Raw genomic sequence first — 72,089 nt, forward strand, 5'->3', positions numbered from 1 at the left:
CCTTTCACCTCCAGCCATGTCTTCACCCTTGTACAGGGCCATTTCTAGGTGTTTTGCCGCCCTAGGCTAGAAGGGAAAAATGCCGCCCCCTCCATTTTACTACCATCACTCTCTCCCCCTGTCATCCAGGCTAGAGAGGCACATCCTCTACTGCCGAACCCTTCTATGTTACTCTCATTTACTGTCAGGAAACACGATCACAACAGTCAATCCTGCAAATGACCTCAACGAAAGGCACAGGCCAGACCTCTATGGTAGCCATACACTCACAGAACTATGTACACGGATGCCCAATAGAGCTTTGTGTTTAAATACCACTGAGGCGTCAAGTGCAACTCGTTTCAAAACCAGAAACAACTTAACCTTCCGTCAAGCACGCATGTAGACATGCAATGCCCACATACGAAACGCAATATTATTTTTGCCTACTGCCAGCAATCCCCCCAATCAAAAGCAAAAAACATTTATTGCCCTATTAAAGTGCCTACCAATTGACACTTCTAGGAGGAGACGCATTGGGGGTCTCTAACCAAAGAAAAAATAAACATTCGGTGATGTAGAGCGACATTATAAAGAAAACCCCTCTTCTTTCAACAGTTTTTTTTCTGTGCAGCGCTTTTTGCAACAGCCCCTCGCTGCAGATAATTTAGATTTTTCACAGCCTGCTGGGCAGAAAATCTGGATTTTATTAAGGACACGGAGGCTAAGTTTATGCAAATCTCCTTTATTGCGCAGCTCACAGCAGCAACAATGAAGAGATCTAGAACTTCAAAACATAACAACAGGATATATAGTCCATGACAACGTAGGCATCTCCCTTCTTGGTGCAGCGAACAAGATAGCTTCGAACAATCAAACTTTATAATCTCCTTGAAGTAACTTAATGAAGACAACCGGAAATTCTCTTGAACATTCTAATCTGAAAAGACAGAAGAACAAATAAATTATATTCCCAGAGAGGGAACAGTAGAGGAGGGATAATCTTAGCCTCCGTGTCCTTAATAAAATCCAGATTTTCTGCCCAGCAGGCTGTGAAAAATCTAAATTTTATGGCATGACACGGAGGGCAATATTATGCAAGTTTAAAGTGTGTTCAATACATTATCAATAACATTTGAAACAGGTTTAAAGTAACATTTTTTGAAAATGGACTCATTTGACCAATCCGCTGCTTTAAGGATATCTTGAAGGCTACCACCCAGCATAAAGGCTTTTGAAGCTGAAGCTCCTCTAAGAGAGTGGGCCCCAAAAAAAGAGATGTCAATCCCTGCTTCTTTCATAACATCCTTAACCCATCTAGCTAAAGTGGGGGAGGAGACTGCTTTATGAGGAAACCTGTGGGATACTAATAATTGATCGAGAATGCCTCTTAAGCTTGATGTTCTTTTTTCATATTCTAACAAACACTTAACCACACACAAAGTTTCATTCTCAGGAAAAAAGGGATAGAATACAGAAGATGACATAGTCTTAGTTCGTCTTTTAAGGAAAAAACAAACTCCCTCAGGTTGGAAAGCCCTGGAAGAGATATCTAATGCTTTAACATCAGACGTACGCCTGAATGAAACAAGGCACAGTAAGACGGTTAGTTTATAGGATAGTTTTTTAAGTGAGAGAGTTGAGTTTTCACCCCAATCAATGATTAATCTAAGGACAACCCTTACGTCCCATAAACTAGAATATTTGGGCAAAGGTGGGTTTAAAACCCGCATACTTGTCATACGTTTTTTAGTTAATAAATTTTGACCTACTGAGATACCATCTATTAAGCAGTGCCCAGCTGCGATGGCCGATCTATAGACGTTAACGGTTCGATAGGCCAGACCTGACGCGAAGATTTCAGCCAAGAAGTTGAGAACTTGGACTACATCACTTGAAACGGGATCGTAATTCCGTCGAAGGCACCAACAAACCCATTTACGCCAAGCCAATCTATAAGCCTTCCTTGTTCCAGGTGCCCAGGATTCAGACATGAGTCTGAAAGCGCTCTCCGAAAGTCCCGGGAGCTGCCATTGTCTCCTGAAATCCTCCATGCCATCAGTGACATGAGTCCTTGAAGTACAAGGGGGTGACATTCTCCCTGAGGGTCTGTGATTATTTCTTCGAAGGAAGGAATGAGAATTGGAAAATCCACACTCATTTCCAACATGATGGGGAACCAGGCCTGGGATCTCCATAGGGGGGTTATAACTACTACTATTTCCTTGTTTCTCTGAATTTGAAGGAGAAGACGTGGGAGCATAGTAATATAACCCAACTCAGTAGTGTTAATTTTGTCGGCTGAGGAAAGACTGGGTTAACTTTATGAAAAATTGCAGAATCTGAATCTGCATATTATCGGGAACTTTTGGGGAAACTGCAAAATTAGGAGGAATTCTGCAAACCCGGCACTTAGTGCTATATTGTGTGCTAAAAATCAGTGCAAAAAACAAATGCCGCAAACAACAGCTTCTCGCATTCTGGCCATTCGCGTTGTTCCCATGCATGCACTCGTGCAAAATAAATGTTTGCGAATTTGGTAGAAGGAAGAACAGTATTAGTGCGGTAATTTAATTACTATCGTAACATGGTCTTATGCGATCCCTCGTAAAGGCACTCTAGCTTACTTTCATTCTTCCAACTTTATTCGTTCCCACAGACACATTGCACTCATTCAACTCATTTATCCATTAATTCATTCACACATAAAAAATGCTCGGGTGCTCAATTCTACCCGAGCCTCATCCCTTAGGGGTCCATTAGCCTTCCTTGCAGGGGGTGCTCCTGAACTATTGCATGTGCAGCTGACCTTTGACCCTTGGTAGGTGACCTTGAACAGATTGTCGAAGTGCTTCTTTTTATGTCTTCTAGACCTCGGCCCAGGGCGAGGCCTCTGACTTGATGCAGCCACACTCTGCCAGCCTCTGTCTTTGCCTCACTCCTCTCTCCTCGTTGAGGGGTCGTCACTCGTGACTGCTGCATGTTGAAGAGTGTGGTGTGTTGTCTTTCAGTTTCGTGTTCCTGCTCTGCTCCCTCGAGGACGTTCTCCTGTGACATCCTTGTGCGGCCTCGTTTTCCACATATATGGTCCTGGGCGAGGGTCTCAATCCTGCCCTCATAAGTCCCTCCCACAGGTCTCCACTATCTCATGTAGGCACAATGCGCACCGCGGAACACACACAGCTTCATATATAGCGCTGTATAAAGCGCCTACTGGTTATACGTCTTCAGAGGCTGTTTATGAATTTATGGTGATGAGAAAAGCCTCTTGCGCCGTGCTCTTTGTTATTATACTACGTCATCTGATTCAATGCTCCCCAAAAGCAGCACGAGGCCCCCTACCAAGTATTTTTTTGCAGTTTTATATAGCGTAAACTCCACCCGAAGGCATCAGAGCGCTTTACCACATCCTCTCCAGGTAACCTGTGAAATGAATGTCTGATGGTGAAATGTGGGTCCCTCACCACTGTTCGGGGCCCTCAATGTTACGTCATGCCACCTTGAGCCTATGACTGGATGTTTAGACTCCGGTGGGAGAAAGCACCCACAGAGGCAGTGTAAAGTATTAGGATGGGAGGTGAGCAGGGCAGGGTCCTGCGGGCCTCTGGTGTGTTAGTTTATTTTATTGTAGCCCTTCCTTGGGAGAGCTCATCCCCCCGCTCGCAAGTGGAGGATTGTTTTTTGAGTGCCATGAGACCCCTGCAGATCAGTGTGGTGCACATGTGACCTTCTGGACAGCTCTTAGGTCAGGCGCGCAACGCCCATAGCTCTCAAAGGGCTTTCAGCATCCCCCCCCCGCAGCATAGGTAACAGGACACATAAACAAATCAACACCTAGCTCTATGTGGGCACTCGGTTTGATGCAGAATCGTGTGTTTAGAAACGTTAAAAATGCGTCTTGTGTTTCCTTGCAAGAGGCAGCGGCCGATGTCCAGAGACAATAGATTCATTATAACTCTTTTCGAGATTAGACATCAGTACCTCTTGTTGCTGCAGCTGTTATCGCCTCCTTTTTCCATCTTCACACACAAGGCACAAAGAGGGCCTTACCCACACACACACACGTCCCTAAACATGTGCACACGCCATTCCATCTTTCTCCCTGTGCAGTCCATTTCTGAAATCCTAAAGCAAAATGATCAGGGGTCTGCATCACGCGTCATTCCATTCATTCCAAACAAGAGCGCATTCTCGCATCGAGCCACAAAGCCTTCATTTCAGCAGCCACCTACAGTCTGGCAGATAAGTCCAGGCCATATTAAACTAGATGAGTGCCAGTCAGAGCGTGCGGGGAACACTGCTCGATCTCCGACACCTCTGTACTCCCAGAAGACAGGAAAGGGACGGCAGGCACGAGGCACCCGAACTGGCTCCAACTCTTAAAACTGTCACTGACCTTTACAATGAACTTTCATGTGCGAACGAATCCGCAGCATGCTTTTGCAATCGCTCACTTCGGCGTTGAGCATGACGACGAATAGTTCAAGCAGAACATCGCGGCTCGGATGGCTGTCACTTGCCCTGAAGAATCCTAGAGGCTCTTCCCGTGTGATGATCTGGTGGAAGGTGGGCGGCGTGAACATGATTTTTGTACGTGTAACGTCAGTAGCGCGCTTTACTTTCGTAGGTTCAAATCTTAAAAAATCCCCCTTTTGCCGCCCTAGCCATTTTGCCACCCTAGGCAGACGCCTAGTCTTGCCTAATGGTAGAAACGGCCCTGCCCTTGTAGTGGGTTCTGGTCTCCTTGGCTACAGAAAATACAAAGCCTAGATCATTGGTACTTGTGTTCCTGAGTGATGCCTTCGGGAGCAATGCAATGGTGGCTATCAGTGTAGCAGCAGGGCTTGGGATATTGCTCTGTGTTTCTTTTTTCTTCACAATTGCAGGATTTAATAGCTATTAAAACAACACACCGTTCCTTTGCAGCCTCTTAGCTTATCAATTTGTTGAAAACTAGCAAAGGAAACCAGACTTTCAAGACTGTCGGTCAATGGCGACTCATATGCCTGCTCCATTGAAATGGTACTGCTATGTTGGTAAAAAGGAAATATTCCATATGACATGACTGACAGATAAAACACCGAATTGATGTACTGTGAGCTGATCTTAAAATTTGAAAGAGACATGCAACAAGCAACGGCTAAGGAATGTTGATCCATTATCCATCTCTCTGTATTTTAACTTGTATTGATTTTATCAGATTGGACAGCAAAAGCTGTCTCTGAAGACATATAAATGAGAATGTAAAATGGTGAAATAGTGTATTGGTGGTACAACACTGATTTTAGGAATCTGGGTCAATTTTAAGGTGCTATTGCCATGTCAAACGTATTGATATCTTCTTGTAATTTGTCACAGGCTCTTAGATGAACCCCCCATCTGACAATTGTGACTGTAAGAGTATTGTAATGTATATATAATGGGGCAGATTTACAAGGACTGGCGCATCCCTGCATATTAGCAGGGCTGCGCCAGTAAAGATGCGACATGCAGGAATACCCTTGCGCCACCACGTGATGCACCGTGGCGCAAGGATAACCGGATGCATGTCGCATCTTCTGGCGTAAGGGCAGCGCATTGCAGGAGTCGCGTCGCAAGTGTGACCCAACTCCAGGTGCCCTATACCTAACATGCTGCGTCACTCCAAGGTTTTACGCAGTATGGACGTAAAAGTGACTCAGTGAAATCTTGTAGATTTCACTGCATCACTTTTACGGGGCTTCCTTGCGACGGAACGCCCACCCTGCATACTTTATACCTGACGCAGGTATAATGTAGTGCAGGGCTTTACAACGTGATGCATCTCACTAGATGCGTATCATTGTAAATTGGTCGCATGGTGGCGCATGGTTTACGATGCCGCTACATCACAGAAGTGACGCAACGGTGTCATATACATGTTGCAAGGGGCTTGTAAATCTGCCCCAATGTATTTTCATATCCATTACAATTCATATATCTGACAAGTAGCCAAATCACATCGGCTGCATAACACAAAACTAGTTCCTCTAATAATTACCTTTATCTTAATTATCAACAATGGCCCACAAAAGTGAAACAAGAATGCAAAACCGATCTTGGGTGTTCCCGTTCAGGGACAACCCGGCCTGCCAGTTTGGGCTGCACTGTTTCCATTTGGAGCAGAGTGATGAAGCGAATTTCTTCATATTGCAAATAAAATATACTTTTAACTGAAAAGTGCAAAAGCCTATGCTAAATACTACACCTATTATGTATTAATCATTTTACAGTTAACAATCATACTCAGGCATTATGAGCAAGAAAAAAAATAATAATGTACTGACTTAAATTAGCTTTACCATTGATGCTATATTAACAGAGTTTTATATGCTAGCATTGAAAGGTCTGTTTTCATGCTGACTTGTTGTTTTGCACTTCATTTCACTGCATATGCTGTAACTTCCCAGAAGCCTTCTGTTGGTTAGTGAATAGGCATTTGTTTTGTATTGGACAACTGATATTGAGGAGACAGCAGGAAGGATGATTTATGGGAAGAACTGTCTGAACTGCAAAATGCGGACAAAATATCTTTTGAAGGACTTGTTTCAATTAATAATTTACTGTGTTTATATTAGTGTGTTCTCCTAGAGTAGGTCATCTCACTATGGAGATCCTTTCATTGGGTTTCTTGAGACCATATCTCTCTTCTTGAGAGATTACTTTTTGAGTCTATTCCCATTTACTAGATGTCTGCTGATTTATAGCTGAGAGTACTTTCCAGCGTAACCAGTCTCTTTTAATTGAAGTGCAAAGGCTTCATGCTTATGCATTTTATCCTCTCATCAGAACTCTTCACTGGGTTTCTGTTCCAGAAGAAAAAGGAGCCCAAGAATTGCTCATGTTCCTTAAGTCCAACACCTGAACTTGAAGACTGAACTTTAATTCTGAAGGAGTTTGCATTTCAAAAGTGGTTGCAGTAGTGGAGGTGTGAGTATCAATAGGGTTATGCGTCACAATGGTCTTTGCTGAGTTTCGTTATTGTGTTGAAGTATTTAATTTGTGTTTTAGAAAGTTGATGGTTTAATTGCATTTAGGAGTTGTCTAAGATCCTGTGATAGTTGAGAAATAAAACATTATGACATTACTTGTCTGCTAAGGTTTTGTGGTGTTGATTTGTGAGGGGCCATCGACTGTAACAATTAAGATAGGGAATATAACCAATTTTTGTGATTGTACTAATAGTGATTGGTGTTAGTGAAACCTATCGTTGAAAGGGGAAACTAAATCAGTTGGGGTGATTTCCCGGTGGTCAAAATTTTATATATGTGTGAGAGGAAGTCAGAAAAATGTTACCTTCTATTATTTCCTGTGTGAGTGAGCTACTTTGAATTCTTTAGTGAAGCTTACAAGAATTATTTATTTATTGTGCTTGTTTAAGGTACAGAATCTTTTCTTCGAGAAGATTGTAAAGGAGGGCCAACACAGAAAGGAGCGAGAATTACGTCAGAGTGCGCCACGCTGGGATAGGTCAGTTGGTGCAAAGTGATGTGGTGGGATTGGTTGGTGAATCATCAGGTGCTGTACTGTGATAAACTCACAGAGAAAGAGTGTACTGGAATTGGAGGAAGGATATTGATTTATATGGGACTGTGAATTAGCCAAAATAAAAGCATTGGATTTATTGAAACAATAATTGTTCATTTATTGTTGAATTTTTGCAGTCATGAAATGCTTTAAGGCTCTCAGGGATATAATAAGAGATTATGTGTAAGTCATTGTTCGTTAGAGGAAGCTCCACCAGAAAATACACCAAGTCACTATATAGCAACAAACGTAGGGCTTCATAGATGTTTGTGGCTACTTCAATGATACAAGATCACAGAAAAGTAAGGAGCATTTAGATTTCCGCAATATGGTACTTTTGATTTAAAAATTATTGAGCATTTGATGGAAAGGTATAAGAAATTAAACCATCTTGTAAACCTACACAGTATGAAGCATTAAAGGCTTGGGAGCGAGCAGCTCATGCCAAAGAAAAAGAATGGTATAAGAACAGAGGAAAGAGAGCAGCACAACATTATGCAGATGCTCTATGGCAGAGGTCTTCAAACTGTGGGGCGCGCCCCCCTGGGGGTCCGTGGATGGTTTCCAAGGAGGGCGTGATGCCTCTGCAATTACATGTAAATGAAGATGGCCTGGAACTGCGGCCTTATTTATCTGCTGCATTTCCTGGCTGTCTTCATTTACACACAACCCAGAGTGCTCTGAAGGGAGGTCACGGAGTGTCAATAAGCTGCCTAAAGGAAAAGAACTAACTAATCTGAGTATTTTGTTTTTTTTGCTGTCAGCTAACTGTATATGAAATAATGAGCAAACAGATTCACTGAAAAATAAAATCAAGTTGCATTACACACCGCCTAACATAGGCTGCTGCAAAATGATGCAGTGTTTGAAATAAAAAAACTTTCCTACAAAATATAGCCTTTAATAATAAGTGATCAGACTGTACCTAATGTAAGCATTTTCTGAAGTATAACACACTTACAATACCTCTAAAAAAAAATAGTTGTCACTTTGATGCATTAAGCAGGGCCATTGGAATTATGTGGTAAGAGAGGACCAAATTATGTAACACAGTTGATTAAATTATGCAGGAAGAAAAGGTAAATTAAGCAGCATAATCTGACTCATTTTGTGGTTAGCTTTATTTCATTTTTTTTCATATTTAGTTATGGTAACACTGAGGTGAAATATTATACCTCATTAGTACCAATTTAAGACCCAAATATATCAATAAGCAACTGCAAGATGACCAATCAAACTTTATGAAGGGCATTCTACTGCTCTGGAACACGTCACCAGCCACGTTTTACATAATGTTTGATCCCTTTGAACTAGAATCACATTTTTTTGTTAAAATCTGCAGATTATGCAACAGATGATGGGTTATGTAGCAAATGCGATAAATCCATAACAATGAATGAAAACGCTTCTGCCTCAGAAACGTACAATTCCAGTGGCCTTGGAATTAAGTGACTAATCAATTAACGGCTGGTAGGAGGATGTAGTGTAACAGGCATACTGGCCGACCTTAAAGTTGGGGAACAAGGTTTGAGTCTTGACGGGAGGCTCAAACATCCTGTGATTCTGTAATGCAACTGGTTCTCATGTAAAGTGCTCTTATACCTTCGGTTTGAGTACGCACTATATAAAATGCAAAAAAAAGCCTTTTTTCTTCTTTAACTGTTTGCACTACCACCCCACCCTTGCTTTCAAGCAGAGGTACCTCAAAGTCAGCACTAACCATTCAGTGGCAGTTGTTTTTGTAAAAGGTAAGTCCAGGGGTAGCAGGGAGGAAGTCAGCAGGGTCCCATTCAGATGCAGAGCTCTGGTCCTCTTGACCCCTAGGACCTCTGAGTAATGGTCCAGGAAAAGAGTGAGATTCATAAATATAGTCAACGAGATGGCCCAGAAGAGAAAGCACTGTGTGAGGACTTCATTTTTATGGTTACAAATGGCCAGAGACAGCTTCCTCAGAGAGATACCCCAAGGAAGAGGACGATCTAAGGGAGCCTTTTTTTATATATAAAAAAGGGCCATCCATTAGTGCAGCAGGTAATGCTGTTAGGTGTGTATGTGGCCTCTGCTGCTCATTTATGGGCGTCTTACCATGAAGTGGAGTGGGTGCCTATTTTCCTTGTTAGTATCAGAGCCCAGGTTACCCTTGCTGCTTTTTAACATAACGGTGCAGAAAGAATCACTGGTACTGCAGGTACAGTGGCACCAGGAGCCAGAGGTATGAGGAGCCAGCTGAACCTTAACCCCTTCGACGCTCATGACGGAACGGTTCCGTCATGAGCGTCGGTTGAGCTGTGCTCATGACGGAACCGTTCCGTCATGACCACGCCCGCGCAGGTAACGGTCAGCACAGCGGGGGAATCCGCCCCGCATGGAAGGGGTTAATTATGGCTGTTAACCATCCTTCCTTCTTAGCATTAGGGCCCACTGTGCACGTGTCAGTGTTGATTTGGGCCTCAGTGCAATAGCCCACAGGAGGGGAAACATTAATGCAGTGGATACTTCTTTGTCTGGCCTCAGAGAGATGGCAGTGAAGGGCGTGTGGCTAGATAGGAATCCATGTTTTTTAACTAACAGCAGACGAGACTGCCCTCTTTGCAAGGCAGTAACTAACATTAGTGAAGCAGGTTCAGCCACACTGGGGCCCAGGGGTCAGAGGGGCCCACTAAAACACAATTATGACTGTTTCACTTTAAAAATGGTGCATAGGAGCTTATTGTTTAACATTAGGACCGAGGGCACCATTGCAGATAAAGAAAGACCACATGTGGGAGCTCGTGTTTTCTGAAAGGGCCTGTTTTAAGATTAGAGTGATGGTCCGGCATAGTGGCGATGGGGTATAAGAGGCAGAGGAGGTAGCCTGCTACTCAGTACTGAAGTCATCATTTGTGCTGCAAGTGTAGTTGCTTTGAGGTCCGGTAGTGTGAGGGGCTCACAACACCTCCATTATAGGGGGCAGTATTTTGGGGTCAATAACTTTTTTTGTTTGATTCATTTGCTGTTTTCGAAGTCTCATGTTTAGTGTGGTTCATGAGCTATCGAAAAAGTACTCCTGAAATGATTTCATAATCCATGCCCCCTACGCTCAGCCCTTTCCCTCCCACTCACCCATTCCTTGCCGTAAAGTTTTGGAGGGGGAGGGGGGGAGGGCTGGACATTAAAAATTTTACTTATAGGGGGCTCAGAGCAAAAACGTTTGAAGACCTCTGCTTTAGATAGAGGTCTCTGTAGCCCTGCATGGCCCTCTTTATAGAAGTGAAGTCCACCAAACACTGCCAGCCTGACACTGTTTATACACCCTCCAAGCGCGGGTAGGTGGAAGCGGAGCACCTTTGTTAAATACCCCGGTGATGTCCAGAAGCCTTTGCTGACTCGTATTGAAGCGCTGTGGTGTGGAACCACAGCTCAGGCATTTGCCCCATTGTTTTTGGCCTGTTCACTGCTTACAGGTGTATCAACAGTTTTCAGAAACACAAACAGAAACGAGAGCGGTGCTAGAACATAAGAGTAAGAAAAGCAGAGAATTTCACAGACAATACTGTGGGCTGAAATGGCAACAGTGACGTTGTCTTCTTTTCCTGACTTTGCAGGAAAAGCGAGAGTCGGGCTCCTACTCATCCAAGTGCGCCACAGGAGTCCGGCATGGCCCTTAGTGGCAGGGTTCCGAATATGGTAAGCACCCAGGGGTGCTCCTCAGTGGTCCCCTTCGCTGTGAATCCTAGTCCTTGTAATACTAGACTTTTATGATGGCGGTGGCTATTGCAATGCAGTCTCCTTTATTACTTGTAGTATTCTAGACTGCTGTTTTTTCAGAATTCATTATGAAAGGGATTTATCTAATTTGGTTTATTGCAGTCTTCTGTTAGATTTAATTGACAATCTTCATTGTTTTAGGTCATGTTCTAGAAAGTTGGATTGTGGAATCTCCATTGATGAATAAAGCGCGCTGTCAGATTATTCATTTGGAGTCTCAATTGTTGCATAGTGTGTTCTAGGATGTGGGATCGTAGGGTCTCCTATGCTGAGTAGCATGCACTATCAGATAATTAAACTGTAGTCTCAATCTTTGCATATTATGTAATAGGATGTGGGATTGTAGAGTCTTCATTGATGAATAAAGTCTGCTGTCAGATTAGTCACTTGCAGTCTCAGTCGTTGCATGCTATCATGTACAATGTTGAATTGTAGTGTCTCTATTGTTGAAAAGATTGCACCGGTGCACTGTTTTACAGAGCCTTCTTTCTGTCTCTTCCAGGTTATACCAAGGTGCTGCCCACGGGATCCATTCAGCCGACCGCCACGATGCCCTCTCCAGTAGTCCTTCTGCCCGTGAGCTACCGTCTGTCCAACACCCGCCTGGCCTTCTTCCTGAAGGAGCCCCAACCGACTCTGCCATGGAACAGCAGCAGCGGGACTATGCAGCGTTCCGAGCCCTTCGTGGTCTTCCAGACGAAGGAGCTGCCGGTCCTCAATGTGTCATTAGGGCCCTTCAGCACGGGCCAGGTGCTGCCCCGGGAGCTGCTGCAGCCCTCCAGCACCTTGGAGATCCCTGACCGCCTGACCGTGAACTGGAAGGTGCGGGCCTTCATCATTCAGCAGCGCGTGCCCTCCACGCAGCCGGTGGCGCAGGTCCTCTTCTATGTCGCTGTCCGGGACTGGGATGACTTCGGAGTGGTGGACCGCTTGCCCTGCGTGCAGCTCCACGCCTTCCGCGACGTCCGCGAGATCAAGAGCTCGTGCCGGCTGCGCGGGAGCCTGGCCACCTGCCTGGTGCAGATGGAGCTGCCGCACACCTGGTTCGGACCCGGCGCCATCCCCATGGGCCGGAGGAAGTCTCCAGAGAGCCTCGACGGCAGCGCCGAGAACCAGCAGGCCGAGCTCTTCTACACGCTGCACACCCCGGATTCAGCAGGAGAGTGCGGGAGCAAGCCAGCCACGCGCAGGGGCTCGGCGGCCCGACCTGAGGGCCCCACGCAGCACCCATTGCTGCGGATCGGCAGCATCAGCCTCTACCAGCCGCCCCCGATGCAGGCCATGCAGGAGCAGCGGCTGGACAGCAACGTCTACATCCGCCTGCCCGACCGGCCGCTGAAGCCCGGCGAGGTCTTGAGCGTCATCCTGTTCCTGGCCTCCAACTCCAGTGTCGAGCATTTCACTCTCAGGTAGGCCACGCCCTCCTCAGTCTGCATGTTTGGGGAGTAGTGCCATAGACCAGTGTTTCCCAAACTGTGGACCGCGGACCCCCAGGGGTCCCTGACACATTCCTAGGGGGTCCGCGGGCAGCAGTTTTGAAAGCACTGCAAAGTATCTTGTTTAGTTAGCAGTTTTCAAAGAACAATATAAGTGTCACGATAACACCAGTGATTAATGTCCCTGCTGGAGAGAGATGAGAGTTTTGTCCAGTGGCAGCTTTGACTTATCTAATGTAGCACAGAGGGTTAATATGCCTACTGCAAAGAATGTGTACCATGCATTTTAAAAAAACAGTATTTTATATGCATAGGTCAATGGGTAACTGTTTTTGTCAGAGATTATTTTGTTACTGTGAAGTTCATAAGTGACAATCGTAATCTAGCACAGTGACCTATAAACTGTCATCAAACAGCTGCTTGCAAACTGCAAGGTACAAGTTAGTGACTTATGTTTTTCCCAGTCTTTCCTTATCCTGATGCTGCTAAAAAGGTTTATTTGGGTGGAAATACATTTTTATTGTTAAAGTCAATGCTAACCACTGTGTTATATTCTGAATCCGGAGTTTGTGCTTCGCCAGATCAAGCACTCTTTAAAAATGCCTACCAGTATGAATGACATGTGAATTCTACACCTTGTAGTCCCCTTTGCCTTATGTAACATTTTCTATACACTGATTTACACGTATGATTCACTGTCTCTATATGTGTGTGATGTAAAGTGCTCGGATATCCTACAATGGTATGAGAGATGCTATAAAAAATGAAATACAGGTGACAGAGGGGCTATGGGAAGATGAGAAGCACTGTTGGAGGGTGATAGTGGGGGAATCATTGAAGACCGCCCAGAAAGATTGTCATATTCTGGTGCATAGTCAGGTCTACATTTACTATTCTTTAAAAGCTAATACAATTCAATATATAATGATAAATGTGTTGTAGACTGCACCATTGTTTCCTAAATGTTTTGGGGGATAGAGCCACCCATAGCCCCCTTGGTAGTGGTCAGGCTCACTCACTGCACTTGGTGTGCACTTTATGGGGAATGGTCTGAAATCATTTGCCAGGGCTGCTTTGGATTTCCAGTCAGGCCCTGGCAGGAGCCTCGTACTGCAAAATAAAACCAACCATTGAAAAGTTAGTCACGGAGATGCAGCACCAACCTTCCCATTAACTTTTTTCGTTTTCTTGCAAATTCTTTCAATATAAAATACAACAGAAGTGGCAGAGAGTGTCGTTCGCCTCCTTGGTTTAACAACACACTCCGCCACTTCAGAAACGCAGGGCTGCACCATATTTACAAGAATATGGTGCAGCCCTGCGTTTCCCCTGCGCTGGCGCTACACTTAACAGGGGAAGATTATTTATGTACAGGAAGGTCCCCCTTCCTGCACATAAAAAAATCTTGAAACGTCGTTTTGTCACTTCTATGTGTGCTGCTTAATGCATCACATATGGAAGTTACAAAATGTCATTTTTATTTTTAAAGATTGTTTATGTGCAGGAAGGGTCACCATCCTGAACATAAACAATCCAAGGCGTTTTGCAAAAACGAGGAGAAATGAAGCATTTCTCCTTGTTTCGCCAAGTTAAGACCAGGTTTTCCCTGGTCTTAATTTTGGTGCTGCCTCCCATTTACGCTGCCCTTGTAAATAGGGGGCCGTGTCAAAATCAATGGGTGTTGCAGGGAAAACACCCACCGCAACACCCACTGCCCACCCCTTTCACGCTAAGCATTGGGTGAAAGGGGGTCTTATTTACAAGGCAGCGTTAAGCCACTGCACTGCCTTGTAAATAAAGCGAAGCCCCTATCGCCACGGGGACGTCTCAAAAAGTGATGTTCCCATGGTGATAGGGACTTGTAAATATGCACATAAAATCATTAGTAATTGAGTATTTGTTTTGTGTGCACACGTGTGTTAATTTTTTTTGAATGACTGTTTTAATGTTTGAAATTTAAATCCTACAAATTGCTTGGGGGTCCCCGGCTTCCAGTAGTAACTCAATGGGGGTCCTCAGGAGTCAAAAGTTTGGGAACCACTGCTCTATGGGATGAAGGACAATAGGGGTGGAGGGAGTGTGTAGTAGAGGGAGCTAGAATGTATCCAGAAATAATGACAGAAAGGCCTAAAAAGAGAAAAAAAAAGAAAATAATGATGAGGAGTCCCCCAAAAAATTGATACTGATAGTGATTTGGAGGATGATAATTTAGATACTTTGTTGGCTCTCACATCAGGTTCAGAAAGTGTTAACAACCACTAGTGGTACAGTGGCTATGACCCCCGTTGACCCAAATGTGATTCAGATGGGGGCACCACCTCCAACACTTTCAATTGCAACTGCACCTGTCAAAACAGCAACTAAAGGAAATGCCCCAGGTGTTACAGCTTCTCTTATGACTGTTCCTGCACCAGTGCCACAGGTTGTATCAACTCAGTAATTCGCAATTCCTGTTACAACTGCACCAATCACAATTTTACTGAATCCTGTAGTTCCAGGTGCTGCGGGAGGGGTAGCCACAACAGGGTTTATCCCAACATCGCAAAACTCATAGATTTTTGCTAAGGCCCCACCCCAGAATGTTCAATCATTAAAAAAAGGTAGAAGTATTGTGTTTACAACACCAATTGGGAGATATGGGACCATTTGATAATGGAATTTCCCCCCCATGGTTTGAGTAAACTCCTGAAAAAAAAGGAAGAAGAGCTACAGAAAAACCTCCTACTAGCCAGGAAAGGGTAAGACTCTTAGATGTACCAAACTTTAAGGTACAATTGGAAGATAATATTAGGGAATGTTTATATATTTCACAATTCAATCAACATCAGGAGAAGGAGCTCATTTATCTGAGCAAGGAGATCACATGACGAGCGGCTACCACACACAATGAATTTACAGAGCTGGCAGGTAAATACAAGGCAGATCTCACTAAAAGCATTCCTTTGCAGGAAAGCTTTAGGGCACAGTTAGATGGTAAAGCAATTGTAACCATGTTGTCCTCAGGAATACGATTGTACATTGCTGAATTGGTGAAGTGCATTCGGAAATGGAGTGATTTTGATAGGTTAGAGAGCAAGTGGGCAAAGAAATAAGGAAAGAAAAAGAAAGAGCCAGATATTATAGTATAGGAACTAATGGGAAACAGCCGCCATTACCCCCAAATGAAGGTATGAGGGAGATACCAGGTGGATGGTATGTACATGTTGCATGGAGTAGATGTGATCTTGTGACATTCACAAACCATTTTACAAAATTGAGAGAGAATCCTGCCCACTGGTATCTAAAAGTTGATAGGTTTGTAAAGATTTCAAATGTTCTGCGGACAGATTTGAATACTTTCTTTGATATTGTGGTACCGAGTAATCTATGGAACGAATGTAAGATAGCTGTACAATGGCCATGTACAGAACATCCAAGAGATGCACGTACTCATGCAGCTTCAACTACTATGATGTCAAAGTACGATGAGGTGATTACTATTTTTTGAAAGGGAAGTTCCAGCAAGGGACATTGATTGGTTAAAGATCAATAGAACTAAGCAAGAAACAAAAAAGTCAGTGCATGGTTATTATGAACGATTGTGGCAGGTGTTTAAACAGTACTGTGTACAAGAAATTTCCAAAAATGAAGATATAGGGAGTTTTGTGCCACACTTTGTTTTTGGGTTGTGACCAGATATTAGCATGCACATACAACAGAATGTTATGTTATGTTATGTTAAATATTTTTATAGCGCGCAATAGTTACTCCGAGGATTGTCCAAGCGCGAAGCCAAGGGAATGTGATTTTTGGGCAGTCAAAGCCCTCAGATAAGATCTTGAGATATGCAAAATACTGCAGTGATAAGCAGGAGATGAAGCAAAAAATGATTAAGGAAACATTTATTTTGTCTCAGACGAAACTGGCTCGGACAGGATATCATAATCAATCATATGTAGGGATGTTGGTGGAATGCAAAGTGTTAGTTTCCAGAATTAAGGTCAGATGACACAAGGTGAAGTTGGTATTTTATAAGTAAGATGCCAAGGTGATCCAAATTCAGGAGTAGGTATTGCAACCCTGAAGAAATCAACTCCTTGTCACTATTGCAACAGACTCGGGCAGTGGAAGAGGGAGTGTAGACAGAATCCTAAACAAGTAAGTGGTGATGGGCAAATGCAAGTGTAAATCGAACCCAAATGCAAAATGTCACAGTACAGTCCCAGTTCAGTGAATGCAAACACCAAATCAGTCACAAGTCCCTACGATGCTGGTGCCACAAGCTCCAATGGGCCCACAGAACATGGGGAATAACAGGTTCAATATGAATCAAGTACCAAGAGCGAATTCAAATCTGTTACAAAATCAGAACCCATTACAACAGTTTCCCATGTTTGAGGATGAGAGCTTTGAATCTGACAGTTCACAGTGATGGTGCCTGAGGGGGGAGGAAGATTGCGTACTTAATGCAGTCTTGGATCTCGGAGATAGACCAGAGTGCACCATTTGTAGAAGGAGAGGTAAATGGCCACCATGTGTTGTTTCTCATTGACACAGGTGCTAAACGTTCCATTGTTAGAACAGTGAAAGTCTAAGACCTACCCCTCTCTGGAAAAAAGATCCAAGTTGTAGGTGTTACAAATAAGCATATAACTAACCCTGTTTCAAAGAAAGTCCCTGCAAACATAGGATCATTTGAGGAAGATCACCAATTTGTTTGTGATTCGACTCCTGTGAATCTGTAAGCAAGGGTTTTGTGTGAAAGTTAAATTGCACAAATTGCTGTACACCGGATGGTGTTGAGTTTCAAACACATGATGTAAATGTCAAATTGAAAATGCCAGGCAGGAACAGCTGTAGGATTGTATCCTATAAGAACTGTAGAGGATTTACCTCCCAATTTACAAGATACTGTAAGATTAGAAGTATTTGAAGAAAAGACCTCGAACTAATAGAACCGGTCCAAATCATGATAAAGCAAAATGTTGTATTTTCAAGAAAGCCACCATATAATCTCACACCTGAAACAGTGGCTGGAGTGACTCCAGTGACTGAATTAATGCTAAGATAAGGGATTTTGGGAGAACCTGTTGGAAGTCCTTGTAATTCACCGATTATGGGTTTGCAGAAGCCCGACGGCAAATTTAAAATTGTACAGAATCTTTAAAAAATCAACAATATCATAGTTACATGTTGTCCCATAGCACCAAATTCAGCTACCATACTATTTCAGATTCCCTGTGACTCAGAGTGGTTTATCCCTGTGGATCTGTGCCACGCCTTTATCTCTGCCCTCCTGCTCGATGACAGTCAATTCTTGTTCTCATTTATATTCAGAGATAGAGTTTTGGCATGGTCCCGAGTTTCACCAGGGTATACCGAGATCCATTAAATCTTTAATCAGATCTTGAAAAAGAATCTTGAGATTGTGTAGTTGACAAATGCATTGCAACTCAGTTCTTGTCAGTACATGGATGACCTACTTATTGCCTTAACTACACAAGAAGCTTGTAAACAGGATTACATCTCTCTTTTAAATCAGTTGGCTGAGATTTGACACAAAGTGTCCCCAAGCAAGTTGCAATATTGCCAGAAAGAATTCCAAAATTTCAGACATCTCATATAGGAATGAGAAAGTTATCTCACGAGAGAATGACAATGATTTTAAAAAGAAACCACCCAGAACACAGACAGAAGTCAGAATGTTCCAGGGAATGGTGGGCTACTGTAGCGAGTGGATCCCTTCCTGTTTGCTAGTGACCAAGCCTTTACTGAGGCTGACAAACAAGGATGTTGCCGATCCACTTCCATGGTACAACGGCTGCGTAAAAGCATTCCTAGAGTTGACAGAAAGTCTCTGTTGTGCCCTGGCACTAGGAATGCCTGATTCCAGCAAAATGTTCACCTTGTTTTGTAGTCAGAGAGAGGGCTGCGCATTCTCGGTGCTTACTCAGTTACAGGGAGACTCTCGAAGACCTGTGGCATATTTTTTGACCACTCTTGACCCTGTTGCCATAGGACTACCTGACTGCCTTTAAAGCGGTTGCAAGGATGTTGTCAAAACTGAGAAACGTGAGAGCATAGTGATGGGACACCCTCTTACAGTGATGGTCCCTCACTCAATAGAGGTTTTGTTCATTCATACTAAAACCCAGTATTTGATGGACAACAGACTTAAGAAATATGTGCAATTGATTTTTGCAGCTGTAAACGTGGTCTAGAGACGATGTCAAACTCTCAATCCAGCTACAATGTTGCCATTGCCTCAAAATGAAATTGATGGGGAAGAGGTTGAGGGAGACTGTCTTGTTGTTACGGACCTATGTACCTAGCCAAGACCTGACATTAAGGATGAATCCATTGATGAGCACCACTATGTAGTTTTTATGGATGCCTCATATCTGAGACCCAATGAGGGGAACCTGAGAGCAGCTTATGCTGTTTGTACTATTCAAGAAGTGGTGGAAGCCTCTTGTCTTCAAAGTGTTACCCTGCAGAAGTGCCAGAATAGATTGCCTTTACAAAAACCTGCAATCTTTCAGCTCAATTGCGAGTGACTATATTCCCAGATCGTCAGTATGGCTTTGGTGTGGTTCATGATTTTGGACAGTTGTGGTCACAAAGGGGATTCATGACTTCATCTGGATCACCGGTCCGGAATGGGGAATATATGATGAGATGATTGTTGGAAGCATTACAATTACCACAAGAAATTGCTGTATTTAAATGTGCAGCCCACAGAAGTGGCAATGTCTATGTCACTGTTGGAAACAGATATGCAGATCAAGTCATGTTGTATTGTGCATGTGTGGCATACATATTTAACAAAGAATATACAAATAAATCTGATGACGACACCACCTTTTCAATGTGGTTGTCAATAGCTGATGAGTCCGAAGAAATGAAAAGGTTGCAGGAAGATATTTCAGAGGTCGAACAACATAAAATAGTTAGATCAGGTTGTGTTAAAAAGGCCAATGGCATTCGGGTTTCAGCTGATGGAAGACCAGTGTTGCCAATTAGCTAGCTATTTTCCTTTACGAGACAAGTTAATTGTCCTGCACACATTGGGAGAGATGCAATGGGGAGATTATTCAGGCAGAATTGGTGTAATCACAGATGACATGATCATCAATTATTGCAAAAGAATGGCTGATGTGATGCAAACTGTTTCTCACCAGGATGGAGCTGTCTCTGCTACTCCAAGCCAGGAACAGTTCCACAATATTAACCCTGGGGACTTGGGTTTGATCAAAAAGCATGTTTGGAAATTCTGCCTGAAGCCAAGGTGGAAGGGCCCCTACCAGAGGATTTTAATTTACCTACACTGTTGTGAAATGTGCTTTGATACCACATTGGGTGCATGCTTCACACACCCAAAGAGTTGGGTGTCTGCTTGATGAAGTGGTGACCTTTGGGCCAAACCCAATACCACCTGTGTCTTTTTGTCTTTAAGAACCAGAGGGGAGTCAAGTACAGCAGTATTCTTCACCTGTTCAAGCTCCTGAAATATCACAAATTGGTGTGGAAGTATCCCCTGAAAATGACGAACTGAGAACTGAAAATAGGGGAGCTGTTAAATTGCCACCAGATCAAACAAATGATCCTTGTGATGGAACAAGTGTGAGAAGAAGAAGACCCCTATAGAGATCGGAATGGGCAAGTACCAGGAGACAATTGAGATATTGTGTGTCAGGTGAACGTGTACCACAAACCATTGTTAAGATACTGACCACCCCTACCACCACCCTCCGAGGAACCCTCATCTACCGACCCCCTGGACCACGCGGACCGTTCACCAACTCCAACACAGACATAATCTCCCCGCATGCCATCGCATCCACCAACTACACTCTGCTGGGAGACCTCAACTTCCACCTCGACAACCAACTGAACCTCAACACCACATCCCGCCTGGACAAACTCCACAACATTGGACTCTGCCAAATCGTGACCAAACCAATGAACTCAGCAGGACACACCCTTGACCCCCTCTTCACAACAGGAAACTCCATCACCTTCAGCCACACCGACAAACTCCCGTGGACTGACCACCGATGCATCCACTTCACCGTCAGAACACCCACCATCCACAGACACCAGCACCTGCTCCCATGAAGAAACTGGACCAGAATCACCGCCGACCAGCTCACCTCCACACTCAGCAACTCCACCCCAACCATCGTGGGAAAGGACGACCCCAACACCGTAGCTCGAACCCTGCACAGATGGATCTCCGACAGCGCCAACACCAAAGCCCCCCTCAAGAAAAACAATAACACCCACGCCAAGAAAGCCAAATGGTTTACTACCAAACTTCGAGAGTCCAGGCGCACTTGCCGCCGCTTCGAAAAGGCCTGGAGGAACACCAAATCCACAGAAGCACACAACAACTTCAGAGCCGCTACCAACGCCCACCACCAACTCATCAGAAAAACAAGAAAAAAAGCGATTGAAGACAGAATCTCCACACACGCACACAACAGCAGAGAACTCTTCAACATCATCAAGGAGTTCGCCCAACCCACCAGCGAGTTGACGGACATCCCTCCCTCACAAGACCTCTGCGACAAACTCAGCACCTTCTTTCACCACAAATCAAAAGCGTCTACGACAACTTCGACAAAGACAACCAACACACTAAAGCCCCGTCAACCACCCCCGACACTCTGAAGCCAGCGATTGACAATTGGACAGCCCTCACCACCAAAGACACACTGAAGACAATGAAGTCAATTCACTCCGGGGCCCCCACGGACCCCTGCCCCCACCTCATCTTCAACAGAGCCGCCGGCACCATCGCACCCATACTCTGCCACACCATCAACTGCTCCCTGGTGACCGCCTCGTTCCCCGACAACTGGAAACACGCCAAGGTCAACTCCCTTCTGAAGAAACCCTCGGCGGGCCCCACTGACCTCAAGAACTCCAGACCCATCTCCCTGCTCCCGTTCCCAGCGAAAGTCATCGAGAAAGCCATCAACAGCCAACTCGCCACATTCATCAAAGAGCACAACATCCTTGACTCCTCCCAATCCAGCTTCAGAAAAAACCACAGTATGGAAACCTCTCTCCTCGCCCCAGACGACATCCGCACCCTACTGGACAAAGGAGAAACAGTAGCCCTCATCCTCCTCGACCTCTCATTAGTGTTCAACACAGTCTCTCACAGCACCCTAATACGCAGACTCCTCGACGAAGGGATCCAGGACAAGGCCCTCGAATGGATCCGCTCCTTCCTCTCCAGCAGAACGCAGTGGGTCAGACTCCCCCCTTTCCTCTCAGGCCCTACACCAACCACCTGCGGAGTCCCTCAGGGGTCCTCCCTCAGCCCTATGCTCTTCAATGTCTACATGGCTCCACTCGCCCCCATCGTCAGAAGCTACGGACTCAACATCGTGTCATACGCTGACGACACCCAACTCATCCTCTCCCCAACACCACCAGACACAACTTTCGAGAAGCCATGGAAGCCGTCGCCAAATGGATGAAAAACTGCTGCCTACAACTAAACACCAACAAGACAGAAGTACTCATCATGGGCCCAAACCCCGACGCCTGGAACGACACCTGGTGGCTCCCCACCCTCGGAAACCCGCCCACCCCCACGGATCACGCATGTAACCTGGGAATCATCCTGGACTCCAAGCTCAAAATGGACCGCCAGATCAACTCCGTCTTGTCCTCTTGCTTCCACACCTTCCGCCTCCTACGTAAGACCTTCAAATGGATCCCCCTCGAACACAGAAAGACCGTCACTCACGCCCTGGTCACCCGCAGACTTGACTACAGCAACTCACTCTATGCCGGAATAAACAAATAACTCACCCGCAAGCTACTGAACATCCAGAACGCCGCCGCAAGACTGGTCCTCAACCTGCCAAGACACTGTCACATCTCCCAGCACCTGCGCACACTCTAATGGCTCCCCATCGAGGCCAGAGTCACCTTCAAGATGCTTACCCACGCACACAAGGCCCTCCATGACACAGGACCAGCATACCTGAACAGCTGACTCAATTTCCACACACCCCAAAGGACTCTACGATCAGCCCAGCTCTCCTACGCCGTGGTTCCCCTCACTAGAAAGACCAGATCGGGCGGCTGCTCCTTCTCCTTCCTCGTGGCCAGAGCCTGGAACACCCTTCCGCTCCAACTCCGACAGACAACATCACTTACCATCTTAGCAAGAAACCTCAAAACCTGGCTCTTCGACAGTCCCCCTCCTTGATGGACTGGAATCTGTAACCCTCCTCCCCCTGTCCCCAGTGCCTTGAAAGCCTTATAGGTGAGTAGTCGCGCTTAACAAATGCCTGATTGATTTGATTGAAAGAATTTAGTGGTATAGTGAGTCAAAAGAAGATCAACAGACACCAAGGAGATCTAAGAGAGCAACAGTATCTTGTTGAATGGTGTTCGGTACCTGAGTGAACTTACTATACAGAGAACGTGTCAAATGCAACAGATCACTATTTCAATTAACTGAGATCAGAATTCTTTGAACCTCCGTGATGTGCCACACCAAAACAGCATTTTGATTTACATTCCTGAAACAATACTGCAAAATAAGACTTAACATCAATATTTAGATAATGCAAAGCAGAGAGAGCTAAATCTACAAACAATGAACTGTCTACAACTGAATTATAAGGACCGTGATAAAACCAACATGACAATTATTCATTAACAAAGACAACTAAAAATAATTAAGAAGAAGGAAGAAGAAGAAGATTACAGTAAGAAAATGGCATATCCTAATTTCAAATCAGATATCCAACAAAAAGGGAAAATGTGTGTTTACAAAAGGAGAAATCAGTTTAGAAAGACACATATTGGGATAATTAGCTGTGAACAAACATTTGAAGTTCCTGGAGGGGCTGATCAAATATTAACAGGAGAAGAGACAGCTATTCATGGAGTTCATTTTCTTTGTGGACAAGATGCATATTTCCAGTTGCTAGCTGGCTGGGAAATGGTGTGCTATGTAGCTTTATTATTTCCTAAGGTGTGTCTCGTAAATAGCACAGGTGCTTCAACAATGTCACCATCTCACAGACATACACGTAATACAATTGATGGGACACAATTAGTAGGAGACATTTTTCGGGCAATCATTCCAGTTATGTAATTTTGAACAATGAGAAAATCAGAAAACCTTCTACAGTAGTACACAAGCTGGCTGCTAGTACATGTGGTGCTTTTTTTAGCAGTTAACCCCTTCGCTGCAAGGCCTCCCCACCCCCCCCTCCCAAGCTAAGCCTTTTTTTGGCTATTTGGGGTAGTTTGCGCTTAGGCCCCTGTAACTTTTTGACCACATAAGGTATCCATGCCAAATTTGCGTCCTTTTTCTCCAACATCATGGGAATTCTAATGGTACTCAGGGTTTGTGGATTCCCTTAGGGGGGACCCAGAAATTAGCCAAAATATAGCAATATTTTGATGTTTGGGGGAAATATGGGAAAAAAGGGTTACAGAGGAAAGTGTCTGGTTTTTTCCCTGCAAATGGTATCAAAAAAGGGTTGTGGTGCTGAAATCACCATCTTCCCAGCTTTCAGGGACAAGCAGACTTTTGTCAGAAAACCAACACTTTTTACACAGTTTTGGCATTTTTCTGGGACATAGCCTATTTTTGCTATGTTTTGTGCTTTCATCCTCCTTCCAGTTAATGGTAGAAATGGGTATGAAAGCAATAATGGATCCTGGAAAGCTATACATTTTAGAAAAGTAGACAACATTGTGTAGATCCTTCAAGGTTTCAAGGTTCCTTTATAGAAACTAGAAATTTAGGAAAAATTGAAAATTAGTTGAAAAAAACAGCCATTTGTGCCAACGTTTTCACCTGTAACTTCTTCTAATTGTGACAGCTGTTCGAAAGCAATATACCGTTACATCCGCTAGACCTTTCTGGTTGTTGGTATATATAGGACTTGTAGGTTCACTCAGAATCCGACGAACCCAGAGCCAATAACTGAGCAGCGTCTTGCAATGTTTTTTCACTATGCTCCGGGTATAAAGCAATTAATTTGGGAAAATATATACATGGAAAAATCGATATGAAAGACACTTATGTATTTCTGAAATTGGAACAAAATATAGAGTTTAGAAACAGTAGATATTTGCACATTTCCGAAATTGTGAGTACCCATACTAGCAAGGAAATTATAGGTCATTTTTCAAAATGTCTTCTTTTTTACACATTGTCTTTCATTTGGAAGGCAGAAATGCATTGAAAGTCAATAGGTAATAACAGTTGCTTTACAATTCTATGTTACCCCAAGTCTCTCGATAAAATGGTACCTCACTTGTGTGGGTAGGCCTAGTGCCTGCAACAGGAAACGGTCCAAAACGCAACGTGGACACACTTTATTTTTACAGTGAAAACTGACCCTTTTTTTGCAAAGTGCCTAGCTGTAGATTATGATCCCTAGCTCTGCCGGCACCTAGGGAAACCTAGCAAACCTATACATTTTTTAAAACTAGACAACCAGGGGAATCCAGGATGAGGTGACTTGTGTGGCTCTCACTAGGTTCTGTTACCCAGAATCCCTTGCACACCTCAAAATTTGTCAAAAAACCCACATTTTCCTCACATTTCTGTGGTGGAAAGTTCTGGAATCTGTGTGGATCTACAATATTCCACCCACCCCACGTTCCCCAAAATCTCCCGATAAAAATGGTACCTCACTTGTGTGGGTAGGCCTAGTGCCTGCAACAGGAAACGGTCCAAAATGCAACGTGGACAAACCGCATTTTCACAGTGAAAAATTACTCTTTTTTTGCAAAGTGCCTTGCTGTAAATTTTTAACCCTAGCTCTGCCGGCACCAATGGAAACCTAGCAAACCTATACCTTTTTGAAAACTAGACACCCAGGGGAATCCAGGATGAGGTGACTTGACTGGCTTTCACCAGGTTCTGTTACCCAGAATCCCACAAAATTCCACCTACCCCGCGTTTCCGAAAGGCTTCTGAGAAAAATGGTACCTCACTTGTGTGGGTAGGCCTAGTACCCGTGACAGGAAACGGCCCAAAACGCAATGTGGACACACCACATTTTCACAGTGAAAACTGACCCTTTTTTTGCAAAGTGCCTAGCTCTAGATTTTGAACTATAGCTCTACCTGCACCTAGACAAACCTAGCAAACCTATACATTTTTGAAAACTACACACCGAGGGGAATCAAGGATGGGGTGACTTGACTGGCTCTCACCAAGTTCTGTTACCCAGATTCTCTTGCAAACCTCAAAATTTGTAAAAAAAAACACATTTTCCTCACATTTCTGTGGTGGAAAGTTCTGGAATCTGCGTGGATCCACAAACTTCCACCCACTCTGCATTCCCCAAAGTCTTCCGAGAAAAATAGTACCTTACTTGTGTGGGTAGACCAAGTTACCGCGAAAGGAAACGTCCCAAAACGCAACTTGGACACACCACATTTTCACAGTGAAGACCGACCCCTTTTTTTGCAAGGTGCCTAGCTGTAGATTTTGAACCCTAGCTCTGCCGGCACCTAGGGAAACCTAGCAAACCTATACATTTTTTTAAACTGGACACCCAGGGGATTCCAGGAAGGTATGGCTTACATGGATCCCGCAAAGTTTTCTTACCCAAAATCCCCTGCAAACTTTAGCTGAAAAAATAAAAATGATGCCTCACTCGTGTGGGAGGCCCAGGTACCCGCGACAGGCAAGGACCCAAAACGTAATGAGGCGACATTAAAATTGCCTATCACAAAATGTTTTGGCCCTTGCCTGTCGCGGGTACTTGGGTCTCCCACACAAGTGAGGCACCATTATTATCGGGAGACCTGGGGAAACGCTGGGTGGTAGGAAAATTCAGCCTGGTGATGCCACAACTTTCCTATACAAAAATGTGTGAGGTGTAAATTTTAGGTGTGCAGGGGATTCTGGGTAAGAAAAAGTTGGGGTATCCACGCAAGCCATACCTCCCTATAATGCCCCGGGTGTCTAGTTTTCAGAAATGTGTGGGTTTGGTAAGTTTCCCTAGCTGGCCGCCGAGCACGGGGCCAAAAACCCAGGTGACCCCCCTTTTGTGATAGGTAATTTTGATGTCACCTCAATACGTTTTGGGCCCTTGCCTGTCACGAGTACTTGGGCCTGCCACACGAGTGAGGTACCATTTTTATCGATAAACCTGGGGGAATGCTGTGTAGAAGGACATTTGTGGATCCACGCAGATTCCAGAACTTTCCCACAACAGAATTGTAGGGAAAATGTGTTTTCTTTTCACAAAGTTTGAGGTTTGCAGGGGATTCTGGGTACCAGAACCTGGTGAAAGCCAGACAAGTCACCCCATCCTGGGTTCCCCTTGGTGTCTAGTTTTAAAAAAATGTACAGGTTTGCTAGGTTTCCCTATGTGCCAGCTGCACTAGGGACCAAAATCCACAGGTAGGCACATTGCTAAAAAAAAGTCGGAGCCTAGTGGGCTCTCTGCCGCCCTGAGGGGGAATCAGGGGAGGGGGGTTCACCCCGATATGCCCCCAAGGGGGGCAGAAAGACTGTGGCTATTTTTTTGTGGGGTCGGGGGCATTGGTATGCCCATTTTGGGCAGCCCCCACACCCACGCATAGAAAAAGCCAGCGTAATCGCTGGTGCCTCGTGGGCTTTCTGCCCTGCCAGGGGGCAGATCAGGGACCACTGCCCCATCTGCCCTCCTGGAGGCAGAAAGACTGGAATTTCTCTGGGGGGTGGGGGTATTGTCATGCCCATTTTGGGCAGCCCCTACACGAATAAAAAAAATCCCTGGTTTCTAGTGGGCTATCTGTCCCTCGGGGGGCAGATTGGGGGCTACAGCTCCCATATGCCTCCCGTGGGGGCAGAAAGACTGTCATTTTTGTGGAGGGATGGGGGCATTGGCATGCCCATTTTGGGCAGCCCCCACCCTAATTCAAATTGCCCAAAGAAAAATCCCTGGCATCTAGTGGGCTTTTTGCCTCCCCCGTGGGGCATATTGGGGGCTACTGTCCCATCTGCCCCCCAAGGGGGGCAGAAAGGCTGTAATTTTGGCAGGGGGGGTGAGGGCATTGGCATGCCTGTTTTGGGCAGCTCCCACCCAAATTACAAATGACAATGAAAAATCCCTGGCGTCAAGTGGGCTTTCTGCAGCCCCGGGAGGGCATATTGGGGGCTACTGCCGCCATCTGCCCTCCAGGTGGGGGCAGAAAGGCTGTAATGGTGGCAGGGGGTGCCATTTCGGGCAGCCCCCACCATAAAAACAAATGCGCAAATAAAAATCCCTGGCGTTTAGTGTGCTTTCTGCCCCCTTCCCCCCAGGGGAGCCAGATTGGAGGCTACTGCCCCATCTACCCCCAAGGGGGGCAGAAAGGCTGTAATGGTGGCGGGGTGGGGGCATTGGCATGCCCATTTTGGGCAGGCCCCACCCTAATTACATATGGCAACAAAAAATCCCTGACGTCAAGTGGGCTTTCTGCCCCCCCCCCCCCGGGGGGCAGATTGGGGACTACTGCCTCCGTCTGCCCCCAGGGGGGAATAAAGGCGTTAATGGTGGCAGGGATGGGTGCATTGGCATGCCTGTTTTGGGCAGCCCCCACCCTAAAAACAAATGCGCAAAAACAAACCCTGGTGTTTAGTGGGCTTTCTGCCCCCCAGGGTGGCAGATTGGGGGCTACGGCCCCCATCTGCCCCCAGGGGGGGCAGAAAGACTGAATTATGCCAAATATTTATAGGGGGGAGCGAAGGCCCTTGCCCAAGGGGCCGCCCCCCTTGTGTCTAGTGGGTGGATCCCTACTTTGGGATCGCCCTCCTGGGACGGGTACCATTGGAAAGGGGAGATTCTCCCCTTTCCAATGATACCTCTCCCGTCTTTCTACGTGCTCAGGGGGCTGAGATAGCCCCCTGAGCACTTAGAAAGTGAAACTGAAATGAGCCTAAAGGCTCATTTCAGTTTCGGTTTCTGTGAAATGACGTCAGTACGACGTGCGCGCTGATCCTCATTTCACTGAAATGGGGGGGGGGCTCGGGAGCTGGGGAAGCTCCCAAGGCTACAGGGGAGACATAGAAACCCCATTGGTGCCTGCACCAGAGGGATTTCTGGGGCCATGTGTCATGACGGCCGGGAGCCGTCGTGCACACAGGAGCACTGTTGCGCACGATGGCTCCCGGCCGTCATGTGCATGGAAGGGGCTAATATAGAATTAGTGGCTATTAAATAAATGGTCTTACAAGATCGATTAGCATTCAACATATTGCTGGCATAAAAAAGCGGTCAGTATAATGTTGAAGGCTCAACATTGCTGTTCATACATACCTGAGGAGAGTAGAAAGATAGAAGAATTTGCAAATAACATTTCTAATTTAAAACCTAAATTAGAAACTTTAGAAAATACCAGTGTGTTAGGCACATTAGGCAAAGGTGCTTTTACTAGCGGTAATCAGCTTGTAATTATAGGAAGTGGATTTTTAAGAATCATGTTACAACCTGCATTAATCATTGACATTTGCTTAATATGTTTCTCTGCTTTATATAAGTGATTTAAATGTTTATTTAAAGAGACAGAAAAACAAAGAAAGAGAAAGGCAAAGGAAAAAAGAAATAGAAATGGAAGAAAGAAAACAGAAAAAAAAATATACAAAAAGCTGAAGGAAGTTGAAACCTCGAGAAACAAAATTGATTACATAGCAAGGGTGAGAAGGAAGGTGCATCTTAGAAATTCATTTGTGGGAAATTGTTAGGGTTAATTTAACCATTCGAGAGAAGAACTGATGAAGCAAATTTCTTCATATTGCAAATAAAAACACCTTTAGCTGAAAAGTGCAAAAGTCGATGCTATATAAACGTATTATGTTATAAACACATATTATGTATTAAACATTTTGCTGTAAGCAATCATACTTGGTCATTATAAGCATACAAAAGAAATGATAATGTACTGGCTTAAGTTAGCCTATCCATTGATGCCATATTAACAGGATTTATATGCTAACACTAAAATGCCTGTTTTGATGCTAAATTGTTGTTTTGCAGAAGATGTTTTCTCTTCAGTGCAGACGCTGTCTCTTTCCAGAAGTTTCCTGTTAGTTAGTGAACGGGCAATTGTTTTGTATTAGACAATTGATAGTGAGGTTCTCACAGAGAGGAGAGCAGTCAACAAGAAGGATAATTCATGTGAATAACTGTCTGCAAAATGTGGACGAAGTATATTTTCAAGGACTTGTATCTGTGGCCTATGGTGTAGCCGTGAGAAATGGGAGTGTACCTACTCCCAGGAGTTTACTGAAATCCTATTGGATGCTTTGAACGGAGAATGTGATACTTGTTTCAATTCATATTTACTGTGTTTATATTAGTGTGCATTACTAGAGTAGGTTGTCGCATTATGGCGATCCTTTCCCTGGGTTTCTTGAGACTATATCTCTCCTCATGAGAAATTACCTTTTGAGCCTATTCCTATTTACTACATGCTTGCTGATTTGTCTCTGAGAATACTTTCCAGCTTAACCATTATCTTTTACTTGAAGTGCAAAGGCTTCATGCTTATGCATTTTATTCTTTCATCAGAACTTTATATTGGTTTTCTGAACTGACACCTTATTTTCAATTTAATTTACATTTGTGAAATTCCATTATGGAACACGGTTGTTGCATTATAAGTATTTTGACAATAGTTTTTGCTAATATTGTATTTTATCTTATTTTTAATATCAAATAACGGATTATTTGAATTTGTACGAATAATGACTAAATAATAATTTCTAAATTAAATAAATTGAATGTACTAAATTGTTAATAAAAACCCTTTAACTCACACAAATTCTCTCTATTTTCACAAATGTAAATTGAATTACTGATACTGAAAGTTTGCTCCTTTTAAACTCTCTTTGTAGACAAGCAAAAGCCCATACGATCATTGGCGGCATTTGTTTAATGACTATACCCGAAGATTAAGATGTAAACATCGCCGCTCCATGAAGATTCGACTGATTTGCATATGGCTGGGTCCAAACTGGGGTGGCATGGTGTGCAAAATAATGATGGTGGCTGAGATTAATTAAAGCATTGTATGGATCAGCTTTTTGTGTGCCCCAGAAATAAGAAACAAGACAGAGAGGAAAATTCATTGCTATGTAGCAGCCAAAAAAATGTAATTCTCTTCCTCTTCTTTAAGCTTTTCTCAATCATCTCACTTTTTGCATGTTCTTTAAGACATGTCTTTTCTCTCAAGAGCTCATCTTAGTTTTAGGTATTAGTGATTTTTACTGGAGCAATCCTAACACCAGGATACCCACAAGGAAATGTGTTGCACTTAAGAAGTTGCCAAGATGAATTTTAAAAAAACAAATATTTGAGATCTACCTTTAGGTCAAATAGGTATAGTTACTTAATTGCTCATTTATCCTAAAATCCTTCATAGCAAAGTATTTGCTGGCATACCTTGTAACAGAAAGTGATTCACCCAGTAGACAACAATCTAAGCATAAAACTAATTATACATTGACTCCCAGAGGTGAAGTTATGTATTTTTATGTGAATTTGTATTGCACACATTTTCCCCAGGGTGGTATCCTGAGAGCTTAAGAAGTAGGAGGGCACACTGACTGGGAGCCATTTGAATAGCCAGGTGTTGGAAACAGCCCTTTCTGCAGAGTCGCCCCAAAAATGATTTGCCCTACATCTCTTCATTCCCGAATCAACGTATCTCCTAGGGCGTTTTAGCTTGCCTCCTGTTTCTGAAGTTTCAGGGATATAACTTACAACCAGCACCTGGACTCTGTCTGGAGAATCTGCTTTGCTAAGTGGTGCCAATCCAGTCGTGGGCCCTTGTAAGTGAGTTTTCAGTGCTGAACCCAGAAAATCTACGCATCGACAACATTGTGCCGATTGAAATCAGTGCATTTCCTTTAACACTGATGCATTGCTACTGCTGCATGAACTGCAGACACCGCATTCCACTGCTGCATGAACTGTGGATACCGCATTATCCCCTGTGTCTGACGTATCTCCGACTTTGCATGGCTTGATGCCAACACATCACTTTGTAAGGCACGCTTCGTCTATATCTCAGCGGTTCAATGATGATGCATCACCCTGATGTTTATTTCATCTTGACTCTCAATGCATCTTTGAGTTTGCGCAGCTCAGAACTGACACATCACCTACATCTGTGGGATTGACAGTGATGCATCACCTCCTTTGCCTCATGCACCACCCGCGACATCGACACAGGTAAGATAGTGTTCAGCGGGCCAAGGCTGGTCCCTGTATCTGATCCCTGCTCCATCGGGGTCAACATCAACTTTTGGACTTGCCCCGGTCAAGCATGACCAGATAGCCCCGGTTGGCACTAGTTGTCTCTAAGCATTACAAAGCAGTTTATTATTTAAAAATTCATATCTTGACTTCTACTTATTGGATTTTTGTCGTTTTGGTTTTGGTCTTGTTTTATTCATAAGAATATTGGTTATTTTTCTAAACATGTGTGGAGCCCTATGGTGCTGTTTTTACTGTGTTACTGTGTGTTGTCTGCACAAATATTTTACAAATTGCCTCTTAGTTAAACCTGACTGCTCTGTGCCAAGCTATCAAAGGGTGAGCACAGGTTAATTTAGAGTGTGTTACTGATTTATCCTGACTAAGATTGTGGTTCATGCTTGGACAGGGTGCATGCCTCTGCCAATTAGAAACCCAATTTCTGCCACCAGGTTTTGAATTTCTTGTGGAATTTTATGATAGAGTTATCGCCTATGACATGGAGGGGTAGGTTGTTACAGTGTATCTCCATAGTCATTCCGGTGAATTGCAGTTGTGTTTGCAGAGTCGTGGGTCATTCGTGTAGCAGTTTGTCTGAGGTCTGGTCCGTGATGTAGCAATGGTTTTGAGCGAGGCCAGATTGTCTGTGTAGGAGGTGATCCAAGTGTTGAAGTTATTGATGCAGCAGATGAGGTTGTCTAGGTGCGAAGTGCAGTGAGTTTGGAGTTTTGTGGTCAGTTTTCCTTGGTTGCCTTGCTCCAGTTGTGTCATGCAGTTTTGGTGGGGGTGACTCGGACGCAGGAGTGCTTGGTCCATGTGAGGGTGATGGGCTTGTCCACCATCATGTGAGCAAAGCTGGGTGGAGAAGGTGTCCAGCAGTGTGGTTAGGGTCATTGATCCATTGGGTGAGTTAGATCATGCTCAGATCTTCAAGGAGGTAGTTGGTGTTTGTGTCAGTGTCGTCCTCCAGGTGAAAGTTGAGATTCCCTAGAAGGATGAAGAAGCTCAACATGAGCACCAGTGGGGTGATGAAGTCGGCAATGGTGTTTCTTCAGTTGGATCTGGATAGTCTGCAGAGCAGGGTCACTCATAGGATGGCGTTGCTTGCGATGCTGAGCTTAAAATCCAGGTGTTCGAATGGTCGCTGGTGTGGATGTGATGGCAGCAAAAGTGACAGTGATAGAGCAAGAAAGGGCAAAAGCAAAAAAGCAAAGCAAAAGAGTAACAGCAAAAGAGCAGAAGGGAAAAAGCAAAAGCAAATGAGCAAAGGAGTTGGAGTGCAAAAGAGGCCAAGGTAGAGGAGAGAGGCGAGAGTGTGAGACGAGAGGCATCAGTTTTAAGCAGCGGCAGAGTTGGATCTGAAAAGGCCAGGCCTGGTCGGAGGACCAGGCCAGGTTAGGCAGGGAGGTTCAGGCAGCAGCTTCTCATGACAGCACCCATTGCATTCTAGTCATGGCCTCCTGCAATATGGAAATAGCTTGAATATTTTTGCCAGGACTCATTTTGATTTCCAGTCTGGCCATGCACATACACACAGACACAAGCACCCTTTTGCCAGTGTTGACTGGCTTTCTTACACTGCTTTCCACCAGGGCAATTTCTATGAATGCATTGATCACATCAATATGAAATTTGACTGCTTTGTTGCAAAGCAGAAGCAAAATAACGTTTAGTTTATCACACAATGAAGAGTGTTATATTCAAGTCAAGCACATTTGCCAACCTCTCCGACTGATCCCTGGTTTTGCACTTGTTCAAGTTGATGAAAGCCGTGAGTGAGTCAAATCTCTCTTGATGTCCCAGGGTGCTTTTCCCCATCGTGTTCAATTGGCCGCTAGGGGGTATTGGCTGAAACACTGTGTAGAGACCCAAAGATAGGCCAGAGAGGTGACCACATCGCAGAACCCAAATACTGAGCGAAATCCCACAGTGGCCCAATTTCTCTGCATATTGGCACCCTGAACCCTGTAGGTTGTCAAGCAGTTCCAGTCCCATGGCCTTCAGAGATATCAGGCAAAGGGAGGACTTTTTCTTCATCTCCAGCAGAAATCTACTATCCAAATTAGTAAACTGCAAGAAATTACCTTCACTTACAATCTAAACAATAACATTCCAGACTAACCATGGAACACTTGAGTTTGTGTCTGAAAAGAGGAAAAAATTATGCATATCGAGCAGAAATACATTTCATTAATATTTAGTCCTTTAAAATGTGGCCTACACTAAAGAATGCTAACTTTAACACGAACACAACCTAACTAGGGTTAGCTATATATGGAATAAAAATCACACATTATAATCAATCAAAATATGAGATTATACATGAACACATGTATTGAATGATTATACATGTTATACCTTAGCATGTCATTGAATTCAAACGAAAAATAGCGACACTGAGTCACAATGGGTAAATAATAGAGGTAACAATACAAAATTAGGAAGGGAGGGCCAAAGTGAGAGGTTTAAAGACCAGCTCAGACTAAATCCCCAATCTACATATACAAAACAAACAAGTCAGAGGGTCTCTGGAAGTCACCTAAACCTATGATGACCTATGTGCCTGTACGTAAATTGGGAAACTACACCTACACAGGAAGTCCTACCTTAAAGGACGGAATCCCATCACTCACCGAGGTGACATGCTTCATCATCTGGGACCTCCTCCCAGCTGTAAATCCTAGTACAGTCGAGGGCCACAACCCCCTCACTAAGAGGGAGGAGCACAGGGATGTTTTTATAAGTGTTATCACTATCCGAGGGTGCCTAAAACCCAGAATGAAGAGCTGTTGTTATGGAATGTGAGTGATGAGCGCAGTGCAAACTAAAGCAATAAATGTGCTAATGTGAACTAAAACTAACTATCAGGAGGCATAGAATTCTTTAATGATTGTCTCATGATGTCAGGATTAAAAACAGTGCAAATATGGCAGTTTTAACATAATAACTGCAACCGTGGTCAACATGTTTCAGCTATCATTACCCTACTGGTGTCTAGCTTTCTTCAGGACCTAGATATAAATTGCCACTGCGTTACAAGTGCTAAAATAAACAAAAGTGTGACCAAAAAGATTTTAAATGGACACAATACAAACTATACCACACTAGATCTCAGATAGAGGGTCCATGTGTACAAGTCAACTTGTGTTGAGAAAGTTACAGGACTTCAGTTAATCAGATGTAAGTGAGATACATACATATAGAATTGCATCAAACCAACTCCCCTGATGTACAGACGAAACTTACCCGTCTCTTGCGAGTAAGGGACAACACCTCACCTGGCAACAGCTGAGGACGTGAGGCACCGCTCTGAAACAAGAGAGGTTATCCAACTGTGAGAAAACTATAATTTCATTTAAGTGATCTCACTGAATATACACTGTGAGTACCTGCCGATCTCGTTGTGTGCTCTGTTAGTGTCAACAACTCCGGGCTAATGAAAAGACTCTATATACAAAAAACAGTACATCAAACAATTAGGCAAACTCCAACCCCAACGTTGGAAAAGTCAATGAAGCAATCTAGCTTCTAGTAACACCACAATCTCCAGATCTTAAATGTGGCCACCCAATACTCAATGCAAATATGATATTAAAGAGAGTATTGGTCTAACTCGACAATAGGCTCGAGAAGACAATGCCTTGATTTATTCAAAACCAATAGCATTCATGTAACTCTATCAAGATCTTTCTGTGGAAATGCCTACAGCAATAGCACACTTTTCGCCGAGGCCAAACTCGTGCTATTGAGACCACACATTCCGTAAAGGGTCTGCACTATATCTCAGCACGTACCCACAGACTAAGCAGGGTACGACTATATTAAAGCTGCAAAATGGCTTTGTTGACGGCAACAGCGCACTCATGTTAGTCAAAGCCGCGTATAGATGCGTGTGAAAAACATCACTACTGTTGAGGAACTTACCTCTCCGTCAGTACCCTGGGCTGTACAAGGCTGCAACCGGAGGCACCGCATGAGGCTCTCAACTGCCAATATATACCGTAAAGATGAATACCAAACAGACGCGCACCGGACATGATGCGGTCAGGCGCTTAGAATGATGGGAAATGTAGCGCAATACGCTGCCGAAATATCAGCCTCGTAAAAAATGTGCCGCATCAAACAACGTTTTTCTAAATAGTACCAGTCAGAGAAATACCCCATACTGCCGCTCTCCTCGCCAATAAAGGGATCTGGTCTAATTTGAGGATAATCCGTAATTATACTATCAGTAACATAAGCACTCGCGTGAGGAAATGGAACTTGCATTCAGAGCAATCGGCCAAGATATCAAACACACGATAGAAGCTATATCGTCTGAACAATCCCATTAAAAATTCATAAAATTCAACAGGACGGTCTACAAAGTGAAATCGTGCATACAAACATTTGTAACATAGTCATGAAATAGCAAGAAATAAAATGAGCGCTCGCATCATGCCCTAGTGTATATGTGTATGTCCAGAAAAGTCATGATCAAGCACAGCTCCAATGTCCCCAAAAAAGATACGTCATAATCACTACCGAGTAATCAGGAGAAAAATATCTAACCAGCTTCTTAGATCATAATTGTAGATTAGATCTCAAAGTAACAAACAAGTACAACGATGTCACTTAAACATGGAGTATACCCAAAACGGATGCGTCATAATTCTAACTAGGTGTTAAGAACCTAATCATCTTAATATTTCAAATAGAAGGCTGACCTTTGAAGGGGATTATAGCAAGGTCCAGGGAATGTCATCATTGAGAGGTATTCTGTTGCTCTTGAGCTTAAAAACCCAACGATGTTCTTTTTGAAAAAGGAATCGTGTGACATCTGTGACATGAGGGGAAATGGCAGGTTGTTCTAAAACTGTCAGGCGTAATTCATCAGCTCTGTGTTTGAGAGTTAAAAAATGACTAGTCAGTTTTGTAGATTGCTTATTACACCTTATCTTGCTCTTATGCTCTGATATGCGAAGTTTGATTTTTCGGGTCGTCATGCCCACATATTTCAATTGGCAGGGACACGTTATCAAATAGATAAGTCTCTCGCTACTGCAATTAGACCAGGGTCTCTCGGTTCCAATGTCTACCGTGGTCGTATGACTCGTTTGCGGACAAGCCGCACAAGACCCACAGGGGTGATGCCCCCTGACTGGTGGCAAATTCCACAGTGTGTTCTGAGTTGACGTTGTCAGGGTCTTGCCAAATGGGCATGTGTGCACCAAGCTGTCTTTGATATTAGAGCTTCATTGAAGGCAAAGAGTGGTGGTAGTAGAGTTTCATTCTCAATATTCAGAAACCGCCAATATCTTCTGATGGCTTTCTGAATACCGTTGGATGCGGCACTGAATGTATTCACACACGTTAGTCTAGAAGTATTCGACCTGGCCATATTGACTTCCAAGAGCGCATCTATATTATTATTGGATGCCCGTTTCATAGACTGACGAATCAGCTTCTTAGGATATTGCCTTTCCTTAAGCTGCAAAGCAAGAGAAGCAGCATGTTCTTTATATTTTCCTTTAGTTGAGCAATTGTGTCTTAAACGCAACTAAATGATAGAGGTAACATAAGCCATTTATTCTATCCGGTATTCGCATACAGCTTGGTTATTTCACAGGTTGAAGGAGCATACCTGGAGGAATTAGAATGTGTGTTCTCTATTTGACATAAGAGAGGGCTGAAAGCATAAACCCGCCAGCGGCTTTTTTGTGATATGCTGGTCGTGGTAAGTAGCAAAATTATTTCATTTTTTTTCCATCCAATCTTGGTAAATTGAGTACTCATCTAATGACCTAAGTGAAACCTGTTATTGGAAGCCCTTGCCAAAATCAAGGGCACAGTAATACGTGCTATACACAGGGGCGGCTCCACCACGTGGGCGGAGGAGCGTCGCCCCACTGCTTTCTCACAGTGCGAGAAGCAGAAACATAAAATGGTATTTTAAATACCATTTTATGTTTCTGCTTCTTGCATTGCGAGAAAGCAGAAGACAGGGTTTGGGTGGTTCGTTCCTGCTCCAGGCAGGGGAGGAGTGGCTTGCCCACTGTTGTGGGCGCTGACTGTTTGACCGCCCAAACCAGTCATGAACACTCTGCATTTTCTCTATGCATTTTCTCTATGCAGGCTGCATGCAGCCCACATAGAGAAAATGGCCTCCCCATAGACGCCTGTGGGATCAGTGTCCTAACCAATCACAACGCTGCCATTGCAGTGTTGCGATTGGCTTAGGGAAGGAGAGGGAGGCTGCCTGCTTCCTGTAAGGCGCAGAGAGAGGAGACGCGTCGCGGGACTGGAGGCGAAGGAAAGTTGACATTTTTTAAATTAACCTCACGCCCGCGCGACCCACTCCCTGCGCGAACCCCCCCGCCCGACCTGCTAGTCATGCCGGCTGCGACTGGCTATACAAAACGAGTTATTGTTATTATTCAGAGCTGCCGTTAATTAGAAGAGACATTTAACCATGATTAACACGGAGAAGAATATTCACTGTTACGGCCAAAGGCCATGCCAATGCACCTTTCACAGAGAACACTAGGCTGTGCTGTATTCTGGAAATTGAAAACAGTTTGAAGTAACCTACACGTTTTTTACACTAAATTGTGTGTATTCGTTGAACGTTTTTGACATCTAGTGGTCTGTTAAGTCATTAGCATTCACTGATTTAAAAATCTTTCCTGCTGTCAAAGTCTTAAAGTAAACTACAATCTTGTTGCTCTGACATATGACGTTAATACGTGGTTTTGCTCCAGGATACACCAGAACTTAAAAAAAAAAAATTAATGATTTCTCATACATGCCAAGACTTTAGTTTGCTTAAGTGTGACATTTCTAGGGTTTCAGTGGGCGTTTGAGTGGCAGTCTAACTGTCAAATGTGTGAAATTTCCAGTATCAGTTTCTTGCAAGTAAATCAAAGCAATGACCAGTGTTTGTGTCTCCCGAATTTCCCCATTACTGTATCCAGACATATCGCACAACAACAAAATATGCCTAAAACAAGCCAGACTTATTATCTTTGTCAATGCTTGTTAGCAGTATCACATTAATGGTAAATATCAATGATTTTGTTGAAAATGCAAACAACTGAACAATTCTGAGCATATTAGACTGTGACTTGAATATTAGTACGTCTGAGGAAGGGTGTGTGGCATTTGAAGTGCCTCAATCACTCCGCTCTCCTCCAGACCCTTACACCCTTTCATCTATAGTGTGTCACTGAGACTTTTCTCCCAAATTCTTTTTGAAATATCTCACACGTCATCTGCTACATCTTTTACTTACTTGCATGGTCGCCACACACATGCACACACACACACACATGCACGCACACACGCTGATGCACACACGCATGTATCGTCAGTTTTCCAACAATGATGGGGCATATTATCAAGACAGGCGATAAAATTATCGCCCCTTTAGCGGCAGACAACTGCCGCTAAAACGGCGATAATGGGCTTGATAATATGCTCTATTTAATTCCAATTGAAGCCCATGTTAGATGTGAAGGACATCCAACCTGAGCTGCAATTGGAACTCCATAGAGCATATTATCAAGCCCATTATCGCCGTTTTAGTGGCAGTTTCCTGCCGCTCAAGCGGCGATAATTTTATCGCCTGTCTTGATAATATGCCCTGATGTTCCTTCCTCACACATAATGACAATTACAGTTGGTACATGCATGACAGTTGCTCTGTGGGAGCTGTCGAGAGGCTGACCTTTGGACGAACAAATAGTTAAAAAGATTATGACCCAGTTACATTCAGTATGAGAGACTCTTAAGCATTCTAGCCGGGGCCAGGTTGATTTCTACGGCAATTACACACCTCTCTTTGACCTGGTCCTGGCTCACAGGACAGCAAGAGCACTTGCTGCTGAGACCATCTGTTCCCACAGAGCTACGGTGTCTTGAATGCACAGAGGAACTATAATTGTGCATGCCATTAGCAATTAAGAGTGGTTATGCGGACATCAGCTCTAAAATGCGTTAATCTAACCTTTGAAGCTTCCTACACGCCAGTGCTAATTTCTTTTACATTCACTAGTATTTATAAATTGGTATAGTAGTACCAGCTGCATTCTTGAGAGATTCTTTTATCCATGTGGTTATGGAGTTCAGCATGTCTTCAAAGTTTCACTGCCTGCAAAGCACTCACAGCTTGGTGTTTTAACAGCACATAGCCTTGTTGGATTCTTACCATAGGTGGCAATATGAACTTATGAATAAGAACGGTAAATTAATCAAAATAAACAAAGTTCAAATTTTTCAATCAATATAAAGTAAGTCTGCTTAATGTTTGGTGCTTAGCTAATATTGTACATGGGAGTACTATAATGGAAAATGCCAACATCAAATAAAGTACAATTACAATTTTTAATTCCGTAGGTAAGAAAGCTCTACCTCATTTTGGAGAGAAAAGAAATTGAGAACATCGGTCTGACAATCCAGTGCTGGTGAATTTTCAAAACAAAGAAAGCGAATTTCACCAAAACATTTGTGGAATTTTAACATAAGAAAAAGGAAAAAGAGGATACATAAGATAGATTAATGCCACAACAAAACTGGTAAGGAAAACATGGTCAACAGAATGGGGGAGAAGGGTAGACAAAGAGCATGTATAGATAGAGTTAATTAAGTATAGCTTGAAACAGAGATACTTGAGTATTAGTAGAGATAGAAGTGTTCGGTTATAGGTCTGTGTAGAGAGGCCAGGGTACAGGTACTAGTTTATGTGTATGTATTATGATACCCTGGTGTAGGTAGAACTGTGCATGTAGGATCAGTAGTACTAGTACATGCTTAGTGGCATTAGGATATTGTAGGAGTTGCTGCAATAGAGCATAAGTAGGCATAGAGGTAATTAGGTATAGACAGGGGTTGAAGTGTTAGGGTATAAGCAGAGGAGTGATACTAGGGTGGAGGTGGTGACACTTGTACTAGGGTATAGATAGAGAGAGAACTTCTACTCTATAGGCAGATTATGATACAAAGTTTAGTATTATGCTAAGAGTGGCACTCATAGCCTAATACACTGAATACTATACACAGTATTCAGAAGTATTGGGATATAACTCGGAGTAATGGTACTAGAGTGCACATGCAGCTATCCAAATTAGGTTGTAGGCAGGGATAGAAGTACTAGGGTAATTAGAGAGGGAGTTGGAGCGATATATTGGAGTCCTGTGTCCTTTAATGACAGCTGCAACATTTCTCTTCAAGCTGCGGCCACCCAATCAGAGCGAGAGCTCTGGCGGGATTTACAGGAGCTTCTTGCTCCTTTGGAAGCAAAGGCGGCAGAGGGAAAAAATCGTCCCCTCGGCCAATCAGATCACACTATTATTTGAAGTTGCTTGTCCGCTGGACTTTTGCGATAGTTTGGCGAACCCAAGTGTAAAGGCAGCTAAACATTTTGAACTTTAGTTTCTCAAAATATACCGAATAGAATTACTCCACATCACAATTCAAGATCTAGCCTTCTGCTGATTTTGGTGTATTTCTGTTCAGACATTTTGCTTGAAGTGGTGTCTAAAATTTCCTATGGTAATTGAATTGTTAAATTGCATTTTGAGACCCCTCTTTTTCGCAGCCCCTAATTGATGGATCACCCCAAAACCTTCAAGTAAGGTGCTGAGGTGGTTGAACTTTTTATTGGAAATTTTCATGAAGATTGAGCAAACTCCACCATAGTTATTAGCAAACCAAAAAATAATTTTCCTATGGTAACTAGGTCCTAACTATAACGACACAGAAGTGAATACCACTGTGTAGTAATATTAATATATTCTTCATTTCCAAAAGAAAAACGTTTTTTGACTTGCCTATATCCTTATGGATGATTGACTAATCTTCACAAAATTTTCCCCAAAAGGTGTGCTTGTAATTCTTGTTGTGCACGGAAAGTTTTGGGGTGATGAGTCAAGCGGGGTTAAGAAAAAGGAAGGGGGTCAAAAAAAGTGCGTTTCCCATGTGAATTACCATAGGAATTTTAGACACGACTACAACCAGATCCGCTGAATGCAAATCCGCAGCAAACATAAAAAAGAACACGCATGTTCTCCTTTGCTTGTTTTTAATGAAGCCCCTGGATAGGCCAGGTCCTGGGGGCATGCAGAGTTTATAAAATTAATGGAGGGGGGCACACGTGGCCCCCCTTCAGGGCATTTTTTATGCCTCGGAGACCACCACCTCCTTTTTTTAAAAAAAGGATGGGGGTCATATGGAGCCGCCTCTTAGGGCTTTAAGAAACCCCAGGCACCACCACCTCCCAAGGCTAAAATAAACAATATGGAGGGGGACCCCAGGGACCACCACCTCCTTAAGGCCAAATCCAAAATGTAAACATGGAAGAGGGCCTCGAAGTTGGTGGTAAGCCATTCAAAAAGAGAGAATGTAAAAATATATATCTTTTAAGAGCAGGAAGTGGTCTAATGCACTCTGTTTTCCTTTAAGGAAAATGAGCTGCTTTAAAAAGAAATGGATTTATTTAAAAGCAATCAGCCCCAGGAGGCCACCACCCCTGTGATATTTGCGATTTCCAATGGGTCGCAAACGGAGACCTATCTCATTAATATTCATGAGGTAGGTCTATTTACAACCCACGAAAAATCAAGAGAAAGTGTAAAACACACTTTAGTATGTTAGTGTTTACGATTACCAAATGGCGAAAAGCTAAAATGTGCAATTTGGTATTCTCAAACACTAAGCTTCATACCGTTGGCCCTTAGACCTTGGAGGGCTCAATGCTAGTTTCATTTTTGTTTTGGTTCTGAACATCCTTATGGGAGGAGGTAAGAGTTAGAAGCTGTTAGAGCATTTGATTTTAAAATATAGTTGAGCATTGTCTCCATATTGTATAAAGAAGACACAATATGTATTTCAAATATTGGCTAATGACTCTACATATACATTGAAGAGTTGGTGATGAGGATGGATACCTGAGGTCCTCCACAATGTACTTTGGCAGGATTAAAGAAAGAGTTTCATTCTGTCAGAAATATAGGTTCTGGACTATTCACTATTCTCTCAATATCCATTCTGTTTCTTGAAATTTTTAGTCAATAGCATCAAAAGCTGCCAATAAATTAAGGAAAGCTGGAACCAGAGTTTTAATTTGTTAAAGAGACGCAAACTATTGTCCACAGTTCTGAGTATGGAGGTTTCAGTGTTGTGGCCACAAGGAAATCCTGTTTGAAAATTGCATCAGAAATCACTATTACTTGTGTAGCCCACTAGCTGGCTGACTACACGTCCTTTCAGGATATTTGAAATGAATAAGAGTCCTGTGATTGTCCTATCATTGTCAAACACAGTCTGTGTTAGATACCTTTGAAAAATGAAGCAGGGGACATACTCTATTTTGAAGAAACTAGGAAGGAGTTGAAGATTTGAGGTTGCTGGAGCGGGAATCAATTTGAATAAAAATTGATTAACATCTCAGTCTCACACCAACCGGGTTTATCCCTGCTCTCAATCACTTCTCTGCAAAAGACCTTTGCCGCAGTGTATGAGTAGATCAGGGGATATACATCACAAAAGTCAGAATCACAATACTATTTCTAAGTTCACTCGATAATGAGAGTTTTGATTCGTTTTAAGGTTTTTTTTTATTAACAGGTTTATAAAGCTATTTTTATTTTTATTCAAGTAGTCCAAAGTGCATCAAACAGTTTACAAAATTGGTAGTACAAATATGGTTAGAAACAAGTCATATCAAATAAAGCAATACATCACTTTTGGTAAAACAAAGCATAATCCTTATTCTAAAGAATGGGGTGAAATGAGTGCTAGCAGGAACCCATAAAGAGTTCAAGTTCAAGAGGTAAGAGAGAGAGAGCATAAAGCTCAACATTTGATCAATCAATATCAGCTGAACTTTCCATAACGAGTTATTCAAGAAAAAGCAAAAGTAATCCTGCAGTAGCAACTGCAAACAGCAATCAGGTCAGGTAGGGTGGCAAATCAACATTCAGCCTTCAGCATAAATCCATTAGCATTCAGCTTCAGTGTGGGCAAGTGGTATGGTCAAGAGCATAGACAGAAAAAGTGATAGCCACCTCTAGGAGCACACACTAATATAAATAGCACTTTGTGTTACTTCTACTTCTCTCCTCAACCAATGGGCTTTTGATTTTTCTTGAGAACAGTCTTGTCCCATCCTTTCCCATGACTGCACAAAGGGTTTACTAAAATCTATCATGAAGTATGAAACATTTTATTAAACAATGTCTTCGTATGAGGTCTTTTGATTTTTAGACCTGCTTTCCTATAGGTATGAGCACATTCTGACCTTCTAATGAAATAAATTGTATGTTAAGCTAAACAATAGGCTATATGAAGTAAAAATATCAACTGCAACGGACATTATTCAGCGCCACATTTCTTCATTATAAATTGGAAAAGAAATAGGTTAAACTTTCACATTTTCTATTCATGCATTGTATTTAATGTGTAAAATAATATGAAGTCCTTCTATTAAATGATAAAGTGTTTCTAGCAAAACGGTTCATACCTTTATTATTATTAATCAAGTACATTCTGCAATATGGTATGAAGCTTTCTCTAATGAAATGTCAGTGTGAGTAGAGGTGTAACACCGGTCCCCGCAGCCCCCGCGGTGCAGGGGGGCCCCAAGCTCCAGGGGGCCTCCTCACCACCGCACTTCGGCTGGAGAGCTCCAGATTGAGTCCGGAGGGGGCCCCTCCACGTACCCTGCTGGGGGGCCCCCTCAAGTTTCGTTATGCAACTGAGTGTGAGGTCAACTTTTAAACATTTGTGCACATCTGAGCATGTTTAACTTTCCTGCTGGTAAAATGAAGCTTGCTTTAAAGATTGTGAGACCTACTAATAGTTATGGTTATGTACTGATTTCACACATTTTAATATTGTGTCAGTTCAAAATAGATTGCATGTTAACATTGCACATGCATCTTTTAACTATATTATTTAGCATTTAAATAAAATTCCCTCTCAATCCCCCTTCTGATGGTTATCTTAACCATCACCTTTTGCATGTAACATCCGTTCAGAGAGCACTCTCATCATGAGTTGAATCTTGTATTTTTTTTTCAAAGTTTTGAGTTTCAATAATTTTTTGTATTAGTCATTAAGACAATCATTATTCTCGCTCATTTCTCTGGTTTTTTTTCTGTTAATGCAATATCTACAGCTTTTTTATAATACAAGTAAGAAAAAAAAGCAAAGCACTATAATTAGTATTGGCATCAAAATAACTTTCATGATTCCTCCTCCTGCAGTTGCAAATCAGTTTCCAATTGTTTGTATTCCCTTTCAAAATTTTACTAAGATACTAGGTGTCTCTAACTCCTCTAATTCATGTTTCAGGTCTGAAATATTCTTTGCAAATTCTTGAATTTTCGTACTTTTATTGGGAATGCTTGAACAGGAATGCTGAGTTTTCAGCTTTCGACATGCTCCATCTTTGTCTGCGAGTAAAATGTGTAATGCAAGGCGATTTTGCAAAACCATACATCTAATTTCTACAAGCTCAGTGTTTACAACTAATAAAGCTACAGAAGTACTAGTTGCCAGCTTGTTGATAACTGTTGACAGTTTTCTAATCTTTTCGTCCTTCAGTATGACTCCTATGGGTGGAAAGATTGCACCAAATATTTTTCCTACTAACTGGTTCCTATTATCTGTACTAAGTTGGTGTCTGTGTGCTGGTGTCATTGTTAATGCATCTATACTATATACATGATACATCTTTGGAAATAATATGGCTAAATAACAAATACCCTCCCAATCAGTAGGTAACTGAAAGTAAGCGTCTTGTCCACAAACAAAATAAACTCCTGGACTTGTGTTTTATTCCCCTGTAAAATGTGCTATGTGCCTCCCATTAATTCAAATGATGTCTGTTCATGGCAACTAATTCCCACATGTCTAGTTCTTGTGTTTTACATTTTGTAAACACAAATGATCCCTTTTTATTGTTTTTCTAATTTCAGCTTTGGGTAAACCGTTTTCTTTTTAAAATAATCTTCCTCCGTCTGCCAAAAATTTCACAAAATATCATTTTCTCTAGCCTTACTATGTGTAATGTTAGTGTTTCTTTCTTCTAATGTCTTAATAAAGACTTAGGGGTAGATTTACTAAGATTTTGTGCAGTGTTTACATCACAAAAGTGACGCAAATTGGTGCAATTTTTTTTCCCTCCATATTTAGTTTCAAGCGCTAAACTTGTTTAGCGCTGGAAATAACGGAAAGGAAATGTGAAGCAGCATATAGCGCTTCTTCCCATTAATTTGCGCCATGGGGCATACCAAGGGTGGACCATGGGCATTCCCATTCAACCACCCAAGGTTTCTCATGCTAAACCGAATTATATGTAGATTGGGTTTAGCGTGGGAAAAGTGCACCCTTTTCAAGTAGGCACAAGGAAGGAGAAATGCTTTAATTTCTCCTTCCTTTTCCGACTTTGCATGCGTGCTGCACTGTGCAGCACGCATACAAAGTGGGAAAAACTTTGCATCGTGTCAGAGTATCATATCTTGTACAGGAAGAGTACACTTCCTGCACAAAACGTATGCTAGACTAATTCACACACCCTAGCGCTATGGTGTGTGCATGGCGCACGGCAGCTGAAATCAGTGCCGGTGCAAGGGAAAGGGGAGGAGAGAGCCATATCTCTGAAGATATAGCACTCTCCTGCTTCCTCTCTGTCGTGTGATGCAGCACAGCCTCGCGGGTGTAAATATTCCCCTTGGTCTCATTTGGCAGGTTAGATAAGCCTTAGAACTATCTATAGGTGTAGACAGTCTAAAATATTACCGATCTGTGTCCATTTCCTTTGCTTGTGAGTGTAAGTTCATGCTTTGTACTAGGGGCACTCTGGAAAGTATTTGATCATGTTTAGAATAAAAGTTTTCAAAACATGCTCGCCTATATACAAATGCAAGAAATTTACTACATGAAACTGCACATGACAATGGAATGTGATAGTATGTGACTTCTTCTTCTGCTGATGATGGTAAATGTGCACAAACGTAGCAATCTTTTGCATCCATACCTTGTGTGTATTCTTGCAGTAACCTAGAATAAACGTTAGAAGGGTAATCATCTGTTAGATCTGTCATCCTTAGGGTGGTCTTCTTCCACACTTATTGCCTGCTTAACTCCTCTTTTTTCTGTTTCTTTTTGTTGGCCTGAGGACTCTTTGCACTTTACCACTGCTAACCAGTGCTAACCAGTGCTAAAGTGCAGGTGCGTCTCCCCTATATATTGTGACATTGGTGTATACCCAATTAGCATATTTAGTTTACTTATAAGTCTCTTGTAAAATGGTATACCATATATCCAGGACCTGCAACCTAAATGCTACTAGTGGGCGTACAGAAATGATTGTGCCACCCACACAAGTAGCCTTTCAAACCTATCTCAGGCCTGCCATTGCAGTTTACTGCCACTTTGACTTGACATTTTAAACTCCTTGCCAAGTCTTAAACTCCCCTTTAATCACATATAATCACCCCTCAGGTAGGCCCTAGGTAGTCCTATGAGCAGGGTGATGTGTAAGAAAAAGTTAGGACAGGTCCTTTTAAGTTTTACATGTCCTGATAGTGGCAAACATCCAAATTCATTTTTCACTTCTGTGAGGTATACTCCTCTCATAGGCTAACATTGGGAATGCCTTAAAACACTTTTAAGCGGTATTTTCTGATCAGAAAGGGTATGCTGCATTATGTTTTATATCTTTGGAATAGTAATGATAAATCCTCTTTGAATATAAAGTTGGATTTATCATTGCTATTTTAGAAATTGCACTTTTAGAAAGCGGGCATTTCTCTGCTTTGTGTGCCTGCAGCCTGTCTCCAATACATGTCTGGGGTGGGTGACAGCTACACTATGTGCATTCCCTCTAGACAGTCACAAACACAGAAAGGGTGGGTGGGACAAAGAACAATGTTCATCTGCATTCTGTTATCTCTTTCTGGGCAGGAAGAGGGAGGGGGACCTGATTGGCAGTGTCCTGTTTCCCACTTAAATGACTGATTACCCCCTACTGAGAGTCTGGAGCAAGGGCTGGGAATAAAGGGGGACCTGTGCCCTTCAAAGGCCTGCTTTTGAATCACCCCACTTCAAAGGCACAACTCGGTATAAGTACTTGGACTTTGATCCTACCACAACAGTACACTAATAGACCTGTGAAGAACTCTGCCAAGAGTGAACCCTGCTTTGATCCTGCTTTGCCACTCTGTTTTATTTCTGCTCTATAAGAATAGTTTTTCTGCTTTGTGGGGCTGCCTGCTGATCCCTGCCCTGCTGAGGACAAGGACTGGACCCATTTCACTTGAACCCAGAGTGACACCAAGGGCTTGCTGGCTTTTTCCCGGTTCTGAACTCTCAGGGCCATCAAATGCTTCCTACAACCTTGCAACAGCACCTGGACTCTGCCGGCTGTGAGTCCTGCCCTGCCAAGTGGTTCCTACCCAGTCCTGGGCCCTTGAAAGGTGACTTCTGCTGTACAGAACCATCAAAATCAATGCAGTGACAACTTTGCGCCGATCGGACCTGGCACATTGACCTTTGATGCTGATGCAGGAGCCGATTAATGGCATTGCTTCAATGGACTGCACGGCTCGACGACGTTGCAACATCTGAATCCTAAAGAGGTTCATTGCTAAAGCCTTCATCGCCTATGCGGATTGGAACCAATGCATGGAGTCTTCAATGTCGACTCTCGCTCCATCCAAGGTACTTTTTCAGGACCTGTAGGTGGCCTGCCCTCCATTGCGGTCAGCCTAAACTTTGGATTTTCCTCAGTCCAGTGCAACCTCAAGTAACTCCTAAGCACGATATGTTTCTAAGCACTACTTTTGAGTTATTCTTTAAAAAGTCATAACTCCAGTTCTACTTGTTGGATTATTGTCATTTTGGTTGTGTTTTACTTTTAAAAAGATAATCTACTTTTCTAATCCTGTGTGGAGTATTTTGTGGTGCTTTCATTGTGTTACTGGATGTGTGTGTTCCACAAATACTTTACACATTGCCTCTTTAAATAAGCCTGACTGCTCTGTGCAAAGCTACCAGAGACTGAGCACAAGTTATCTTTTAGTGTGTATCTTGCTTACCATGACTAGAGTGGTGGTTCCTGCTTGTACAGGGTGCATACTCTGACAACCGGCAAACCCATTTCTAACTACATCTCTTTGGTATCAAACAAATTATGCGTTCAATAGCTCTTCATCTATTGTGGGTGCAAATGTGGTAGTTGCGTTACGAGAACTAACCCCTCTCTCAGGTGTTAAATAGAACCCTATTAATACTATTATAATTGTTAGATCTGGGGGTCTCTAGTTGGCAGGGTAGGTACCACTGTCCAAGTAGGGACCCTTGCTTCTAGTCAGGGAAAGGGGGATACACTGTTAAGATAACCCCTGCTCACCCTCTAGGTAGCTTGGCCTGAGCAGTCTAGGCTATCAAAGGCAATGTGTAAAGTATTTGTACCAACACTCACAGTAACACAGTGAAAACACCACAGATTTACTCCACACCAGTTTTAGAAAAATAAGGTATGTTTACTAAAAACTTCATAAGACCAAATACTACAGACAAACCAACATACAATTAAAAAGATTACTTTAAAGATAGTTCAAGAGTTTGCAGAAAGTACTCCAGGATGTAAAAGTCAGTGTCCTGCACAATGCGAATCTCAATGCACAAAATGCGACACTCTCGTGCCCAACAGTACCTGTAGTTGCGATAAGGTTCCCAAAAGCTATAACAAGGAAGATGGCAAAGGCGATGCGATACTCCTGAGATCTTGGGGAGGCTTTGCAGCAGCCCTGCTTCACGCAGCAGAGGTGGATGCGCCGGCTCCGATCTGTAGGGGGAGGATGCGATGACTTTGGCTTTCGTTGCATAGGTTTCTTAGGGGGAAGCTTCACGCACAGGTACGATGCGACGATCTTCGATGCGGCGCGATGCGCGGCGCAGCACTGACTTCTGGCGCTGCAACCTTCGATGCGTCGCGGTGCGCGGCGTGGCATTGACTTCAGGCGCCGCAACCCTCGATGCGTCACGGGACGGGACTCTGCGTCGACACATGCAGCGACTGGATACTTTCACGCACCGGCAGTGGTGCGGCCCGCAAACTGGTTCTGCGACGACCCTCGCAGCATGAGGAATCTTCACGCACCGGAACGATGTTCGACGCACTCGGCGGTGCGGGGACTCCGGGTGCTGCGATGACGCCGCAATGAAATTCTCCTCGCACTCTCGTTCTTGCGACTCACAATCGGATGATGCGTTGGGTACCAGTTACTCTTTTTTCACGCTTCTGCTTCCCAGCTCCCAAACACAGCAAAACAACCTCCTAAGGCCCCAAGACTGGGCAAGCACTCCAAGGCAGGTCAGAACTCCTTCAGCAGAGTTCCAGGGGAGCTGGTGGTGAAGCCCTTTTGTTCCTGGGACTTCTTAACAGGGAGCCAGCTCTTCTCAGGCCCTTGGAGATCAGAATCAAAAGAAGGGGACTCAACAAAAGTCCTTCCCCTCTCCTTGGCAGCAAAGCAAAACAGCAAGCAGGCAGTTTTCTCCTCTTCAGTTCTTTTCAGCTTTCTCCTTGGCAGAGGTTCCTTCCTAGTTCGAAAGTGATCTAAAGTTTAGGTGTCTGGGGTCCTCTTCTTATACCCCTCCAAGTCTTTGTCTCTCTTTGTTCCAGTGGGGGGATTCCCCTGCTCAAACCGGTTCCTGGGTGTGCTCTGCTCTGGAGCACCTGGTTCCTTTCAGAGTGAGGGGCAGGGTCCTTAGACGCTCAGCAGGAGGTGGAGCCTTCTTTGTGCCAGCAGAGGCAGAGTCCTCAGCCTGGCCAGCAGGGGGTGGAGCCAGCATTGTGCTGGCAGGGGCAGCCCTATTCAAACCCAGGGACTACTCCTCCCACCCATCTAAAGCAGATCTCCCTATTCACCCTGCTGCTGACTCATCCAGGCTCCTGGAGCCACCTAGCCCATCACATGACACCAGTCAGCCAACCAGCACACAGGCACACAGGAAGGTTAAACAGGAGAATAGCTACTTTCTAAAAAGTGCTATTCTCACACAGTGAATTTAAAAACCATCTTGCTAAAAAGATGTATAATTAAATTCTGAACACAAAGATACCAAACTTGGATTTTCTATCTTGCCCTTATGGGAAGATAGGCATGTAAACAGCCTTCCCCATTCTATCCTATGGGCAAGATAGCCTCTCAGCAGTGAAAAACGAAAATGGCTGTAATTCACTACCAGGGCATGTTACACACCTCAGTACATGCCCTACCTTTCAGATACACTGCACCCAGCCCAGGGGGGTACCTAGGGCCACCATAGGGATGCCTGACATGTACAGAAAGGGAAGGATAAGGCCTGGTCAGTGGGTGCACTGGCCAGGTCGACATGGCAGTCCTGGACTGCACATAGGCACTGCAAGCAGGCCTAAGACATCATTTTAGCGCTACTCCTGTGGGTGGCACAATCAGTGCTGCAGCCCACTAGTAGCATTTGAATCACCAGCCCTGGCACACGCAGTGCACTTTACTAGGGGCTAACAGGTGAAACAAATATACCAATCATGGATAACCAATCAACACAATAATTTACCAAGGGAGCACTTGCACTTTGACACTGATCAGCAGTGGCAAAGTGCCCAAAGCATCTAAACCAGCAAAAACGAAATCCAGCATAGCATCAAAAATACAGGAGGTAGAGGCAAACAGTCAGGGGTAACCACGCCAAAGATGCCAGGTCTAACAATAATCAATTCAATTCAATTAAAGAAATCTTTATTCGACTGGTCCTGAACATAAAAGAAACATACAAATACAATACCAAATAAGCTAAACAAGATAAAAAACGGTGTAATAGCCTTAACCTGTAAACGAATGCTGGCAACAGCGTATCGGTCGAAGGATAATCAACATCAACATCAAGATAAAGCGTGAAGTGCATAATAAAACTATATCACACAATCAAATATGATAAAATATCTAAGAATGCATAAAATATAGTTAAAATACAATATCATCATAAAATAGAACATACATGGTTATTCAACCATAGTATTCCTTGCTCTAACTGCTGCCTTAAGAAAGGAGCTCACCATGTAGCAGATAATTAGGGTGTTTAATAATTCCAAATGATGCAGGGTCTCTGAACATCTTAGATATCCCAATGATTTCAATAGGCGTTAAAGAAAAACTCTACGTGAGTGACCAAAATGATTACAGAAAAACATATAATGCAAGAGCGATTATAAATTACAGGAACATACCTGATTGCTGCCTTCCAATACATCGATGGGCAATGAAGTGGAAGAGGAGAGTCCTTTCCAATTGCATTTGGTCTTGTGTTAGACAAAAAACCTGCTCCACACAAGCAAGGGTCCGATAATACGTAATCACAGCGATTTTCCCCAGCTATTCTTACATCCTATTTTCTTCACACTTTTCAAAAACGAGGTGCTTTACTCCTTATTTATCTTCTTTAATTATTTCTGCTAGGGACAAAACAGGGGGGCCAACCCCAACGCCTGAAAAGATGTAGAGATGTAATTCAACCAAGGGATAAAATGCCAATTGTCCAAACTGATGCAGTCTAGAATAACATCTACAAAACTTTGCTAAAGGGTTTGTCCATATGCTTATCCACAGAAGCAAAGGAGCCAATTGCACAGAGTTCTCAATAAAAACTGATTTAACTCAGCGTGAAGGAAGAAACACGAAGTGCCCAGGGGAAGTTGTAATACACTTTTGCTTTAAGATTTTATTCTATTTCGAGGGAAGAGCATTTATAGCCCCATACTCCTGCACCATACGTGGCAGCTGGAGCACATTGAGCATTATACATTTTTAACAGAGATAAGACAGTCACCTTCCTCCCAGATATTGATATATTAAAAATAGTTCCAGCTGACCTACTAAGTTTTAGGCATGAACTGGTGAGTTGAGGCTGCCAGAAACCCAAAGAATTAAAATGAATACCCAAATACCTCACATTTTTTACACTATGGAAAGGCTGGCCTTTGATTGAAATCTTACTAATCTCAGTCTGCCTGGGCCGCAGGCCATAATATGAGATATGCCATAATTAGCAGACAAATCAAGGCTGTCCATAAACTAGACAAAGCAGTCCACCAGTACTTGTAGAACACATAATAATCTTGCATCTATTTCCAAGGCAACACATATTTGTCTGTAATCAGAGAATTTCGAGCAAAGTATACAGCAGCAGTTCAAGAGTTCAGTTCAGAGGTTTCTCCAAATGCTACTCATAAAGTTTCAAGCAGTCTCTCTATTATAAAGTCTATTTATTCAGAAATGTTCATATAGACAATCCTTAGCCATATTCTGTGTTCTTCTAAAATGTTATCCCTACTCTTCTACTGCAACCTTGGGCCTAGGCAATTCTTCTTAAAACAAAAATAGTAATTGAATATTGCATTTCAGTCTTTTAGCACTTTTAAATAGGTCTTAGTCTTTTAAGTTATACTCCTGAAATCTTTGTTAACAGCTTTATTCAACAATATCATCAGTGTGGTGTCATGGAGGTTCAAACAGTTCTCACATCACACAGTTCATCCAAAGATACATTCAGTACCTTATTTACATAGTAAGTCCACTGAGGTATAGAATACCTCTGACAAGACACTCTTGCTCCTTTTGATCCCCACAAAATGTGGTGATCTTCCTCTGTGTCACTTCCACAGCTAGACTCAGTGTTTCCTCAGTGAAAGTCAGTGGGATCCGATCAACTGACATGCTTGATCTAAGTCCCCTTGGATTACTGTATCTTGGCCATTCAACTTTACAGGTGACTCTTCCTGTTTTGTTGTGATCTTGGGAGCATGGCTCTCTGCTGATGCTCAGCTTGTCGGGTCTTGGCTTTGTGCATAAATCCATGACATCTAGGCAATCATGTTCACCTTCATTACAAACATCATCAGTTATAGGCAACAAATTTCATGGGGTCAAAATCTGGCAATGTTTTAAAGTCACGTTGTCAGCTGCCAGAATCTGTTGTTCATATTTTGTGAGATTATTGTGGGTCATGTATTGGATTTTTGTTCGGTCAGCAAATTTCTACAGATTGTGGGGCCATACAGTTAAAGTATGTCCCGTCACTATGATCTCACTCCTTTCTAGACTAACACCCACTGCGGCGACCTCTTGAAGGCAGCCAGAAAGTTCTGCAGCTACAGGGTCAAAGGTAGCCAAAAAGTATGCCACAGGTTTTCAAGCATCTCCATGCATCTGAGAAAGCACAGAGAGAGTGAAGTCCCCCCTCTCACTGCAGTGTAAACATCCTACTGTAATCATTCCTAGTGCTGGAGCATGACAGAGATTTTCTCACAGCTCTTGGAAAGCTTTCAAGTAATCGTTGCCCCAAGGAAACGGCTGAGACACATCTTTGTGTGTCAGCCTCAATAAAGGCTTTGCTTCTAGGGAAAAGTTTGGTATCCACTGTCTACAGTAGCCAACAATTCCCAAAAACATCCGGACTTCCCTCTGTGTTAGGGGTGGATTAATTTGAAGAATTGCTTCCACTCCCTCTGGTGACACCTTTCTTGCTCCTTTTTAGGTCTTGGCTAGCGTAGGCTGCGCTGACATGCGCAGTCTCGCTGGCGAGATTTAATGATTTAGAGTAGCTTTCACAAGCGGGGTTTAAGCCCCTCCCCTCTTTTCCATTGGCTGGCATCACCGTTTATGCTAAACGGTGGCCAGCCATTGGAAAAGAGCATCCAGTGACGTTCACTTTTCTCTTTTAGAGCCGTCCCAGTTGGACTGGCTCGCTTGCCTTACGTTTGTGGTAAAAACTTTCTTATCTTACTGGGCGTGTTTTTATTTATTTATTGGGCTAGTGAATTGCTTTTGGATGTTTCTGTTTCACTTTGTGTTTGTGTTTTTTTTTTGCAGGCGGACTTTATCCTGATTTCGACTGTATGCAGATTCCAGCATATCGAAGGTAAGCGATGTTGGCTTTATTTGTTTTCATAATGTTTTCTTTCTGTTTACTTTCCAGGCGGACTGCAGCCCATGTCGGAAGGACAGAGCAGCGAGGACTGAGTGCTTCTGCCGGTATGTATGCAGCCATGCCAGCATCTGTAAGGTAAGCAATGTTGGCTTTGTTTGTTTTTGCTAATGTTTTTCTTTCTTTTCCAGGCGGACCGCAGCCCGTGTCGGAAGGACAGAGCGGTGAGGACTGGGTGCCTCCACCGGTATGTATGCAGCGATGCCAGCATATGGGAGGTAAGCGATGTTGGCTTTGTTTGTTATTCTAATGTTTTTTCTATTTTTTCCAGGCGGACCGCAGCCCATGTCGGAAGGACAGAGCGGCAAGGACTGGGTGCTTCCACCGGTATGTATGCAGCGATGCCAGCATATGGAAGGTAAGCGATGTTGGCTTTGTTTGTTTTTCTAATGCTTTTTCTATTTTTTCCAGGCGGACCGCAGCCCGTGTTGGAAGGACAGAGTGGCGAAGACTGGGTGCTTCCCCCGGTACGTATGCAGCGATGCCAGCATATGGAAAGTAAGCGATGTTGGTTTTGTTTGTTTTTCTAATGTTTTTTCTATTTTTGCCAGGCGGAACGCAGCCTGTGTCGGAAGGACAGAGCGGCGAGTACTGGGTGCTTCCACCGATATGTATGCAGCCATGCCAGCATCTGTAAGGTAAGCGATGTTGGCTTTGTTTGTTTTTGCTAATGTTTTTCTTTCTTTTCCAGATGGACCACAGCCCGTGTCGGAAGGACAGAGCAGCGAGGACTGGGTGCTTCCACCGGTATGTATGCAGCGATACCAGCATATGGAAGGTAAGCAATGTTGGCTTTGTTTGTTTTTGCTAATGTTGTTCTTTCTTTTCCAGGCGGACCGCAGCCCGTGTCGGAAGGACAGAGCGGCGAGGACTGGGTGCTTCCACCGGTATGTATGCAGCGATGCCAGCATATGGAAGGTAAGCGATGTTGGCTTTGTTTGTTTTTCTAATGCTTTTTCTATTTTTTCCAGGCGGACCGCAGCCCGTGTCGGAAGGACAGAGTGGCGAAGACTGGGTGCTTCCCCCGGTACGTATGCAGCGATGCCAGCATATGGAAAGTAAGCGATGTTGGTTTTGTTTGTTTTTCTAATGTTTTTTCTATTTTTGCCAGGCGGAACGCAGCCTGTGTCGGAAGGACAGAGCGGCGAGTACTGGGTGCTTCCACCGATATGTATGCAGCCATGCCAGCATCTGTAAGGTAAGCGATGTTGGCTTTGTTTGTTTTTGCTAATGTTTTTCTTTCTTTTCCAGATGGACCACAGCCCGTGTCGGAAGGACAGAGCAGCGAGGACTGGGTGCTTCCACCGGTATGTATGCAGCGATGCCAGCATATGGAAGGTAAGCAATGTTGGCTTTGTTTGTTTTTGCTAATGTTGTTCTTTCTTTTCCAGGCGGACCACAGCCCATGTCGGAAGGACAGAGCGGCGAGGACTGGGTGCTTCCACCGGTATGTATGCAGCGATGCCAGCATATGGAAGGTAAGCGATGTTGGCTTTGTTTGTTTTTCTAATGCTTTTTCTATTTTTTCCAGGCGGACCGCAGCCCGTGTCGGAAGGACAGAGTGGCGAAGACTGGGTGCTTCCCCCGGTACGTATGCAGCGATGCCAGCATATGGAAAGTAAGCGATGTTGGCTTTGTTTGTTTTTCTAATGTTTTTTCTATTTTTGCCAGGCGGAACGCAGCCTGTGTCGGAAGGACAGAGCGGCGAGTACTGGGTGCTTCCACCGATATGTATGCAGCCATGCCAGCATCTGTAAGGTAAGCGATGTTGGCTTTGTTTGTTTTTGCTAATGTTTTTCTTTCTTTTCCAGATGGACCACAGCCCGTGTCGGAAGGACAGAGCGGCGAGGACTGGGTGCTTCCACCGGTATGTATGCAGCGATGCCAGCATATGGAAGGTAAGCAATGTTGGCTTTGTTTGTTTTTGCTAATGTTGTTCTTTCTTTTCCAGGCGGACCACAGCCCGTGTCGGAAGGACAGAGTGGCGAAGACTGGGTGCATCCCCCAGTACGTATGCAGCGATGCCAGTATATGGAAAGTAAGCGATGTTGGCTTTGTTTGTTTTTGCTAATGTTTTTCTTTCTTTTCCAGATGGACCACAGCCCGTGTCGGAATGACAGAGCGGCGAGGACTGGGTGCTTCCACCGGTATGTATGCAGCAATGCCAGCGTATGGAAGGTAAGCGATTTTGGCTTTGTTTGTTTTTCTAATGTTTTTTCTATTTTTGCCAGGTGGACCGCAGCCCGTGTCGGAATGACAGAGCGGCGAGGACTGGCTGCTTCCACCGGTATGTATGCAGCCATGCCAGCATATGGAAGGTAAGCAATGTTGGCTTTGTTTGTTTTTGCTAATGTTGTTCTTTCATTTCCAGGCGGACCGCAGCCCGTGTCGGAAGGACAGAGCGGCGAGGACTGGGTACTTCCACCGGTATGTATGCAGCGATGCCAGCATATGGAAGGTAAGCGATGTTGGCTTTGTTTGTTTTTCTAATGCTTTTTCTATTTTTTCCAGGCGGACCGCAGCCCGTGTCGGAAGGACAGAGTAGCGAAGACTGGGTGCTTCCCCTGGTACGTATGCAGCGATGCCAGCATATGGAAAGTAAGCGATGTTGGCTTTGTTTGTTTTTCTAATGTTTTTTCTATTTTTGCCAGGCGGAACGCAGCCTGTGTCGGAAGGACAGAGCGGCGAGTACTGGGTGCTTCCACCGATATGTATGCAGCCATGCCAGCATCTGTAAGGTAAGCGATGTTGGCTTTGTTTGTTTTTGCTAATGTTTTTCTTTCTTTTCCAGATGGACCACAGCCCGTGTCGGAAGGACAGAGCGGCGAGGACTGGGTGCTTCCACCGGTATGTATGCAGCGATGCCAGCATATGGAAGGTAAGCGATGTTGGCTTTGTTTGTTTTTCGAATCCTTTTTCTATTTTTTCTAGGCGGACCACAGCCCGTGTCGGAAGGACAGAGCGGCGAGGAATGGGTGCTTCCGCCGGTATGTATGCAGCGATGCCAGCATATCTAAGGTAAGCGATGTTGGCTTTGTTTGTTTTTGCTATTGTTTTTCTTTCTATTCCAGGTGGACTGCAGCCCATGTCGGAAGGACAGAGTGGCGAGAACTCAGTGCTTCCATCGGTATGTATGCAGCCATGCCAGGATCTGTAAGGTAAGCGATGTTGGCTTTGTTTGTTTTTGCTAATGTTTTTTTTTCTTTTCCAGGCACACACGCAGCCCGTGCCGGAAGGACAGAGCGGAGAGGACTGGTTGCTTCCACCGGTATGTATACAGCGATGCCAGTATATGGAAGGTAAGCGATGTTGGCTTTCTTTGTTTTTCTAATGTTTTTTCTTTCTTTTCCAGGTGGACCACAGCCCGTGTCGGAAGGACAGAGCAGCGAGGACTGGGTGCTTCCGCCGGTATGTGTTCAGCTATACCAGCATATTTAAGGTAAGCGATGTTGGGTTTGTTCTTTTTTGTACTGTTTTCTTTTTGTTTACTTTAGGCAGACCGCAGCCCGTGTTGGAAGAACAGTGTGGCGAGGACTGGGTGATGGAGATGCAGGTAAAAGTTTGTTTGTTTATGTATTTATTAAATAAAAGTGTTTGTTATGCTTCTGTTAATGAAATTGTGTTTTTGTTCCACTTTAAGGTAAGTATAATGTATGTGTGATGTTTTTATATATTTTGTTCTCAAATTTACTTTGGTTACATTAATAATTTGTGTGCTTTTCTGTAGTCTGCCCGTTTATTTTTTAATTGCAATGGCTTTTTTGTCCGTAATTTGTGTGTGTTTTTGTTTTAGGACCGTTCTGAAGGACCAGCAGGAAGTGATCAGTTGCAACACGTGGACACACAGGTACAAGTACTTTTTAAATTTTTTTACGTGTTTTGGGTATTTGGAATGTTTTCTTTTTGTTTACTTTCTAGGCGGTACAGCAGGGTGGGGCGCAGCCACTTTAAGGTAAGTCTGATGTATGTATCTTGTTTTTATATATTTGGTTTATAAATTAACTTTACATAACTTATTAATGCGTGTCTTTTTCTGTATTCTGCTAACGTTTCTTTTTGTATTCTTATTGTTTTTTTGACCGTAATAGGTTTTTTAAAAATGTTTAGAATATGCTTTTTGGCATTGTTAATTTACGTTCTTTTATTGTCGAATCTAGGGGCATTGGTATCTTCGGGAAAGTTCCATAATGTACGGTACGGCAGGGCGGGACGCAGCCACTTTAAGGTAAGTGTAATGTATGTGTGATGTTTCTATATATTTTGTTTACGAATTCACTTTGGTTAAATTAGTAATTTGTGTGTTTTTCTCGATTCAGCCTGTTTCTTTTTTAATTCGGTTTGATTTTTTTGTCCGTAATTTGTGTGTGTTCTTTGTATTTTTTTGTAGGGACTGTTGTGAAGGACCACCAGGAAGCGAGTTGTAGCAACACGTGGACACACAGGTACAAGTCATTTTTTTAAAATAACGTTTTTGTATGGTTAGAAATGTGAAATTGGGTGGGTTTAAATGTTTAGAATATGCTTTTCAGAATTGTTAATCTATGTTTTTTTTTTGTCGGATCTGCGGGCATTGGGGTGTTCGGGAAAGTTCCATAATTAACGGTACAAGGGCGGGGCACAGCAACTTAAATGTAAGTCTAATGTATGTGTGATGTTTCTATATATTTTGTTTACAAAGTGACTTTTTGGTTTAAATATTAATTTGTGTGCTTTTCTGTATTCTGCCAGTTTCTTTTTTAATTGCAATTGCTTTTTGTTGCGTATTTTGTGTATGTTCTTTTTTTTAGGACCGTTCTGAAGGACCAGCAGGAAGCGATCAGTTGTCACACGTGGACACACAGGTACAAGTACTTTAAAAAAAAATTTAAAATAACGTGCTTTTGGTATTTGGAATGTTTTCTTTGTGTTTACTTTCTAGGCGGTACAGCAGGGCGGGGCGCAGCCACTTTAAGGTAAGTCTAATGTATGTATCACATTTTTATATATTTGGTTTATAAATTTACCTTACATAACTTGTTAATGCATGTATTTTCCTCTATTCTGCTTACGTTTCTTTTTGTATTCTTATTGTTTTTTGGACCGTAATAGTTTTTTTTTTAAATGTTGAGAATATGCTTTTTGGCATTGTTAATTTACATTCTCTTCTTGTCGAATCTGTGGGCAATTTACGTTCTTTTCTTGTCGAATCTGTGGGCATTTGTATCTTCAAGAAAGTTCCATAATTAACGGAACAAGGGCGGGGCACAGCGACTTAAAGGTAAGTCTAATGTATGTGTGATGTTTCTATATATTTTGTTTACAAAGTGACTTTTTGGTTAAAATATTATTTTTTGTGCTTTTCTGTATTCTGCCAGTTGCTTTTTTAATTGCAATTGCTTTTTGTTGCGTATTTTGTGTATGTTCTTTTTTTTAGGACCGTTCTGAAGGACCAACAGGAGGCGATCAGTTGCAACACGAGGACACACTGGTACAAGTACTTTTTTTTTTTTTTATTAAAGTAACGTGCTTTTGGTATTTGGAATGTTTTCTTTGTGTTTACTTTCTAGGCGGTACAGCAGGGCGGGACACAGCCACTTTAAGGTAAGTCTAATGTATTTATCACGTTATTATATATTTGGTTTATAAATTTGCTTTACATAACTTATTAATGCGTGTCTTTTCCTCTATTCGGCTTACGTTTCTTTTTGTATTCTTATTGTTTTTTTGCCCGTAATTGTGTTGTTTTAAATCTTGAGAATATGCTTTTTGGCATTGTTAATTTACGTGCTTTTATTGTCGAATCTGAGAATCTGAGGGCATTGGTATGTTCGGGAACGTTCCATAATTAACGGTACAAGGGCGGGGCAACGCGACTTAAAGGTAAGTTTAATGTATGTGTGAGTTTTTTAAATATTTTGCTTATAAATATACTTTGGATAAATTATTAATACGTGTTTCTCTCTATTCTGTTACTTTTCTTTTTTAATTCTTATAGTTTTTTGGACCGTAATTCGCTTGTTGTAAAAGTTTAGAATATGCTTTTCAGAATTGTTGTTTTACGTTCTTTTATTGTGGAATCTGCGGGCAATGGTATGTTCGTAAAAGTTCCATAATTAACGGAACGGTAGGGCGGGACTCAGTCACTTTAAGGTAAGTCTAATGTATGTGTGATGTTTCTATATATTTTGTTTACGAATTCACTTTGGTTAAATTAGTAATTTGTGTGTTTTTCTCGATTGTGCCTATGTTTCTTTTTTAATTCGATGAGATTTTTTTGTCTGTAATTTGTATGTGTTCTTTTTTTTTTTTTTAGGGACCGTTGTGAAGGACCACCCGGAAGCGAGCAGTAGCAACACATGGACACACAGGTACAAGTCATTTTTTGATAAAATAAAATTTTTGTATGGTTAGAAATTAGAAATTGGGTTGGTTTAAATGTTTAGAATATGCTTTTCAGAAATGTTAATTTCCGGTTTTTTATTGTCGAATCTGCGGGCATTGGTATGTTCGGGAACGTTCCATAATTAACGGTACAAGGGCGGGGCAACGCGACTTAAAGGTAAGTTTAATGTTTGTGTGAGTTTTTTAAATATTTTGCTTATAAATATACTTTGGATAACTTATTAATACGTGTTTCTCTCTATTCTGTTACTTTTCTTTTTTAATTCTTATAGTTTTTTGGACCGTAATTCGCTTGTTGTAAAAGTTTAGAATATGCTTTTCAGAATTGTTGTTTTACGTTCTTTTATTGTGGAATCTGCGGGCAATGGTATGTTCGTAAAAGTTCCATAATTAACGGAACGGTAGGGCGGGACTCAGTCACTTTAAGGTAAGTCTAATGTATGTGTGATGTTTGTATATATTTTGTATACGAATTCACTTTGGTTAAATTAGTAATTGGTGTGTTTTTCTCGATTTTGCCTAGGTTTCTTTTTTAATTTGATGTGTTTTTTTTGTCCGTAATTTGCGTGTATTCTTTGTTTTTGTTTTTAGGCCCGTTGTGAAGGACCACTAGGAAGCGAGCCGTAGCAACACGTGGACACACAGGTACAAGTCATTTTTTTAAAATAACTTTTTTTAAGGTTAGAAATGTGAAATTGTGTTGTTTTAAATGTTTAGAATATGCTTTTCAGAATTGTTAATCTACGTTCTTTTATTGTCGAATCTGCGGGCATTGATATTTTCTGAAAAGTTCCATAATTAACGGTACAAGGGCGGGGTGCAGGCATTTTAAGGTAAGTCTAATGTATGTGTGATGTTTTTATATATTTTGCTTATAAATGTACTTTAGATAAATGATTAATCCATGTGTTTCTCTCTATTCTGCTTACGTTTCGGTTTTAATTACTTATAGTTTTTTTGTCCGTAATTGGTTTGTTGCAAATGTTTAGAATATACTTGTCAGAATTGTTGATTTACCTTGTTTTAATGTCGAATCTGCGGCCATTGGTATGTTGGGAATGTTCCTTAATTAAGGCGACGGCAGGGCAGAACGCAGCCTCTTTAAGGTAAGTCTAATGTATGTATGATGTTTCTATATGTTTTGTTTACGAATTCACTTTGGTTAAATTAGTAATTCGTGTGTTTTGCTCGATTCTGCCTATGTTTCTTTTTTAATTCGATTTGGTTTTTTTATCCGTAATTGGAGTGTGATCTTTTGATTTTTTTTTTAGGGACCGTTGTGAAGGACCACCAGACAGTGAGCAGTAGCAACACGTGGACACACAGGTACAAGTAATTTTTTTTAAAATAAAGTTTTTGTATGGTTAGAAATTTTAAATTGGGTTGGTTTAAATGTTTAGAATATGCTTTTCAGAATTGTTAATCTACGTTCTTTTATTGTCGAATATGCGGGCATTGGTATGTTCGGGAAAGTTCCATAATTAACGTTACAAGGGTGGGGCACAGCGACTTTAAGGTAAGTCTAATGTATGTGTGAGGTTTTTCAATATTTTGCTTATTAATATTCTATGGATAAATTATTAATACGTGTGTTTCTCTCTATTCTGTTTCTTTTCTTTTCTAATTCTTATAGTTTTTTTGTACGTAATTCACTTGTTGTAAATGTTTAGAATATGCTTTTCAGAATTGTTGATTTACGTTCTTTTATTGTCGACTCTGCGGGCATTGGTAGGTTCGGGAAAGTTCCATAATTAATGGAATGTCAGAGCGGGACGCAGCCACTTTAAGGTAAGTCTAATGTAGGTGTGATGTTTCTATATATTTTGTTTACGGATTCGCTTTGGTTAAATTAGTAATTCATGTGTTTTTCGTGATTCTGCCTATGTTTCTTTTTGTATGTGTGATGTTTCTATATATTTTGGTTACAAATTCGCTTTGGTTAAATTAGTAATTTGTGTGTTTTTCTCGATTATGCCTATGTTTCTTTTTTAATTCGATTTGATTTCTTTCCCGTAATTTGTGTGTTCTTTGGGGTTTTTTTTAGGACCGTTGTGAAGGACCACCAGGAAGCGAGCAGTAGCAACACATGGACACACAGGTACAAGTCATTTTGTAAAAATAAAGTTTTTGTAAGATTAGAAATGTGAAATTGGGTTGGTTTAAATGTTTAGAATATGCTTTTCAGAATTGTTAATCTACGTTCTTTTAATGTCGAATCTGTGGGCATTGGTATGTTCGGGAAAGTCCCATAATTAACGGTACAAGGGCGGGGCGCAGCCCCTTTAACGTAAGTCTAATGTATGTGTGAGGTTTTTTTTATATATTCTTTATAAATGTACTTTGAATGAAGTATTAATATGTGTGTTTCTCTCTATTCTGTTTACTTTTGTTTTTTGATTCTTCGTTTTTTGGTCCGTAATTCACTTGTTGTAAATGTTTAGAATATGCTTTTCAGAATTGTTGATTTATGTTCTTTTATTGTCGAATCTGCGGCCATTGGTATGTTCGGGAAAATTCCATAATTAACGGTACGTCAGGGCGGGGTGCAGCAACTTTAAGGTAAGTGTAATGTGTGTATTGTTTTTATATGTTTTGTTAGTAAATTTACTTAGGATAAACTATTAATGCGTGTTTATTATCTATTCTGTCTACATTTCGTTTTTTAATTCTTGTTGTTTTGGGTGACCGTGATTGGGTGGTTTTAAATGTTTTGAATATGCTTTTTAAAATTGTGAATCCACGTTGTTTCTTCTCAAATATGCGCGCAGTGGTATCTTTGGGACAGTTACATGGTTAACGGTATGGCCGGGCGGGCCACAGCTACTTTAAGGCAAATGTAACTTATTAGTGATGTTTTCTCGTATATTTGCACATTTATTATGGGTGAATTATTAATCATTGTGTTTCGGTGTTCCGCCTGCGTTTGTTTGCTTTTTCTTCTAATTGTTTTTCTGCAGGTAAGCTGTGCGTTTTACTTTTTTTTATAGAACTGTTGTATTTACTACATTAAACACTTGCTTTATATTACACCACACACAATATTATTTTAGAGGAGCTACTACAATTAAGAGCAAATTAAATCCGTTTACAGGTAAGGTTCTATATGTTACGTGTTTTTTATGTACACTACATGTGTTTGTTTGCAACATATATAAACACTTTTTACCTATCTGTTGATCGTGCTTTTTTGAGTTAGCTATGCCCCACGTGGGTCGGACTGATGTGTCTCTCTACTGTAAACATACAGCACAAAAAAATACAACATCATCCAAAGGTAAACTTAAATATTTTACAAAATGTTACTCAACATATTTGCCGTACGGTTACATTTTGATAAAGCACGCGTAGTATATCCAATCAGCAAGTGTTTACTATACTTCCAATCTCTGTAACTATAACGCACAAAAAGTAGGTTGTGCTAAGCCACCGGAAGGTAGGACTCCCTATATTTTTTTATATATATGCTTGTGTTTTTTACGTACATGCTTTTTTTTCTGTATACCGTACTTACGTTTAGCTTTCAGGAACACACCAGTACTTTATAGCAAAGGCAGACAACTTGGAGCCACATCGCTTTCACACCAACACCATCTAGTACATGCACGCTTTGACATTCAGTTTCAACGCAAGTCGCACATCCCCACTAATAATTCAATCAACTCCCGCCTAGACATCCCTTTCATCCTTTGAAGTAGGCTCCCACCCAAAAATTAACATATGGCTAGACAACAACATCTTCCCTACATGCAGTTCCTAAACAACAAGTGTTGCCCTCTTTTGTTATTCATGTCAAGTAACTGCCCTTTTTTTTCCTTTCAGTGTACTTAAACTGGAAGAGCAACCGTTCTAACCATTTCTTGGAAGGACGCCATCCCGTACACCTTGTGAGCTGATCTACTTCTGTTACTAAAACACGGTAAGTTACCGATAACATTGCAATGGGAATACACTTTCGTGCTACTGTCTTAGCGCCTATTTTAGCGTATTTTCAAAGTATGTTCTACACAATGTAAGTTATAAAGTTGTACTTTGTCTTGTATCCACGCAAAAATGTGTGAGCAAAACAATTCTACTAACCATGTTCTCTAGCAGCTGCAGCGTGTATCTGTTCCTGTGTTGCAACCAACAATTACACTGCATCTGTTTCCAATCCTTTAAAGAGAAAAAAAATAACTCTAATGCCGTTTTGCCTGTTGTTCACTTCTATTGACGCGTTTATCGTCTTGCCGGCCTTGCTTTCAATCATTTTAACTGTTTCCATAAGACTAACCATTAGCCTGCATCTGTTCCACCTTTTATACTGAACCAATATAACTCTGAACGCGTTTATCGTTTTGTAGGCCTTGTTTTCAATACGTGTTACTGTTTCCATAGCACCAACAATTAGCCTGCGCCTGTTGCACATTTTTTTACTGAAACAATATAACTCTTAACACGTTTATTGTCTTCCCAGCTTTTGTTTTCAAACTTGTAACTATTTCCATAACACTAACAATATAACTTTTATGGCATTTATCGTTGTACCGGCCTTCATTTACAAACTTGTATCTGTTCTCAAGTTAAAGCAACAATTAGCCTACATCTGTTACCATTACTGTTTTGAGTACATTAAAACACTGCATCCAAATGTATTTTTTTTACGTTAGCGATTAATTTTTCTTTTACTATTTCTCGTACTAAATACTTTTCGATAGTCTACGCTTTTACAGTATTTTGAAAATTTGCGAACAGACACACCGCTTCAAGCTTTTCTGACTCACTATATAGATATTTTTGCTTCCTATGTTTATTTTGACATCGTGCGCTTTGCAAACCATAGACACCCGCCTCTAGCCTTGCAATTTTGCAGCGCATCTTTTATTTTTCTATTACATTTATTTTTCTAACGCACTTTGCAGCACGGTACATTTTGCAACATCCTTTTCCGCCTCATTAGGAAGCTTTTCTTGGCCCATTGTGTTTAGTTTTGCAACCAACTTTACGGCCGTACATACCCGCCTTTTGCTTTTGGGCACTTAGCAGCTTTTTTTTTAGAGGCGGGAGGGAGGGAGGTGATTCCTTAGCCAAATAGCGCAAACTAGAACTGCAGGCACTCTTACAAGGGGGTTGAAACATCCAAGTCTCATTAACTAGCAAGAGGTATTTTAAACACCTGTGAAGAACTTGGGTGCGGCTGTGTGTGCCCCAGAAGCTGTCTCATCCTAGCTTTCCACAGCACACCACCAGGGGGTGGTTGTAGGGCATTAAGTCTTTTCAGTTTAAAAAACGTTGTATGTCGTCTTTTACCACCACGTTAATTTGTGCATCGCATTCTACAAACGTACAAAACCGCTTATAGCCTTTTATGCTCACTACACAGCTTCTCTTTTACCGTCATGTTTTTATTTCCTTTTTCATCCCAATTTACAACCCTACACAACAACTTCCATCCTTTTAGCCGCACAGGCATCTTTTACATTTTTCCATTGTATTTTTGCCATTGTGTTCATTTTTGCATCGCTAATTAAACACGTGCACACACACGCAACTCACACATACCATTAAAATTGCAGTTAAATATTGCCTACACATCCTTTTCATCCTTTACAAAGGCTTCCACCCTGAAAATAACATACGGCTACACACCAACAATTCTTTTACATGCAAACTAAAGAACAAGTGTACACGTTTTTTTTTTACGTAATCCTTGAACTAACTATCTTTTTTTACCTTTCCATGGACTTAAACAGGAAAAACAAGCAGTCCGGCCATTTGTTCAGACAGCACCATCCGGTATCCACCCTCAAAGTTCATCTACTTCTGTTACTGGGACACGGTAAGTTACTTTTCACATGACAATACAAATAAGCTTGTATGTTATGTTAGCTTGTATGTTATCTTTTAACTAACTTTTAAAAAATATCTTAGACATAATGTTTGTTTTTGCATTGCAACTTTACAGCCGTGCACACCCAGCCTTAGCCTTTTACTTTTAATGTACAGTTTTTTCCCAACACCAAGTACAATTTTAACTTTGCACTTTACAGACTTACACGCCCTATCTAGCGTTTTAGAGTCAATGGGCAGGTTTTGCTTATATGTCATGTTTACTTTGTGCATTGCACTTTACAGAAGCACACACCCGCATTCGGCATTTTTTGTCACAGAGAAGCTTTTGTCTTTTCGCCATGATTAATTGTTGAATCACGCTGCACAGCCCTGCACAAAGGTTCACCCTTTTAAGCCTCACTGTAAAGCTTTTCATGCAAATGTAATTATTTTTCAATTTCACTTTGCAACCCATACCTGCCTCCACACTCTATTATACACAATATACTACACACTTTACTGCACACTCTCTATTACACACTCTCTATTACACACTCTCTACTACACACTCTCTACTACACACTATACTACTCTCTACTACACATTCTACTACACACTCTCTACTACACACTCACTACTTTACTATTCTCTACTACTCCCTCTATACAACACAGCCACTACTCTCTACTACACACTCTACTACACACTCTCTACTACAAACTTACTACTCTCTACTACACACTCTCTACTACACTCTACTACACACTCTCTATTACTCTACTACACACTCACTACTACACACTCACTACTCTAATATTTGCTACTACTCACTCTATACTACACATTCTACTACAAACTCTCTACAACTCACTTTACTACACACTCTCTATTACTCTACTACACACTCACTACTACACACTCACTACTCTAATATTCGCTACTATTCACTCTCTACCACACATTCTACTACAAACTCTCTACAACTCACTTTACTCACTCTCTTCACTCTCTACTACACACTCTCTACTAGTAACTTTTACTACTCACTCTCTACTACACACTCTCTACTACTCTACTACTTACTCTACTATTCACTCTCCTCACTCTCATTTCCTTACTTTTCAACACTTTTATGTTAAGGGTTGGTTGGCAGTTGCTGATGATGAGAACCTGAGTGTGCAGGTGAGAACCAATCTGCGAGCGCCCATGGTGTTACTTCTGTGAGGCACTGTAATCCTTTTTCACCAATTTTTTCTTCTTATTTGTCTTCGTCCACCCCACTACTACACTCTTCTACTCTACTGCACACTCTCTACTACTCTCTACTATACACTCTGCTGCACACTCTCTACGACACATTCTCTACAACACACTCTAAACTACACACCCTGTGCTGCACACTCTCTAAAACACTCTCTGCTACTCACTCTCTACCACATACTCTCTACTACACACTCTCTACTACTCATTCTCTAATACTCACTCTCTACTACTCACACTCTTCTACACACACTCTACTACATCCACTCTACTACTCACTCTCATCACTCTCTACTACACACTCTCTACCACACTATTTACTACACACTCTTTCCTACACACTCTTTACTACTCAACTCTCTACTACTGAACTCTCTTCTAATGAACTCTCTACTACTCACTCTCTACTACTTACTCTCTACTACACACTCTACTCTACTATTCTCTACTACACACTCTTTACTACACACTCTCTATTCCACACTCTCTATTCCACACTCTCTATTCCACACTCTCTACTGCACACTCTTTACTACACACTTTCTACTACACACTCTACTGCACTGTACTACACATTTTACTACACACTCTCTACTATGCACTCACTACTTTAGTATTCTCTACTACTCACTCTATACAACACAGTCACTACTCTCTACTACACACTCTACTACACACTCTTTACTACACACTTACTACTCTCTACTATATACTCTCTACAGCACACTCTACTACGCACTCTCTATTACTCTACTACACACACACTACTAAACACTCACTAATCTAATATTCGCTACTACTCACTCTATACAACACAGTCACTACTCTCTACTACACACTCTACTACAAACTCTCTACAACTCTCTACTACACATTCTACTACACACTCTCTACTACACACTCACTAATTTACTATTCTCTATTACTCACTCTATACAACACAGTCACTACTCTCTACTACACATTCTACTACAAACTCTCTACAACTCACTTTACTCGCTCTCTTCACTCTCTACTACACACTCTCCACTACACACTCTCTACTACTCACTTTTACTACTCACTCTCTACTACACACTCTCTACTACTCTACTACTTACTCTGCTATTCACTCTCCTCACTCTCATTTACTTACTTTTCAACGCTTTTCTGTTAAGGGTTGGTTGTCAGTTGCTGATGATGAGAACCTGAGTGTGTGGGTGAGAACCAATCTGCATACTCCCATGGTGTTACTTCCGTGAGGCAGTGTCAACCTTTTTCACCAATTTTTTCTTATTATTTCTCTTCGTCCACACCACTACTACACTCTTTTACTCTACTGCACACTCTCTACTACTCTCTACTAGACACTCTGCTACACACTCTCTACGACACACTCTCTACAACACACTCTCTACTACACTCTCTGTGCTGCACACTCTCTACTACACACTCTCTGCTACTCAATCTCTACTACACACTCTCTACTACACACTCTCTACTACTCACTCTCTACTACTCACTCTCTACTACTCACACTCTATGACACACACTCTACTACACCCACTCTACTACTCACTCTCATCACTCTCTACTACACACTCTCTACCACACTCTTAACTACACACTCTTTCCTACACACTCTTTACTACTCAACTCTCTACTACTGAACTCTCTACTACTGAACTCACTACTACTCACTCTCTACTACTTATTCTCGACTAAACACTCTACTCTACTATTCTCTACTACACACTCTCTACTTTACACTCTCTATTCCACACTCTCTAATCCACACTCTCTACTACACGCTCTTTACTACACACTCTCTACTACACACTCTACTGCTCTGTACTACACATTCTACTACTTACTCGCTACTACACACTCTCTACTTTACTATTCTCTACTACTCACTCTATACAACACAGTCACTACTCTCTACTACACACTCTACTACACACTCTCTACTACACACTTACTACTCTCTACTACATACTCTCTACTACACACTCTACTACACACTCTATTACTCTACTACACACTCACTACTACACACTCACTACTCTAATATTCGCTACTACTCACTCTATACTACACTCACTACTCTCTACTACACACTCTACTACAAACTCTATACGAATCTCTACTGTGCATTCTACTACACACTCTCTACTACTCACTTTTACTACTCACTCTCTACTACACACTCTCTACTACTCTACTACTTACTCTACTATTCACTCTCCTCACTCTCATTTCCTTACTTTTCAACACTTTTCTGTTAAGGGTTGGTTGGCATTTGCTGATGATGAGAACCTGAGTGTGCAGGTGAGAACCAATCTGCGTACTCCCATGGTGTTACTTCCGTGAGGCACTGTGAACCTTTATCACCACTTTTTTCTTCTTATTTGTCTTTGTCCACACGACTACTACACTCTACTACTCTACTGCACACTCTCTACTACTCTCTACTATACACTCTGCTACACACTCTCTACGACACACTCTCTACAACACACTCTCTACTACACACTCTCTACTACACACTCTACTCTACTATTCTCTACTACACTCTACTACACACTCTCTATTCCACACTCTCTATTCCACACTCTCTACGACACACTCTCTACGACACACTCTTTACTACACACTCTCTACTACACACTCTACTACTCTCTACTACACATTCTACTACACACTCTCTACTACACACTCACTACTTTACTATTCTCTACTACTCCCTCTATACAACACAGCCACTACTCTCTACTACACACTCTACTACACACTCTCTACTACAAACTTACTACTCTCTACTACACACTCTCTACTACACTCTACTACACACTCTCTATTACTCTACTACACACTCACTACTACACACTCACTACTCTAATATTTGCTACTACTTACTCTATACTACACATTCTACTACAAACTCTCTACAACTCACTTTACTCACTCTCTTCACTCTCTACTACACACTCTCTACTAGTAACTTTTACTACTCACTCTCTACTACACACTCTCTACTACTCTACTACTTACTCTACTATTCACTCTCCTCACTCTCATTTCCTTACTTTTCAACACTTTTATGTTAAGGGTTGGTTGGCAGTTGCTGATGATGAGAACCTGAGTGTGCAGGTGAGAACCAATCTGCGAGCGCCCATGGTGTTACTTCTGTGAGGCACTGTAATCCTTTTTCACCAATTTTTTCTTCTTATTTGTCTTCGTCCACCCCACTACTACACTCTTCTACTCTACTGCACACTCTCTACTACTCTCTACTATACACTCTGCTGCACACTCTCTACGACACATTCTCTACAACACACTCTCAACTACACACCCTGTGCTGCACACTCTCTAAAACACTCTCTGCTACTCACTCTCTACCACATACTCTCTACTACACACTCTCTACTACTCATTCTCTACTACTCACTCTCTACTACTCACACTCTTCTACACACACTCTACTACATCCACTCTACTACTCACTCTCATCACTCTCTACTACACACTCTCTACCACACTATTTACTACACACTCTTTCCTACACACTCTTTACTACTCAACTCTCTACTACTGAACTCTCTTCTAATGAACTCTCTACTACTCACTCTCTACTACTTACTCTCTACTACACACTCTACTCTACTATTCTCTACTACACACTCTTTACTACACACTCTCTATTCCACACTCTCTATTCCACACTCTCTATTCC

The 72,089-nt window shown here is 42.4% G+C and overlaps 1 long non-coding RNA gene across 1 annotated transcript; it reads right to left on the reverse strand.

Moving 5' to 3' along the window:
* Positions 1–785: 785 nt before the first annotated feature.
* Positions 786–35,904, reverse strand: LOC146870165 (uncharacterized). The gene is made up of 3 exons (XR_014959181.1): positions 35,837–35,904; positions 35,159–35,221; positions 786–919 (listed from the first exon to the last, which is right to left on the reverse strand). It is a non-coding gene; the product is annotated as an uncharacterized LOC146870165 (long non-coding RNA).
* Positions 35,905–72,089: the final 36,185 nt, after the last annotated feature.

The sequence above is a fragment of the Triturus cristatus genome, chromosome 1_1 (genome assembly GCF_964204655.1).
Source record: "Triturus cristatus chromosome 1_1, aTriCri1.1, whole genome shotgun sequence".
Classification (NCBI taxonomy): domain Eukaryota; kingdom Metazoa; phylum Chordata; class Amphibia; order Caudata; family Salamandridae; genus Triturus; species Triturus cristatus.